Genomic DNA, 72,089 nt, shown 5'->3' with positions numbered 1-72,089 from the left:
CTATCTTATCCCAGGGGTTCATCGGTAAATGACGGCATCTCTAAAGAGGAGACGTCTGTTTCCTATGTCTCCTTTGATAAGGCTGTGTTGTTGGTCCGTCGGGCTGGCAGAGGTGCCCTGATGGCTAAAACTGACATCGAATCTGCTTTCAGGTTGCTGCCAGTGCACCCGGATTGCTACCACCTTCTGGGTTGCTGTGTGGATGGCCTCTTCTATTATGACACTTGTTTGCCTATGGGCTGTTCTATATCGTGCCACTATTTCGAATTGTTCAGTTCCTTTTTGGAATGGGTGGTGCGATGTGCAACGGGTTGTAGGTCCATCATTCATTATCTGGATGATTTCCTGATAGTTGCCCCGGCCGAATCCTCTCAGTGTCGTTATTTGCTTGACTCTTTCTGTGCCTTGATGAGCAGGTTCGGGGTTCCGCTTTCCACAAAAAAAACGGAGGGCCCGACCACCAGGCTGTCCTTTTTGGGCATTGAAATCGATTCCATCGAGATGGTCTTCAGGTTACCGTCGGACAAGCTCGAGAAGCTATTAGGCTTAATCGATGGGTTTTGCGAAGTTCAAAAAGTTACTCTGCGTCAATTGCAGTCGCTGTTGGGCCTCCTCGTCTTTGCATGTCGTATCATGCCGATGGGTCGGGTTTTTTCACGTCGGCTGTCTCTGGCCACCAGAGGTGCCAAGAGGCCTGAGCATCGCATCCGACTGACTTCTTCCCTAAAAGCGGACTTGTCAGTGTGGCGGCGTTTTTTGGCCACATACAACGGGCGCACGTGTTTCCTGTCGGAGGAAATAGGCAATCAGGAATTGTCCCTTTTCACTGATGCGGCTGGTTCGGTAGGGTACGGCGCGATTCTCGGGGCAAGTTGGAGCGCGGAATCGTGGCCACTAGAGTGGCAAGAGCAGGGGTTATGTCGCAACCTGACTCTCCTTGAGCTTTTTCCCATCGTGGTGGCGGTTGAACTTTGGGGGGAGCAGCTCAGGGACAAGAAGGTATGCTTCTGGACCGACAATAGTAGTGTGGTGCATTGCATCAACGGTTTGTCTTCCTCTTCGCTGCCGGTTCTGGCCCTACTCCGTCACCTGGTGCTCAGGTGCCTGGAGTATAATATCTGGTTCAGATCTCGTCATGTCCCCGGTGTTGATAACGTTATCGCTGACTTACTGTCTCGTTTTCGTTTCCAGGAGTTCCGGAATCTTTGCCCGGGGGCGGATCAGGAAGGCCTGCCTTGCCCGAGATCCCTATGGACCCTGGTGTCGGGAATTTGATGCCCCTCATTGCTGCTTCGGTGACTCCGGCTACCTGGTCCAATCATGGTAAGGCGTGGAATGCCTGGTTGGGGGTGGCGGGTGACAGGGACGTGACTTCCTGTGGGAAGGTCCGCTTTCAGGTTACGGTAGATTATGTCTTGTTTTTGGAGCTTTCTGGATGTTCCGTTGCGGTGGCCCAACGCCGCATGGGGGGAGTTGGTTTTCATCTAAAGCTTCGGGGTTGGCAGGATTGCACAAAACATTTCAGTGTCTTGCAAGCTTTAAAGGGTTGGCGGAAGGTGCACGGGAAAAGGGACGGTAGGCGTCCAATTTCCTTTGCCTTGCTGAATTCCCTTATCGGGGCGACGATTACGGTATGTTCCTCTCCTTACGAGGGCCTTCCTTTTTCTACGGCGTTTTGCCTGGCTTTTTTCGGAGCGTTACGGGTAAGCGAACTAGTGGCGTCCTCGGCCACGGGTCCCGGGGGCCTTTTTAGGGAGGACGTCCTACTGACTAACGGGGTGGTACAGGTCCGGGTGAGAAAGTCCAAAACAGACCAGCTGGGTAAAGGTTCTTGGCTACGCCTTGGGGCGGTTGGGGGCACACTTTGTCCAGTTGCCATGGTAACCAAGTTCCTGAAGGTGAGTCCTGTTGGGGAAAAGTTTTTGGTGCATGCTTCGGGGGCCCCCCTTACACGGTACCAGTTCAGTGCGATTTTTAAACGCTGCCTTGTGGCTGCCGGGTTTTCAGCGAGGGATTTTGGCACACATTCGTTCAGAATTGGTGCGGCTACGGAAGCGGCTAGGGCCGGGCTAGCGATGGGTGACATTCAAAGAATTGGTAGGTGGAAGTCGGGGTGCTATGCAGGCTACGTTCGCCCGGAATTGTTGCTATAATGTTTTTTTCCCCCTTTTTCAGGTCCTCGTGCGCCGGTGGTGCACATTCTGGGCCATTCATATATCCATCGGGCCGCGCAGAGGGCCATTTGTCGGCCGGGCGGCAGGTCCCTGGGATTTCCAGTGGAGGTTCATTGGAGAGGTATTGGGGGGCTCTCCTGGTCTCGGATATTGATGGAAGCCTTTCAGATCGCCGGCGTATCTCGGACGCCGGTGGTGTTGGTAATCCATGCAGGAGGGAACGACATTCGCTCCCTGCGGGTTCCGGAGATCATTACCCTGATGAGAATGGATTTGGAGAGAATGGTGTTTCTTTTTTCAGAAATCATGTGGTCTGGTCTGAGATTGTCCCTCGGGTCACCTGGCAGGAGGATAGGGATGTGGCTGCAATTGAGAGGGCTCGCAGGACAATTAACGCACGCATGTCCCTGTACGTCAGGGCCAGATCAGGGGTAGTTGTGAGGCACAGGCAGCTAGAAGGGGACAATAGACGGCTCATGGGTCAGGATGGGGTCCATCTTAATGATATCGGGCTCGATATCTTTTTGTCTGGCCTCCAGGACGGGATTGAACAGGCCCTTTACATTCTGGGTGGGGGTCGGAGCCCAGTTTGAGGGGCTGTGCTCCTCCTGTGGCGGTAATATTAATAAAGGAAAGGGGGAAGGCTATTATGCCCGTCGGTTTATGCCGGCGGCTGGCTGGTTGCTTCCCCCCTGTGGTAATTTACCATGAGATGGTATTAAAGGTTAAACAGATGTTGTTTATGTTTAACAAATAAAGCTGTGGCCGACCCCTACGTCCATTCAAGGATAACATGTGTTGAGTCTTTATTTATGGTTAAAGGGGTGAGACGAGAACATGGGTACGGGTAAGTGGTTTGTTCGGGTGGTCTAAACCCAAAAGGGGTGTGTGACACAGTGGGAGCTGATTGCAGTTAGAGAGCACATCACATTCCAGAAGCACCTGTGGGTTTACCTGGACTCTGACACACCTTCTATCCTTTTATATATTTCTCTTATGAACTGTTATAAGAAAGATTGTTCACGGTGGACTGGTGACAATTAGCGCCGCTTTAGTAATCTACAAACCCCCCCCCCCCCCTTGTTTAAGGACGCTGTTGGAGTTTTATTATTTTGATTTTATGTAGAAGAATATGTATCGGTCTAAACTGAGGAAAAAAATAGTTTTAATAAATATCACAATTTTTTTTTAACTACTTGCCAACTGGCCAATAGACTAATGACGGCTACAGGGCGGTTGCTTAACTCTGGGAGGGCGAACATTGATGTCCTCCCAGAATCCCTCTCGCACACACCCCCTGGGGCGCGCACACGGGAGTCTCCATCACGGATCACAGTAAAAGGTCGCCGATAGTGGCCATTTACCACGTGATCGCTCCGTAAAATTACGGAGCAATCACTTGTAAACAAACCGGCGTCATGTGATGACGCCGGTTCCTCCCTCCCCTCTGTGTACCGATCGGTACAGTGTGAGAGGAGAGGGGGGAGAGCGGAGGCCGGAGCACTGTGGGCTGGGTATTTGTGACAGTTGCAGTCACAGATCAAGCCATCACTGCCCATACACTGTGCCATACCCAGTGTAATACCCAGTGCAATACCCAGTGCAATACCCTGCAATACTCTGCAATACCCTGCAATACTCTGCAATACCCTGCAATACCCTGCAATACTCTGCAATACTCTGCAATACCCCGCAATACTCTGCAATACTCCGCAATACCCCGTGTAAGGGGTTAGCTCGGTAGCGGGGAGTGTGACCTCCTGAGTGGGTTCACTACAAAACATAAAATAAACCCTGGCCACTTGGTCTACCTTCACAGCACAGGAACCTATCTATGGAGTCTGGCACAGCCTAGTGCTGGGCAGACACTGCTGGTCTTCCAGCAGAAAACAATAGTCTTTTTGATTTTCTTATCACACAGCAAAGATATCAACAACCACTTCACCTTCAGAAGTCTTCCTCAGCTCACTGCTCTCCTTAACTCAACAAACCTCAGGATGCAGCATTGAGTAGTAATCCTCTGGACAACTTATAGAGGCCTTAATTTCCTCATTCTAAACAGCTGAAGCTATCCAACGTCCTTAAACCTTTCTGGCTACCTCTGCAGCCGACACCTGATAGTAATTGGTGAATTTTCTAAACAAGGCAGAAATGTATGTCTCGTCTGTGACAACACCCCCAGATTTACCTGGCTTCCTGTCACATACCCCCCCCCCCCTCTTGTTTCAAACCCTATGGTTGGGACACAGGTTGCCAGGCACGCATGTACTCGGGACAAACCATCTGCATTCCCCATTTTAACACCGGGGCGATGTGTTACCACAAAACTAAATTCCTGAAGGGCCAGGAACCACCTATTTATTCTCCTATTGATCTCTTTGTTCTGTGCCATCCACTTCAATGGGGCATGATCCGTCACCAGTTAAAACTGTCTACCCACGAGCAGGGCTGGACTGGGACAAAAATTTGGCCCTGGACTTCATCCAGACTGGCCCACCTTGACATGTCTCTCCTATGGCGGCCGGACAACTCCCGCACCCCCCCGGCCACCCAAGCCCCCTCTCCCACTTCACTAACCACTAGCCGTTCTACTTTATTAGAGTAGAACGGTTGGTACTGGTACTTTTATATGCAGTACCAGTGGGGAAGCTAGACATTATTTCACCCAGAGCAAAGAATCAGTTTGGTGCCCCCCCTTATGTGACAGGTTTAGGCAGAAGTGAGAAACTCCCAGGCCATAGCTGTTGAGTCAGCTGTCTGTCCCCTCCCCCATGCTCCTCTGTCGTCCCCCCTGCTCCTCTGGTCCTCCCCCTGATTCTCTGTTCCCCCCAGGTGAGCGCTGCAGGGAGGAAGAGACAGAGGAGCGCAGGGAGGCGGCGGTCCGCTGTCACTGAACCTGGCCCACTGAGCCATCGGCCCACCGGGAAACTCCCTGTAGTCCCAATGGTCAGTCCATCCCTGCCCACGAGGTAGTACCGAGAGAATCTAAAGCCCATTTCACCGCCAAACACTCTTTCTCAATGGTGGCATAATTCTCCTCATGGGCCTTTAACTTTCGGCTGAGGTACATAACAGGGTGTTCCTCCCCCTTGATAATCTGAGACAGTACAGCTCCTAACCCCACATTTGACGCATCTGTCTGAACCACAAAGTCCCGTGAAAAATCAGGCGAATTTAAAACTGGCTGACTACATACGGCCTGCTTTAAAGCCTGAAAAGCTGTTTCTGCTTCGGGAGTCCATTTGGTCATGACAGACTCCTTCCCTTTGGTCAAATTGGTCAGGGGAGCAGCCTGTGAGGCAAAATGGGGGATAAAGCGGCGATAATACCCTGCGATCCCCAAAAATGCACAAACCTGTTACTTATTGGCGGGACGTGGCCAATCCTGAAGAGCCTCAACTTTGTTTATCTGGGGCTTAATTAGACCTCTTCCAATGGTATACCCCAGATAATTTGCCTCTTCTAACCCAAGGGTACATTTTTTTGGATTGGCTGTAAACCCGGCTTCCCAGATGGAATCTAACACAGCCCGAACTTTTGGTAAGTGTGAGTCCCAATCCTCACTGTGGATGACGACATCATCGAGGTATGCAGCAGCATAGGCTCGATGAGGCCGAAGGGTCTTATCCATGGTGCGTTGAAACGTGGCGGGGGCATTCTGTAACCCAAAAGGCATCCTCCGATATTGGAAAGATCCGTCTGGAGTTACAAATGCTGTTTTTTCCCTGGCCGACTCCGAGAGAGGAATTTGCCAATAACCCTTGGTCAGGTCTAACGTCGTCATGTACCGGGCAGTGCCTAGGCGATCAATCAGTTAATCTATGCGGGGCATAGGATAAGTGTCAAACTTAGTGGCCCGGATTCAGAAAGATTAGCGTATCTTTCTGCGGGCGTAACGTATCTCAGATATGTTACGCCGCCGTAAATTAGGGCGCAAGTTCCGTATTCAGAAAAAACTTGCGCCCTAAGTTACGGCGGCGTAACGTATGTTGTCCGGCATAAGCCCGCCTAATTCAAATGGGGATGATGTGGGCGTGTTTTACTCAAATTTCATGTGACCCCGCATATTTTACGTTTTTTACGAACAGCGCATGCACCGTTCATGAAAGAATCCCAGTGTGCATGCTCGAAATTACGCCGCAAATCGTCATTGCTTTAGACATGAACGTAACTTACGTACAGCCCTATTCGCGACCGACTTACGCAAACGACGTAAAATTTTCAAAACTTGACGCAGGAACGACGTCCATACTTAACATAGGATACCCCTCATATAGCAGGGGTAACTTTACGCCGGAAAAAGCCTAACGTAAACGATGTAAAAAAATGCGCCGGCTGAACGTACGTTTCTGAATCGGCGTATCTACCAAATTAGCATTTTCATCGCGTAAATATACAGAAGCGCCACCTAGTGACCAGCGTAAATATGCAGCCTAAGATACGACGCCGTAAGAGACTTAGGCCGGTCGGATCTTAGGGAAATCTATGCGTAACTGATTCTATGAATCAGTCGCATAGTTACGACCACTCACACTCGGAGTTACAACGGCGTATCCGGAGATACGCCATTGTATCTCCTTTCTGTATCCGGGCCAGTGATTTTATTCAGGCGGTGAAAGTCATTACAAAACCGCCAACTTCTATCTGGTTTGGGTACTAAGACAATGGGACTGGACCAATCACTATTTGACACTTCTATCACCCCCAGCTCAAGCATTTTGTTTACTTCCTGGCGAATTTCCTCTCGCCGGGCTTCTGGAATTCTATAAGGCTTCAACTTGACCTTATGCCCTGGTGTGGTGATAATGTCATGTTCAACTCCGGAGACCCAACCTGGTAAGTCTGAAAACTTCTCCCTATTTCGGAGCACAAACTCTTTAGCCTCCTGTTGCTGAGTTTTGGACAGAGTCTCCACTATCCCAACTTCAGGGACAGCCAGGTTAAATGGAGCAGAAGATCGGTTAGTCTTAGCGACCAAGGACTCTCTATCCTTCCATGGTTTCAACAAGTTCACGTGATAGAGTTGCTCAGGTTTTCGTCTTCCCGGTTGGCTAATTTTAAAATTCACCACCCCCATTTTCTCCAATACTTCATAGGGACCCTGCCATTTGGCTAGGAATTTACTTTTGACCGTGAGGACCAGCACCAACACCCTATCACCAGGTGCAAAGGAACGGACCTGGGCCCCACGATTGTAAATCCTTTGTTGAGCCAACTGGGCTTGGGCTAAATGTACCATCACAATCGGAACCACTTGGGCAATTCTATCTTGCATTTGGGCCACATGTTCAATCACACTTCGATGAGGGGAACTCTCACTCTCCCATGTTTCCCTGGCAATGTCCAGTAGGCCCCCGGGGGTGCCTCCCATACGATAACTCAAACAGAGAGAACCCTGTGGACGATTGGGGAACCTCTCTTATGGCAAACATCAGATAAGGTAGCAGATAATCCCAATTCTTTCCGTCTTTATCCACCACCTTCCTCAACATTTGTTTTAAGGTTTTATCAAACCTTTCCACTAACCCGTCTGTTTGAGGGTGATATACTGATGTACGTAATTGGGTCACTTTCAGGAGTTTACAAAGTTCTTTGGTCACGCTAGACAGAAACGGGGTGCCCTGGTCAGTTAGGACTTCCTTAGGAAGACCCACACGGCTGAAAACCTGAAATAACTCTTTGGCAATGGTTTTAGCAAAGGTGTTTCAGAGAGAAATCGCTTCTGGGTAACGGGTGGCATAGTCCATTATTACCAAGATGTGCTGGTGCCCTCTAGTGGACTTCAGTAAGGGGCCAACCAAGTCCATGGCGATCCTCTCAAAAGGGACCTCGATAATGGGCAGGGGTACCAACAGACTGTGGAAATGTGACATGGGTGCAGTAATCTGACACACTGGACAGGAAGGGCAGTACAATTCCACTTCTTTAGTGATCCCAGGCCAATAAAACCTCTGGGTGATCCTCTCCCGGGTTTTTTCTGCTCCCAAATGTCCCCCAAGAATGTGCCCATGGGCCAGTTCCAACACCATCTTGCGGTACGGTTTAGGCACTACCAGTTGCTCAATGGTGTCTTTCAATAATGAAGTAAGGGAAGGAAACCCTCTTGTCAGGGTTAACTAACTCCCCATCTATCTTCACTACATTCTCCCGGGCTCTTAGCAATGTGGGGTCCCTCAATTGCTCAGTGACAAAATTTTCTCTGTGCACCTCAAGGTCATTAAACCAGGGCCGATCCTAGGGTCACAGGCGCCTGGGTGCAGAAATATTTCTGGCGCCCCTACATGGGTGTGGTAATTTTACTAACTCCTCCCCTTTGCAAATGTTTTTATGGCAATGACTCAACCACAGAGATGCTCTTCCACTAAGTCTTCATTACCCTGGGATCCTTACATGATCGCTTAACAATAAACAAAATACAGGAAGAGAAGCAGAGTATTTTATTGGGACCTGGAGAGGGCCTCTGTTGGAGAGTCTGTTAGAAAGAGCCCCCAGACATACTACAGACATGATACAGGAGATGGTCAGAGACCACAGACATAGTACAGATACAGGAGATGGTCAGAGACCACAGACATACAGGAGGCGGTCAGAGACTGCAGGCTTAGTACAGGAGACAATCAGAGACTGCAGACATAATACAGGAGATGGTCAGAGACTGCAGACACAGTACAGGAGAAGATCAGAGACTACAGACATAGTACAGGAGATGCTCAGAGACTGCAGACATAGTAAAGGAGATGGTCAGAGACTACAGACATAGTACAGGAGATGGTCAGAGACACATAAATTCTGGACGGACACACAACTATGCTCAGAACACTAGTTCTGGATGAACACAAACAAGGAGAGAAGGAGGTGAGGAGAGTCCGGGGAGGTCTTATTCTGAAGACACACGGGACATTAATAGACAGTAATAGTAGGTGAGGAGAGTCCGGTGAGGTCTTATTCTGAAGACACACGGGACATTAATAGACAGTAATAGGAGGTGAGGAGAGTCCAGTGAGGTCTTATTCTGAAGACACACGGGACATTAATAGACAGTAATATTAGGTGAGGAGAGTCCGGTGAGGTCTTATTCTGAAGACACACGGGACATTAATAGACAGTAATAGTAGGTGAGGAGAGTCCGGTGAGGTCTTATTCTGAAGACACACGGGACATTAATAGATAGTAATAGGAGGTGAGGAGAGTCCGGTGAGGTCTTATTCTGAAGACACACGGGACATTAATAGACAGTAATAGTAGGTGAGGAGAGTCCGGTGAGGTCTTATTCTGAAGACACACGGGACATTAATAGACAGTAATAGGAGGTGAGGAGAGTCCGGTGAGGTCTTATTCTGAAGACACACGGGACATTAATAGACAGTAATATTAGGTGAGGAGAGTCCGGTGAGGTCTTATTCTGAAGACACATGGGACATTAATAGACAGTAATATTAGGTGAGGAGAGTCCGGTGAGGTCTTATTCTGAAGACACACGGGACATTAATAGACAGTAATATTAGGTGAGGAGAGTCCGGTGAGGTCTTATTCTGAAGACATACGGGACATTAATAGAGAGTAATATTAGGTGAGGAGAGTCCGGTGAGGTCTTATTCTGAAGACACATGGGACATTAATAGAGAGTAATATTGGGTGAGGAGAGTCCGGTGAGGTCTTATTCTGAAGACACACGGGACATTAATAGACAGTAATATTAGGTGAGGAGAGTCCGTGAGGTCTTATTCTGAAGACATAGGGGACATTAATAGACAGTAATAGGAGGTGAGGAGAGTCCGGTGAGGTCTTATTCTGAAGACACACGGGACATTAATAGACAGAAATATTAGGTGAGGAGAGTCCGGTGAGGTCTTATTCTGAAGACACACGGGACATTAATAGACAGTAATATTAGGTGAGGAGAGTCCGGTGAGGTCTTATTCTGAAGACATACGGGACATTAATAGACAGTAATAGGAGGTGAGGAGAGTCCGGTGAGGTCTTATTCTGAAGACACACGGGACATTAATAGACAGTAATAGTAGGTGAGGAGAGTCCGATGAGGTCTTATTCTGAAGACACACGGGACATTAATAGACAGTAATAGTAGGTGAGGAGAGCCCGGTGAGGTCTTATTCTGAAGACACACGGGACATTAATAGACAGTAATAGTAGGTGAGGAGAGTCCGGTGAGGTCTTATTCTGAAGACACACGGGACATTAATAGACAGTAATAGTAGGTGAGGAGAGTCCGGTGAGGTCTTATTCTGAAGACACACGGGACATTAATAGACAGTAATATTAGGTGAGGAGAGTCCGGTGAGGTCTTATTCTGAAGACACACGGGACCTTAATAGACAGTAATAGGAGGTGAGGAGAGTCCGGTGAGGTCTTATTCTGAAGACACACGGGACATTAATATACAGTAATATTAGGTGAGGAGAGTCTGGTGAGGTCTTATTCTGAAGACACACGGGACATTAATAGACAGTAATAGTAGGTGAGGAGAGTCCGGTGAGGTCTTATTCTGAAGACACACGGGACCTTAATAGACAGTAATAGGAGGTGAGGAGAGTCCGGTGAGGTCTTATTCTGAAGACACACGGGACATTAATAGACAGTAATAGGAGGTGAGGAGAGTCCGGTGAGGTCTTATTCTGAAGACACACGGGACATTAATAGACAGTAATATTAGGTGAGGAGAGTCTGGTGAGGTCTTATTCTGAAGACACACGGGACCTTAATAGACAGTAATAGGAGGTGAGGAGAGTCCGGTGAGGTCTTATTCTGAAGACACACGGGACATTAATAGACAGTAATAGGAGGTGAGGAGAGTCCGGTGAGGTCTTATTCTGAAGACACACGGGACCTTAATAGACAGTAATAGGAGGTGAGGAGAGTCCGGTGAGGTCTTATTCTGAAGACACACGGGACATTAATAGACAGTAATAGGAGGTGAGGAGAGTCCGGTGAGGTCTTATTCTGAAGACACACGGGACCTTAATAGACAGTAATAGGAGGTGAGGAGAGTCCGGTGAGGTCTTATTCTGAAGACACACGGGACATTAATAGACAGTAATAGTAGGTGAGGAGAGTCCGGTGAGGTCTTATTCTGAAGACACACGGGACATTAATAGACAGTAATATTAGGTGAGGAGAATCTGGTGAGGTCTTATTCTGAAGACACACGGGACATTAATAGACAGTAATAGGAGGTGAGGAGAGTCCGGTGAGGTCTTATTCTGAAGACAGACGGGACCTTAATAGACAGTAATAGGAGGTGAGAAGAGTCCGGTGAGGTCTTATTCTGAAGACACACGGGACATTAATAGACAGTAATATTAGGTGAGGAGAATCTGGTGAGGTCTTATTCTGAAGACACACGGGACATTAATAGACAGTAATAGGAGGTGAGGAGAGTCCGGTGAGGTCTTATTCTGAAGACAGACGGGACCTTAATAGACAGTAATAGGAGGTGAGGAGAGTCTGGTGAGGTCTTATTCTGAAGACACATGGGACATTAATAGACAGTAATATTAGGTGAGGAGAATCTGGTGAGGTCTTATTCTGAAGACACGTGGGACATTAATAGACAGTAATAGCCCCTGTCCAGCAACACTGAATAATTAACTTAACAAAAAAGCAATGTCTCCACAGGAAAATAGGCTAGCACATCGTACCACAGCTCTTCCTGACAGCTGTGATTGGTGCCAAAAAGGAGCTAGAAATCTGGTCTGCAGAGAGTAGCGGAGTGCAGATAATATCACTCCACCTTCCACTCTGTTAGGGCTTCAGCCGGCGCTACAAAAGCTGTTTCGACTTATGCGTCCGCCAGCTTACTCCACGGCTGGCGACCTCGTAAAGTACCCTTGGCAGAGGTGGCAGAATGCCGTCCCGGCATGTTCCGCCAGAAACAAAGCCCTGTGTGGTTGTTGAAAGACTCCAGAGGGGGTTTATGTCCATAAGATACAACCTTGATTTCTGAACTGAACACCCACCAGGAGCAGAGAGGACAAATGAAGCCTTGGGACTTTTTATGGCAGACAAGGACTAGTAAAGGGAATGTGAGTTAGGGATGTTCATCATTTCTTTTGATGGTGATGGGTAACTCTTAGGGTTGTCCCGATACTGAGCATTTGCGCGAGTACTTGTACTCGGGCAAATGCTCCCGATGCTTCGACTGATACTTTTTATTTTTTTTCAGAGAGAGCGGGCAGGGAGCGGACCGAGAGGGGGCGGAGAGCGGAGCAGAGCAGTCCGCAAAGAGAAAGCCAAGACCCCCCCCTGCCGCCGCCGTCTAGTTGATAAGCATGGTGAACAATACAGCTTTCATTTGAATAGCTGTGTGTTCCCCCGCCACGCCTCGTCATATATAGCCCCTCCCCCTTGTCCAGGCACTTTGATAGACAGATCACCCGTCCCAGGATTGGATGGGTGATCTGTCTATCAAAGTGCCCAGACAAGGGGGAGGTGCTATACAGTATATGACGAGGCGCAGCGGGGAACACACAGCTATTCAAACGAAAGCTGTAATGTTCACCGTGCTTATCAACTAGACGGCGTCGGCAGCGTCGGGGGGGGGCTTGGCTTTCTCTTTGGGCACATGGCTGCATTTGTGGGGGACATGGCTGCATTTGTGGGGGACATGGCTGCATTTGTGGGGACATGGCTGCATTTGTGGGGGACATGGCTGCATTTGTACTCGGTCCTAAAAAAGTGGTATCGGGACAACCCTAGTAACTATTATCAACAACTATTATCAACTATTATCCTGCATAAGTAAGACAATAAGGCCCCGTACACACGACCGAACATGTCCGCTGAAACTGGTCCGCGGACCAGTTTCAGCGGACATGTTCGGTCGTGTGTATGGCCGATTGGACAGGTTTCCAGCGGACATTTGTCCAGCCGACCGTTTTCCAGCGGACAAAAATTTCTTAGCATGTCCGCTGGAAGCCTGTCCGTCGGACATGTTCGGTCAGCCGAAAGCCCTCGCATGCGTCAAAGTGATTCGACGCATGTGTGGAAGCATTAACCTTCCAGGGCCGCGCACGTCGCCGCGTAATCGTTGCGGCGACGGCGCGGCCACGTCACCGCGTATCGTGTCCGCGCGGATTTCTGTTTGATGGTGTGTACAACCATCAGACAGAAATCCAGCAGCGGACTGTCCGCTGAAAACGGTCCGGTGGACCTTTTTCAGCGGACAGTCCGTCCGTGTGTACAAGGCCTAACAGATAATATTTGTGGAGTATGAGTTGTATTGTTTATGCGATGGCCTTTTTACAGAAGTGAGAACTGTCTTATGTCCTTGCTTTAAGAATGTATGGTGTTTTCCATCTTTATTATGGTCAGGACAAAACATTACATTCATATTTTTGTAAATATGAAATATTGTATATAATTAATTAGCATTTTTATTTTAAGCCAGCAGGCTGAAAGTAAATCTCCTTTCCACATGTTTACCTGCCTGTCTATACCTGGTTCAATGTACAAATCATTTTATTTCCAGACTACAGTAGCTCAAGCTGTAATTTCCACTCACAACTGATTGAATAGGAAGAAAGAAAGGAGAGGATAAGTCAGATTACTGAAATCCCACTAGGGGATTTCACTGGATATTTTGTGAATTTTAAGAATGAATTGATCCAAAGTGTCTGCAGCTGCAGAGGCTATTGAGGGCTTACATATTTCAAGTTTCATGGATGAGATTACAAAAATAAAGATTCCCTTATAGATAAGAAGATAACAGGTGATGGAACATTATACATTAGTGAGCATATATGGTAACAGAGAGACAGGAACAATCACAAATGTTATATTTCCTAATCCCTGCAGGATCACAGATTTCTCTTACCGTAATTCCTGAATTTTACTTTCCGGGTTAATCAGAAAGGAAAGACTATCAGACTCTCTGTTATTTTTTGAGGAAGGGGACTCTTCTTCATATTCTGCTTTTTCCTCTTCGGGACAATCTTTACTGGAGATAGTACAATTTATAAATCTAAAATAAATTACACAATAATTACCACCTAGAATGTATTATCAAGGGATGTTGAATAAAATTAATAATGCACGAAAAACCAACTTAATACACATAATAATGCAAACACATTTAAAGAAATGTCCATAAAAATATAATTGCTGAAAAAAGGTTGAAATTGTAGAGAAAAACAATCCTTTCTCCGTGATAATAAATGATACAACATCGCGCAAGATTGCTATATACCACTCAGTAGGGAATGTTCACTCACATTTACTCAATAGATAATGCATATTGAACGATCAGTATTGCTGTTTGTCTGTATGGAACTCCGTTGGAGAAAAAAAACACGCATTCTCTGCAACAATTTGACGCATTCTCAGAAGCATTGAACTTCATTTTTTTAGGCTCATCGTTGTACGTCACTGCATTTTTGACGGTCAGAATTTGGTGTGTCCGTGTGTATGCAAGACAGCTTAAACGGAATCCCATCGTAAAAACCTGTCAGAGTTTATTCCGATGGAAAAAAACGATTGTGTGTACGAGGCATTAGACATATCATTTGACCCTTTGGTATATTTATCAGCCACAGATCATGATGGCAGCTATCCACTGGTATGTAGCTGTTTCTGTCTACTGGTTTAAATATTGTTTTTGTTGTTATTAGATTCTCTTCTAGTTTTTAGGTCCAGAAAATTAATAGCCTTCTCATAAATCTCATACGATAATGTAATTTTTTTCTGATTGTTGTTTAATTTCTCAAACAATTGAATCAAGCTATTCTGGTCACCATTCCAAATAACAATACAATTGTCTATAAATCTTTTGTACTATACCAGTTGTGTAGGGATATTGGAATAAATTACTTCTTCTTCTTCTGATTTTGCCATAAAAATATTGGCAATACTCAATGCATATTTCACTCCCATTCCAATCCCATTTAGTTGTCTATAGTAGTCAGAATTATACCAAAAATAATTGTGCTATAATCCAAAGGCTAAGCACCTCAAAATGAATTTTGCTTTGAAATAAGATTACTAAATTTATCCATAGTCTATCTGGAGGCTTGAATAGCTTCCTCATGATTTTTAATCGTATACAACGAAGACATGTCCGCTGTAGCCATCAGGTATTTCTCTTGCAGATTAATCTCAGTGGTGTTCAGTATCTGAATTAAATATTTGGTGTCCCTTAGATAGGAGCATGTATGTGTTACCAAAGGTTGTATAAATCTATCCACATACTCTCCCAATCTTGCAATAATAGATTGTATTCCATTAATTATTGGTCTCCCTGGAGGGTTGACTTAAACCTTATGTATTTACGTATAAATTATCGGTACTCTACAGGTTTCCAGTATTAGATATTTTTCCTCCTTCTTGGTGGATAGCATGCAAGGTTGTCCCATCTTCCTTTGATTCTAGCCAAGCACAGTGCTCTAGCCGACCTGTGAGTATAGATTTCTATCTCCCCATGATGTCTTTTCTCCCCTTAGCGGTAGAACATATTAACTAATACTACATATCTATTTGTTGGGACGGCACACCATTTTGGGACTGCATGCAATTTTTTCCCTTGATTTTCCATCTATATTGCCGGGAGCCGGCAATACATTACAGCCTAAAGCAAGGTGAAAGTTGACTAAAAATTTTCTGCCATGTGTAAGCAGAACAAGTTTACAGCTAATGGCCATTCGGACAAAAAAACACGGAAAAGTCTGATAGAAGTCCGATCGTGTGTACGAGGCTTAACTGGTCTCATCTATTGATTTTTATACCTTTATCAATTTTGTATGCATATTTAATTTATCATACTATTTGATATGATGCTAATACCACACATTTTGTGATATACGACATCCATAAAGCTTTCATTATATGTGCATTTTGACTTTATAAAACTAATCCTAATGACTTATGTAACTGTATGAATATAAGCATTATTCTAAATGTATTTGGAAAAAAATGCTTTTTGAATGTATTTAAAATTGCTTTATGAATTAAAAGATCATGAATAATATCCATCTGTAATTTGTGTGCAATAATTTCTGTTGTTGATGATTACAAGGGCCTCTTCCTAACAACTTTGGCCCAGTGGTTGCGAGAGCTCTGCAGGTAGGGGGCTTATTGGAATCTGGAAGTCCCCTTTAAGAATAAGCCCCCCCAAGATAATGTTCCCCCATTCATGGATGAGTAAGAGGGCCATAGTAATCCCACTAATAACAGAAAGCCAACAGAAAATAAACAAACTTTTTGACAAATCTTTGAAAAAAAAAGTAATGTGAGGCCACTGGGCAGAGTCTAGCAGAGCAGACATGCATAGCTAGAGCTCCGCTCCGCTGAGGAGAAAAGCTGTAATTCTAACGATGACAAAGCTACAGAAAAGGTACCAGATGGGAAGACTAAGAACCCAGGAAGTAGCTGGCACAATTTGGACCAGAATAAGGATTCTGGGAGGTGGCCGTGGCAAAACAAAGAATGCCCTCACAAGGCACGCTCAGGCACGCACTGCAGCTAGAATGGCACCTTTCATCTCCTCACACACTGCCTCAGTGCACTCACACAGACAGAACCTAGTTCAACCAGACTCCCCAGGTGAGTCAGAAACTGAACAAATTCCCTCACTATCAGAATATGGTACTTGTAACGGGAGTCACTTTTGGGCACAGATTGAGCCAGGAAATAATGGACATATCTTGGATTGTTTTAACATGGGTCTGTAATCCACAATATATTCAAGAATGTCTGCAAGAACTATTTACAGGTTGTTGATTCTGAACCCAACAGGTCAATAGAGTGATTCGTTCATGTGGGAACACAGACTGTTAAGGGGGTAATTAAGTCTTCTACTGTCATGTAAACTAGCCTTAGTCTGGCTTCTTAAGAACCTTTCATTGTGTGAATTTCTATTGATGATAGATGTGGATTGTGAGATGTCTGACTTGCCAGCTGTAGTTAATTAGAATTGGAGTCAGAATGTCTGACTAAAGGAATGTGTATTGTATAAGCAGGTGTCTATCTTAAAAGATGTGTATTGAGGGGGGCTCGTTAGGAACTATTGTATGATGTTGTGGGTGGAGTGTGTCATTGTCCATTTGATTACTGCAAGTATTCTTTTTGGTGTATATAAGAAGCCTGATTTTCCCATTAAAAGGCTATCCGTTTGGAACCAGAGGACAGAGCTGTGTGTGTCTCGTTTCTGGGGAATCCGATGGGTCGTGTTCGTCTGCTGGATTATGGAGTGTCGATAAGCTGTCGTGGGTTGGTGGAATGGAATATCGTGAACGGCGTTAACCCCTGACCGTTACAATTGTTGGCTAGCAGTGGGATGATTCCATCGCCAGGAGAACAGCTACAAGAGGACACAGGACAATGGAGACACAGTAGGAATGGCTAAAGCTCCCTACCCTCAAGGACTTACTGGAGAACCGTGACAGACTGGCCAGCAACCGTAAGAAGATGGACATGATCACAGAACTTGTCCAAATGGATGGAGCTGAAAGACCCAACTTAACGGAAAGGCCCAGCGTAACAGACAGGACACCCGAGAAGGCAAGTTTTGATCGGGCTGTTAAACTAAGACTGGCACACTATGGTCCTAACCCTCCACCGGAGATCATAGACCGAGTTATAGCTGCTGTGAACGCAAATTGGCTACGGCAAAGAGGTTCTGCAGCAGCAGAAGTCACAGCAGCACCAACTGAAAGGAGAAAGATACATTTTGCTGCTTTTAAGAATTTCATCGAAACTGAAGGGGAGATTGATGGGTACCTTGCTGATTTTGAACGGCAATGTGCCCTACACCGGGTGCCCACAGAGGAATGGGTTACCATTTTGTCTGGGAAATTGTCTGGCCGGGCCAGTGAAGCGTTCAGGGCCATCCCAGACGAGGATATTATGAACTATGGACTGGTAAAAGAAGCACTTTTGGCCAGGTATGCCGTCACACCGGAGGCATACCCGAGGCGGTTCCGAGAGACGAGCAAGCAGACTGGAGACTCATATACCGAGTGGGCATGCTGCCTACACCGCACTGCATCCCACTGGGTCGATGGATGCCAAGCAGAATCTGGGGAAGAGGTGCTGTAGGTGTTCCTGCTGGAGCACTTCTTTGACAAACTGTCCCTGAAAGTCAGAGAGTGGGTCCGGGACCAAAAACATTTCTCCTTGTCTGAAGCAGCTCGCCTGGCGGACGAATACACAGATGCCCGCAAACTGGATAACTCTGTGGTCAAGACAACAGCTCGGGTGGATTATCGATCAGCGGCACCCCCTCCGGCTATTGCCTACCAACCCCAGTCATACCGCCCTACAGCACCACCTCCAGCGGCCACTTATTCTCAGCAGCCCAGGTTCAACTCCCAGGACTACTCACAGCCCATCAGGTGTTTTGGGTGTAAACAGCTAGGACACAAAAAGCTAGACTGTCCGTTGAATCCACCCAGGCAGTCACAGTCATGGAGACAGCCAGAAAGGGGGAACCCCCACACATCCATGCCTGTGGCCCACTGCGTCGAGGAGGAAGAACATTGGGGCATCCTGCACGAGGCAGATCCAATACAAGCAGCTAACCAGGACAACAGGCAGCAACACAGGCAGACTGTCTGGGTCAATGGAAAGGTAGCCAATGGGCTACGTGATACTGGGACCACCATGACCCTGCTACAGAAGAACCTCATCCCAGAGAGCCAGCACACCGGAGACACTGTAGCCGTAAGAGTAGCGGGAGGTACCGTCTTCCGGCTACCTGTTGCCTGGGTTTACCTGAATTGGGGGGTTGGTTCGGGACACGTAAATGTGGGGGTGATGAAGGATTTGCCAGCGGATGTACTACTGGGGAATGATTTGGCCCCCCTTGTTTCTGCTTACACCCCGATGTGCCCCGCTGAAGCCAACCCAGTGACTACCTGTGCCCAAACCCGAGTTGCTGGAACCAACTCGCTTGCTGCTGAGACCCAGGTAAGACTATCTTCCCCGACATGTACCTTAGATCAGGCACAATATCACAGTCTAAAATGGGAATGTGACAAGTTGACCAGTGAGAAATCGGAGATGCAACGACACTACATCATGTATTATGAGATCCCGTGACTTGAACATTGAAATGCACAAACAGGCTGAAATTGTCAAAAGGTTAAATAGGATTTGCGCCAAGGTTGTGCCTTATCTCTCCCAAGAGCATCAGCAACAAGTTTTGGGAGCCATTGAGAGAGCAAAGCAAGTGACTGTTCCAGAACTGAATTCCATTATTCACCCTGCAACCTTACAACTTCACCATCAGCTACCGACCTGGAAAGCCAGATGGCAATGCTGATGGGTTATCCTGGCAAACAGACATCATCCCGGCCTCCTAGTTCCGGACATCCCCAAGTTGACCCCAAAAGGATCAACCCTGCTCTGCCGGAGTGTCCCACAAGGAGGGAGCCATGTAACGGGAGTCACTTTTGGGCACAGATTGAGCCAGGAAATAATGGACATATCTTGGATTGTTTTAACATGGGTCTGTAATCCATAATATATTCAAGAATGTCTACAAGAACTAATTACAGGTTGTTGATTCTGAACCCAACAGGTCAATAGAGTGATTCATTCATGTGGGAACACAGACTGTTATGGGGGTAATTAAGTCTGCTACTGTCATGTAAACTAGCCGTAGTCTGGCTTCTCAAGAACCTTTCATTGTGTGAATTTCTATTGATGATAGATGTTTATTGTGAGATGTCTGACTTGCCAGCTGTAGTTAATTAGAATTGGAGTCAGAATGTCTGTCTAAAGGAATATGTATTGTATAAGCAGGTGTCCATCTTATAATATGTGTATTGAGGGGGTTTGTTAGGCACTATTGTATGATGTTGTGGGTGGAGTGTGTTATTGTCCATTTGATTACTGCAAGTATTCTTTTTGGTGTATATAAGAAGCCTGATTTTCTTATTAAAAGGCTATCTGTTTGGAACCAGAGAACAGAGCTGTGTGTCTCGTTTCTGGGGAATCCTATGGGTCGTGCTCGTCTGCTGGATTGTGGAGTGTTGATAAGCTGTCGTGGGTTGGTGGAATGGAATATCGTAAATGGCGTTAACCCCTGACCGTTACAGTACTCACCAAGGCCGAGATCCCGAGAGCAGTTCGCTGTTGCGACTAAGTGCAGTCCGCCCCCTGGAGGTGGTACAGAGGATGGATGGCACAAAGAGGCACAAGATACCAGCAGGCAGGGTAGACCTTTCATGGAAGTCCTGTAGAACTGGAGCAGGGACCGATGGGTATCAGGATCCAGCAGGAGAAGTCAGGTAGAAAGTCTGGAGCAGGCTGAGGATCAAACACAGGTAAGCAGACAATCCAGGTCACAGGCTGGGGGTCAAGGCACTGGAGACAGGAGGCAAGACTGGGTCACAAGCAGAAGGTCAAGGCACACGAGACAGAAGGTGAATCTGGGTCACAGGCAGAGGGTCAAACACAGGAAACAAAGTCCGTAAAACAAGCCATGGTCGGGTCCAGGAGAAGATCAGAGTAGATCAGGGTCAATCCGGGTCACAGCAGGTAATCAATCAACAGGAAACAGGAGCTCAGGTACAGGAAGCTGAAGACAAACCAGCAATTCCTCTGAGCACTTGCTCGGCTTTATAGGCAGCGAGGAAGTCATGTGGAAGTCATGTGGTGCATGTCATGTGATGGCCAGTCTGCAGCTGAAGGTTTCTCTGACAGCTCTGTCAACTTTGCTGCCACCTAGCGTTCAAAGTAGAATATGTTTCTTAAAATGTTTCTCCGACAGTGCCCCCCCCCCCCTGAGATGCGGCCTCTGGACGCCTAAACTGTCATCTGGGTGTTCCAAATGAAAAGTTTGGATCAAGCGAGGGGCGTGTATGTTTCTTGAGGGTTCCCAAGAGTTATTTTTAGGCGGGTACCCCTTCCACTTGATTAGGTATTGGAGTTGTCTACCCCTCTTCGTGCAGTTCAGTATGGTTTCAACCTCAAATTAGTTTTCTCCATCCACCTGGACCGATGGAGGAGGCGGTTCTTCTCTTCCCAGGAAGGGACTAGGAATTACAGGTTTCAATAAGGATCCATGAAAAACAGGATACATTCTGTAAGAGCTGGGTAAGGCCAATTCAAAGGCCACAGGGTTGATCATCTTCTTAATTTTGAATGGCCCTATGAACTTCAGGCCAAATTTCCGTGAGGGACAAGGTAATCTGAGGTTAGCTGAAGATAACCAAACTTCCTCACCAACCTTGAAAACCGGGTTCTCCCTCCTTCGCCTGTTGAAGTACTTCTTATAGTCATCCTGGGCCTTCTGCATTGTTTCCTGAATCTTTTGAAAGTTTCGTTGGATGGAGGCTATTCGGTCTTGAACACCAGGAACAGATAATTCAGGGGTAGAGTTCAGGAGGAAAGAAGGGTGAAACCCAAAGTTAGACCAGAAGGGTGTTTTATTGGTGGCTGTAAGAGCCAAATTATTATACGTGAATTCAGCGTAGGGTAGCAGAGGACCAGTCAGCGGAGATACTGCTCCAGAGTTTGGTTCTTTCTCTCTGTCTGGCCGTTGCTTTAAGGGTGGTATGCCGAGGAGAGACAGACCCTTATTTCTAGTGCTTTACAAAGTACTTTCCAAAATTTGGAGGTGACGACACTGTCGGGTACTCCATGTAGCCTTATTATTTCTTTGATATAAATGTTAACTGTATCCAAGGCAGAGGGGGTACCCAACATGGGCAAGAAGTGTGCCATTTTGGAAAGGCGGTCGACAATTACCAGGATGGAGGTGAAACCTTCCGAGGTGAGGAAGATCGACAATGAAGTCCATAGAAACTTCAGCCCATGGGCATTCTGGTATGGGTAAAGGTCTAAGTAGTCCCCAAGATTTGGTGTTAGCCCCTTTACTGCGCCGGCATGAAACACATGAGAGAATATACTCTTTACAGTCCTGCCTCCAACCAGGCCACCAAAAAGAACAGGCAACCAATTCTGAAGTTTTCAGAGTCCCAAAGTGACCAGCCAGTTTATGATCATGAAGGATCTTTAAAGTTAGGAGTCTAGCCTCCAGTGGGACAAAAAATTTTCATTAGGACCAGAGCAAGTCATCTCATTTTTCCAAGGAGGATACCTCTGGGTCAGTACAATGGCTGGACGCCAACTTGATGGTGGTCATAAGATCAGTGTGTGTGAGCAGAAGGAAGATTTGCGGAGATAAGATGGTGCTGGGTTCCGTTGACTGGGGAGATTCAGGGAACATCCGGGAGAGTGTGTCTGCTTTCCCATTCTTGGAGCCGGGTCTGTACGAAATATGGAAGTTGAATCTAGAAAAGAAGAGGACCCAACGGGCTTGCCTGGGTCTAAAGCGTTTGGCTGTCCTGAGGTATTCTAGGTTTTTATGATCAGTGAAGATCATAATGGAATGGGACCAGGGCTCAAGTCCTGCGGGAACGCGTGGGAATGGAGTTCCTGCACTTTTTTCACAGCAGGAACGCAGTTCCCTTTGCAGGACTAGAGCAGCCGAGAGCAGCCGAGCCGCCCGAGCCAATCCTTCACTAAGCGGCGATGCCCAGCTCGAGTCACTGTCAGGGCCAGGCAAACCCCAGTAATCCTTTATATTACTGGCCGCTTCCTGTATATGGATTTATCGAGCAGTGTGCGGGTATTCCGTCACTTCCTGGATACCGCAATGTCTCCTGGGAGCTTTTGTCATTGTTCCCAGGAGACATTTGTGGAGGTCTGCCGCAAGTTATCACAGGATTTAGAAAGAACTTGCTTAACCTCCCTGGCGGTATGATTCTTTCAGAAAAAACATGCTGAAAGCGGTACCATTATTTGCAAGGAAATTTGGCGTTTTATATTGTAGGTCTGTAATTTTTAGAAATAACTCACTTAAATCTGACCAAACAAGCTTCTAATAGGCATCCCGGGTATGACATTTTTTTTAAAACAAAATTATAAATTATAATATAATAAATAATTATAAATAATTATAACAAATAATAATATAATTATAATAAAAATTATTCAATAATGTAATCAAATCAAAATCACTGAAATTTGCTCAGTTGCAGAATTGTTGCTGTCATTTTTTTTTTTTATGACGAATTTCCCCACAAATCGCTATCGCACAATTCTGCAAGTGATTATAATTTATTATCGCTGTTTTTTAGCTGATCTAAAACTATTTTTGACATAAAGGGACACTTTTGGTTGCTATGGACAATCTACAGTTTGCAGGGAGAAAGAAACGTTTTTATTATATAAAATGACATGCAGGACACTGGGCAGACCACTAGGGACAAGGGGGGTGTGTTTTTTTTACATACAGTACTGTAATCTATAAGATTACAGTATACTGTATGTAAAGTGTTTGTTTACTTTTTTGAATTTGGCGCCGTTCTCCGTCCCCGTGCGTCGTAACGTCGCAGGGAACGGAGATCGGCGTCACACGGAGGCACTGTGTGAATCGAGCGAGGTCCCGCTCGCTCACACAGCGCGGTGGCATCGCTGGATCCAGGGACAAGGTAAGTAAACCATGCCTGTGGATCTAGCGAGGCAAGCCCGAGTCTGACTCGGGGTTACCGCTCGCAGCAGGAAAATCTAACCCCGAGTCAGACTCGGGAACACCGCCAGGCAGGTTAAAGTTCTTTCTAAATCCCGCGATAACTCGTGGCAGACCTCCGCAATGTCTCCTGGGAACAATGACAAAAGCTCCCAGGAGACATTGCGGCATCGAGGAAGTGATGGAATACCCGCACACTACCCAATGAATCCATATACAGGAAGCGGCCAGTAACATAAAGGAATACTAAGGTACAGTGGATCGAAAAAAAACATGCGGTTTAGTATTTATGCATATGAGCGTATCTTTATTTTTTGTTTGTTTTGTGGGGGAGTGGATCTTGGGTGGGAGTTCCCACACTTTTTTCCCCAGGACTTGACCCCTGAATGGGACGCACCCTCCAACAGATATCTCCACTCCTCCAGGGTGACCTTGATGGCTAACAGCTTCCTGTCTCCCACATTATAATTCCTTTCCGGGGAACTTCGTTTCCGGGATGCGAAAGCTACAGGATGGAGGAGGGCCTTGGGGCCCTGTCTCTGGGAGAGTATGGCTCCAGTGGCAGTTTCTGAGGCATCTACCTCCAACACAAATGGCAGGGCTGGATCCGGATGCCGTAGGATTGGTGCAGAGGTGAACAGGGTTTTGAGTTTGGTAAAGGCTTCCTGGACCTCTTGAGACCACTGAAAACAACTGTGTTGGCGGGTTAGTTGGGTGATGGGTGCAACAATGGATGAGAAGCCAATGATAAACCTCTGGTAAAAATTAGCGAATCCGATAAACCGCTGTACTCTCTTCTTGTCTACTGGAGCTGCCACTCCTAAATTGCCTTGACCTTCTGGGGATCCATTGCAACCCCTTTGGTAGAAATGATAAAGCCTAGGAATTGCACAACAGATTTTTCGAATTCGCATTTCTCTGCTTTAAGGTACAATTTGTGTCTCCTGAGAATTGCAAGGACTGTCTTTACGTGAACCCGGTGAAGCTCAATGGTGGCAGAGAAAATAAGAATATTGTCCAGGTGAACAACTAGGAAATTGTCCAGGTGTTCTCGAAAAATGTCATTTACCAGGTGCTGAAACGTGGCTGGGGCATTACACAGCCCAAAAGGCATTACCAAATATTCATAATGTCCAAACCTGGACCTGAAGGCAGTCTTCCACTCATCTCCAGGCCCGATTCGGATGAGATTATAGGCACCTCGCACATCCAACTTAGAGAAGATTCGGGCAGACCGGAAACGCTGAAACAACTCTGGGATGAGTGGGAGTGGGTAGCGATTTTTAATCGTTATTTTGTTCAGTTCTCTATAATCTATTCACGGTCTTAGGGAACCATCTTTTTTCTCCACAAAGAGAGCTGGAGGAAGGCAATGCTGGGAACAGTATGGAGAGGATAAGGAGACGTCCTTCTTGTTCCAATTGATGCAAGGTTCATGTGCCTGTAGCCAGGGGAGCCCCAAGATGATGGGAAACATGGGGAGAAGATGATGTCGAAGCTTAGAAGCTCCTGGTGGCCTGAGTCCGTAGTGCCAAGGATGGGCCTTGTTTGTTGTGTGAAAAGTCCAGAACGAGGAAGAGACCCATCAGCCAGGTAGACTTGGAGGCTTTGATCTTTGATCTGCAGGGGGATGTGTAGTTCTTGGGCCAGTGCTGGTAGATGAATTTCCTTTTCCGTTAGCTGTAAGGAGACAGAGGGTGACATAAGTCTGGGACAGACCAGTGTTTTGAAAGTTCATAAAAAACTGTGAGAGTGACTTACTGGGTCTCACAGGGAAAGAAAATGTCCCGTTCCCCCACAGTACAGACAGAGGTTGGCCTGTTGCCGTTGTTGCTTCTCTTCAGGGGTGAGAGGAACATGGACCAATCCAAGCTGCAGGGGCTCAGCCTCTGGAGCAGGGGTGACAGGAGTCACCGGAAAGGATGGATGGACGGACAGGAGAAGATTTAGGGAGCCTTGAAGTGGTCAGTACGCCGCTCGCGCATGCGTCTGTCCAACTTGGTAGCGGATTGGATTAGATCCTCCAAAGTGGCAGGAGTTTCAATCCTGGCCAACTCATCTTTTAAGGCTTCTGACAGCCCCTGGCGGTACTGGTATTTAAGAGCGGGTTCGTTCCACCCTGTGTCAGCCATTCATTTGCGAAATTCAGTGGTGTAGTCCTCCACCGGCCTCCTCCCTTGAGACAGGGTGTGTAGCACAGCTTCAGCGGTAGCGGTGCGTTGAGGGTCAGCGTAGAGTTGAGACATACTCTCAAAGAAAGTGTCCAAAGAATTCAAAAGAGGGCTCCTTTGTTCCATCAGACTGTGGGCCCAAGCCTGTGGCTCTTCGGACAGCAGGGAGATGACAAATCTCACTTTAACTACTTCTGACGAAAAAGTCCTGGGCTGAAGGCCTAAGTACAAGGAAAAGCCATTATTGAATGCTCTGAACTTTTTGCGAAAATCTCTCCAGCTTGGGAACCATGGGCTCAGGGGAAGCCATAATCACCATGGGGCTTGATGCAGGTTGAGAAGAGGCGGCCCCGCTGGTGGGTGCAGGAGCTGCGGCTGTTGGTGCAGGTGACCCTGAAGGTTGCTGGAGATGACCGTCAATCTGGGCATAGCCTTCCTGCAGTTTCTGGACCGCATTGGTGAGGGCTCTTCATGTAATTACCACAGGTGTCAGGTCCTAACCTTTTACCTATCCTAGATAAATTTGCGACCTTCTCTGGCTTGGTCATCAATCCCAAGAAATGTGTAGTGCTTATTATTTAACTTACAGAAGCAGAATTAATATCAACAAAAATAGCACTCCCCTTTTTTTGGGCCGAGAAATCACCACCATATTTAGGAGTAAACCTGACAGCCGCCATAACAGATTTATTTTCAGCTAATTACCCCCTCTATTAAAACAGATTACAAATTTACTAAAACAATGGTCACAACTCCTGCTGTCCTGGATAGGCAAGATCAATGCTTCTAAAATGATTATCCTACCCAAACTACTATATATGTTTAGAGTCCTGCCAATCCCAATCCCTTTATATTATTTAGTAGGGTTGTCCAGATACCGATACTAGTATCGGTATCGGGACCGATACCGAGTATTTGCGGGAGTACTCGTACTCGCGCAAATGCTCCCGATACCTAAATAGAATACTTTTTTTGTATTTATCAACATGTTCTTTGAAAATTCTTTGAGTTTTTTACTACTGCGTGACAAGCAAATAAAACATTTTTATTCATTTTTACTCATTTTTATTCTTTTATAATGTCTTGAGTTAGAGTTCTTCATAATTCTAAAGAAAATATCCTTAGTCTGTATTGTGGTTTGAAAACTGTCACATGACATTTAAAAAAAGTATCGGTATTCGGTATCGGCGACTACATGAAAAAAAGTATCGGTACTTGTACTCGGTCCTAAAAAAGTGGTATCGGGACAACCCTATTATTTAGGATTGATCCAAAAAAGAACAGCTACCTTTATATGGGGTACCTTCAAACCACGCATACCAATTTGCACACTACATCTCCCTAAATTTACAAGGTGGACTAGGCTATCCCAACTTTGCAACCTACTACAATGCTGCTCACTTAGCTAGTCTTCCAAAGTACCATGCAACACAGGAATCTCCCCTATGGGTATCGATGGAGGCCTCAGAAAGTGACCCTTTATTGATCGCCAACATACTATGGTTTCGGCCCTGAGATCAACGTGAATTGAGTAACCCTATCACAAAACACTTTTTATCCCTTTTGGATAAATTTAAACGTAAACACCAATTACAATCGGAACACAATTCCCTCTTATCTTTTCTTAAAAATCCAGCTTTTTATCTGGCATGAATTTTCCAGAACACTTTTAAAGCTTGGACAAAAACAGGAAAACTGACGTTACATGACTTGGTCACTTCAAAAAACATTGTACCCTTTTCTACCAGAAACAAAACAGTTTAGATATCTCCAAATTAAAAATGTATTTTCTCCACTTTTACAAGTTGCGACACCACTGACCCAATAATCAAATTTTGAAAGAAAAAATTGTAAAAAAGATCCATTAGCCAGAGGAATGATATCAACCCTCTACACCAAACTTCTTATAAACCTCAATTATGACAAACCATCCTATGTGCGGAAATGGGAGGAGGACCTGGGGCATACCCTAGATAATGCTGAATGGACTAAGATCTGGTCAACCATAAAATCATCCTTGCCCAATGTCACAGCGATGGAAGCAAATTACAAGGTCCTGAAGCGGTGGTACCTTGTACCTGCTAGAGTGGCCAAATTTGCGCCAACACATTCAGCTCTTTGCTTTAAGGGCTGTTCAGATTTGGGAACTCACTTGCATGTGTGGTGGACTTGTCCGATAGTGCAATCTTTCTTGGAAAGAAATCTTTGCAATGGTCTCTAAAATGTTCTGACAACAGATACAACTAGACCTGTTTACGGCACTACTTAACCTAAAACGGGAATGCTTAACATTTTTTCAATTTAATCTTTTTATTCCACTTCTAACTGCAGCAAAACAAACGATAGCCAAAGAATGGAAATCCCCAACTTTGGGGTTGGCAGAAACATTTTATAGAATGAACACCACAATGTCACATGCCAAAATGATAGCCACTAACGGGGACCAAAATTCAAAAAACTTTGGCTCCCTTGGATAAAACACTATTTACCTCTGGATTTCAATGATGAGGTCCTTCTGCCATGGTAGCTGATGTATCACTTCAATGCAAACCCCATATACCTAAGAAATGGTAATCATTACGCATCGTACTGGTTCTTGGATCGCCCTTGTGGACTTTCTCTCTCTCTCACTACTCTTTTCTTTTCTTTACTCTCCCTATTTATTATAGATATATTGTTCTTCACTACAATAAGTTTAAGTTGTTAGGTCACAACTCATGTAGTTAATATGACAGTAGTTTATTATACTTTAAGGCACGGCAGTCATGTACACAATGCTACTCACCAGCTATCTGGTTAGTGAAGATCTAATTAATTCTCTTTAAATATTCTATGTTATGCATTATTTATTTAAAAAAAAAATTATGTAAACATCATTATCTGTATCCTTGCATAAATAACCAATGTATGTACTTATTATTATGTAATCAATAAATATGTTTGACAAGGACAAAAAGTAATGTACCATTATGTAAATCCACTGTCCACATGTCTGATAATCACTGTTATACTGTATGCAGGTTCCTGTCCATTCCCTGAATCCAGCTAGGATATACTCACACTCACTTACCTGACATCTTCACACCTGTGTAGTAATGGAAATAGCTTTTTCTGGCACTTTGGACCAACAATGATTGATGAAAAATGTAAAGATTTAAAGCTTTCACTCTTCAAAGCCTTCAAGCAATAGCTCAGCTGCTTCAAGTAATTTCTGTCCATCCACAAGTGATCAGTACGTGAGCCGTAAAGAGTCAAACTTGTACAACCAGACATGACTTTCCTAATGAAGTCCTCATCCTGAGTCTCATACAGACAGAAGATGGCATGAGTACAGAAAGCCTCATCGATGTCCTTCATGGCCCATTCTTTCATGGCAGATCTGGCTCGGAATGAGATGTTGATTCCTGTGCTCTCTGAGAATGTCTTCATCTGATTTTCATTTAAGAGACCAAACAGGAATTGTACGGCTAAGAATAAATGTGAGTAATCTGTACTGAAGCCACTGAGTGATTTACCTTTACAGATCTCCGGGAGGAAAGTCCCTTCCATAGACCCAGACCCATCATCCATCCCGTAATAGAGAGCAGCAAGGAACTCCTGTACACTCAGGTGGATGAAGCTGTAGCAGGTCTGGGTGCGGACCTCCCAATGAAAGATGTTCTCATTCAGAAATACAGACTCCACCTCATCCAGAGAAAGTCCATGTCTTTCTAGATCTTTCTTCTCAAATAAGATTTGTTGGTTCAGAACTCCCTGATTGGCCAGAGCACACAGCTTCTTCAGACAGGTTTGTTTCCTGCGTACAGACTGCTTCTTGCTGTGATGGGTTAGTAAAACCTCCAGGTAGAGAAGGTAAATTGAAGCCATTGTATCGCACCGAATTAAACCCAAATCTTTTTTAATTTCTTGTTTCATTACAGTGCAGACAATCCAGCATATGATGGGGACGGCACACATGGTGTACAGGACATCATTGTCTTTTATTATACCGAGAACCTTGTCTGCATCTTCTTTATTTCCAAAGAATTTATGGACATATTCCTCTCTATTGTGCCTTGTAAATCCCTGGATTTCCACATTGCGAGAATCATCAATGAATGTGTTAAGCTTCTTTATGGCCAGTGATCTTGTGGTGATGATCAGAGAAGTTTCTGGGAGAACCTGTCTCCTGAGCAAGCTTTGGAGAATTATTTCTTTGTGGGTTTCCATAGAAATGTCAGGACAACCCTCAGATTCCTCCTCCAGAGTCCACCTCAGTTCATCAAACCCATCAACTATGATGAGAAGTTTTCTCTGACTTCCAGGATCCTCCAGAATAGACACCAGGTCACCTGAACTCAGTCTGCAGGTTCTGGATAAAAGTCCCACAAGACTTATGTTTCCAGGGATGGTGTTGATTTCTCTACAGCTCAGATAAAACACAAAGTCAAACTGGTCTTGGTAGAGATCCTCAGAGGCCCAGTCCAGCATGATCTTCTTGGAGGTCATTGTTTTTCCAATCCCAGCAGGTCCTTGTAACACAACAATCTTTGGGATGAAACTGTCTTCATCAGGGTCAAAGAGGGCCTGGGTTGTGGTTGGGGATCTTTTCTCCATGGTCTGTAAATGACTTATGCATGAACTCCTTATTTCTTGTTCTTGTTCTTCTTTATTCTGACGCCCTTTTCTCATCAATAAGTCGATGAATCTTTTCTTTAGATGAACAGCCTCCCCCATACGGGAATTATATTCTGGAATCCTCTGAAAGATCTCTTTCACAGACCCTCTGTATTCCTTTCCTAGGTCTTTATGAGAGAAAGGAGAATATTTTATTCCTTGCAAACATGAAATTGTATTTATAATGCCCCTACACACTTTAATAACCCCCTAGTGATATGTTTTTTGGACATTTTACCCATGTAACTAAAGGCCTGTTTCACAGTACACTGTTTCACTTTGTAACATATAAGTAGTATTAGGTGAACGGTTCGGTCCGAGCAAAAGTTCAGCCCGAACTTTGCCCGTTCGGGTGCTCTCCAAACACCCACATTTTCTGTGCATTCAGCGGTCTTAACAATGGCTGAGTCATCAGCTGTCAGCGGGCTTTCCTGCTGACAACTTAAAGAAAAAAAATGCCGGTAAAAAAAGCACAAAAATGTTGTGGGGTCTCCCCCAGTCCATACCAGGCCATTTTTTTTTAAATGTTGTGGGTTCCCCTCCAAAATCCATACTAGACCCTTATCCAAGCATGCAGGAAAGGGGGGGGGGTGAGCGAGGGCACCCTGAAGCATATCAGGCCACATGCTCTAAACATGAGGGGAGGTGGGTGCTTTGGGGCAGTGGGCTCTGTCCCAATGATGATGGGAACAAGGGCCTCTTCCCCATTACCCTGGCTGGTGGTTATGGAGAACTGCAGGCAGGGGAGCTTATCAGAATCTGGAAGCCCCTTTAACATAAAGCCTTCAAATCCCACCCCCTTTGTGTGAATGAGTATAAGGGACATTGTACCCCTACCCATTCACCAAAAAAGTGTAAAAAATAAATAAAAAGACTAGACAAGTTTTTGACACATACTTTATTTTAAAAATGTAAAACAATGTCCCCTATGTAGATCCATCTTCAATCACGATGCCTGCTGCACCACCGGACCCATGAAAAAGCTCAGTTCCTGACAAAGGCTGACTGCCAAATGCCTCCTGTGCAGGGTGACAGTTCCTAAATAGGTAAGGGTCAGGGCCCTTGTGATGTCACTGACCGATGCATGCTGGTAAAGTGGACATCACAAGGGGGTGGGCCACCAGGTGATGTCATCAGGTGGCCCCACACCGTAGCTATTTAAGAACTGTCACCCAACAGAGGAGGCATTCGGCGATCAACCAACAGCAAGAGTGGAGCTTTTTTGGGGGGGGTCTGGTGGTGAGGCAAGCAATTTAAATGATAATGGATCTACACTGGGGGACATTGTTTTTTTATTTGTTTACATTTTTTTAATAAAGGACTCAAAAATACAATATACCTCTACTCATTCACATGGGGGCTGGGATCTGGGGGCCACTTTGTTAAAGGGGGCTTCCAGATTCTGATAAGCCTCCTGTCCACAGACCCCACAACCACTGCCTAGGGTTGTCAGGATGAGGCCCTTGTCCCCATCAAAATGCAGCACAAGGTGGTTTGGGGTGGGGAGCAGCAAAGCACCCACCCCTCCATGTTGAGGACATGTGGCCTGGTATGCTTCAAGAGGGGGCACTCGCTCTCCCCTTTTTCCTAGCCTGCTAGGCTGCATGCTCGGATAAGGGTCTGGTATGGATTTTGGGGGGACCCCACACCGTTTTTCTTACTTTTTTTTATATTACCGGGCAGCAATTGAAACCGCAAGTTAATTTAATTGTAAGCTGACTTTTTTCAGTTTTGCTGCAGCAGGTTCTATACATGGTACAAATGTGCCACTTTAAAGAAAGACTAAGAGGACCCCCAAAATACTATATTTAAAATAATTTTTCCATTTTATTGTTTAAATTTAAGCATCATTAAAATCCCTGCTCCTTCAAAAACAATTGTTTAAAAAAAAAATATTTGCATCAATATAGTCCCCATGGCAATACCAAGACCACCATACTCCTTTTTATGGGTAATAACTTGCATATAAGCCTTATAAAATGGGGACTTGATTTTTATGTTCGGCTCCCATAGACTTCAATGAAGTTCATGGCTCAGGGGGATGTTCGACGCTCTACATATGAACTACCTTGTTCTAGACATACTGCAATACCCCTAGAACCATATTATGGACATACCTGACTATTGTTGCACTACTTGCTACTCTATGTCACTTCCTGTTGTGTACCAAGCTTGTTTTTAACAAGAAATAGTATTTATAAGACATGAACCATGTAGGCTGGATAAACCCCTACTGACCCATTTCACCTCATTCCCCTACTTCCCCTACCACAATCCTTTTACCCCCCCAGTAAAAGAGACGACACCTGAGTTTGGAGTAAAACCGGCCATAGCAACCTTTTTATTAACCAAATACCAATTAATTATTTAAATAAATATTTAAATAATTTTACAACATTTAATGGCAACATTATAACACACCCACAGCCTGTTGGTCTTTGACGGTACCCCCCAACACTTAACCATACCACCACTACACTGTGGGACCCTTTTCCATACCAGGCTTCCAGCCGAAAAAGCTCGGAGACACCCCATTACCCACAGTGCAACCAATAACCGTATTTCAGCAGACACCGTTCCACTGGAATACCCCAGAGGGGCCCATATCACCGCTGGACCCCCCACCACTTCCATCCAATCTGTTCTCTTCTGCCATCAAAGACCAAAGGACACCGCCGCCATCACTGCTATGATGACCTAAATCCACGACCTGAAAAAGAAAGACAAGACGCACAACAGGGAGGGTGGGTGGGAAAACTACCTTCTTCCTTGTTCTCTTGCTGACTGCCACGTGTCGGTCCCGCCCCCCCATTTTATACCGCTCCGCCCCCTTGCAGAAAAAATCCCTCCGGTCCACCCCTTCTCTGGCCAACAATACCTTTGCCTGGTTACCAGTCACAGGGTCATGCCCAGCCCTGCATTACTATCCAATTCGCTCCTCTTCACTCCGGGCCTCCCTGAATTGGAAATATTGTATTCAAACTATAAACCCGAAGAACGGAATCCTAAAAAAAGATATCCCACGAAGCATCCAAACTAGGGACACATCATCCAAACTACAACACAACAAAATGCCCATCCAGAAGATATTTCCTATCAGACATGGATGTCCTACTAACCTGATAACCTGTTGTCATACGTCATCTTCTTCAGTTTGGCTGAAAAAAAAAAAGAATACAATTATTGTACCAGAAGTAGAATGTGTACAGGAAAATATCTTCCCCTTAAAATCTGATCTTAAATTAATTTCAGTGTATTAGTGTAACATCACCCTGCATCACCGGCCCCTTTTACATTACACAGCACCCTGCATCACTGGACCCCTTTACATTACACAGCACCCTGCACCACTGGACCCCTTTATATTACACAGCACCCCTTTCCCTTGACTGAAACACTACACTATATTGTATATTTATTTCAGGTCTAAAAGAGGAACCTTTTGGAATGAGGGACAAATGTATTTTATTCCAGAAGAAGGACAGGCACTCTAAATAAGGGACAAGTAGAAACTACTGTATGCTGTAGGCTACAACTCTGTAGTCTACGGACACATTGGCCCAGATTCTCAAAGGACTTACGACGGCGTATCGCCATGTACACCACCATGTAAGTGCGAATGAGAGCCGTCGTATCTATGCGGCTGATTCTTAGAATCAGTTACGCATAAATTCGGCTAAGATACGAGCGGCGTAAGTCTCTTACACCGTCGTATCTTAGTTGCATATTTACGCTGGCCGCTAGGTGGCGCTTCCGTAGATTTCCGCGTTGAATATGTAATTTCGATAGATACGCCGATTCACGAACGTACGTGCGCCCGGCATAGCAAGATACGCCGTTTACGCAAGACATACGCCGGCGTAAAGTTACCCCTCATAAAGCAGGGGTAAGTCATGTTAGGTATGGACGTCGGAAAAGTACGAACAGTGTCGTATTTTACGTCGTTTGCGTAAGTCGTCCGTGAATGGGGCTGGACGTAAGTTACGTTCAAGTCTAAAGCATTGACTATTTGCGGCGTAATTTGGAGCATGCGCACTGGGATACGTTCACGGACGGCGCATGCGCCGTTCGTTAAAAACGTCAATCACGTCGGGTCACGATTCATTAGCATAAAACACGCCCACACTAGCCTACTTTGAATTTTGCGGGCTTACGCCAGCACAGTTACACTACGCCGCCGTAACTTTGGGCGCAAGTTCTTTGAGAATTTGGGACCTGCCTCACTAAGTTACGGCGGCGTAGTGTATCTGAGATACGCTACGCCCGCCTATAGATAGGCGCGTCTACGAGAATCTGGGCCATTGTCTAAAGCTGGGTACACACTAGGGTTGCACAAATACCTGTTTTGTACCAACAATACTTGTGCTCAAGTACTCGCTGATACCAGTTGCCAATATCTTTGCGGTGCGATTTCAGCCCATACGAAATGACTGGGCTTAAATCGCACTGTAAAGAATCACATGTGATTTGAACAGGAATGTGGTGCGATTCCTGTCTGAATCACATGTGGTTTCCCGCACCACTCCTGTGTTAACCCAGGCTTGTCATAATGACATCACTTTGTTTTGCTGTGCAGGTAGAGAGAGGAGGGGGTCCGAGAGAAGGACACAGGAGAGGAGGGGAGGTCACTATACAGAGCAAGAATAAATTGCCTAAAGCAGGGAGAGATAACAGGAGGCTGGGGGGGGGATCTCCCACAGACATCAGGACACTGTGAAAGTGAAAGCAGGATAGAAATGACTGAGAGGGGGAGAGAAGACGCTGTCCAGGAGAGGGAAAGTTGTATACATGCAGACTGAATCAGGAAAGAGCTGATACCTTCCCAACCTCATGTGCCCCACCCCCTAGTTTGGTTTGTGTGATAGGTGGAACACTAGAAGACTATTAGACGAGCTGAACTAGGGGGGCGGGACCTTGCACAGACCCAGCTTTGTGACATACAATACAAGCGCCGAGGACAGAGGGAGGAGAGCAATGCAGTGCAGTTGCCGCTTAAAGCGGCCCCAGGGCCAGTCCAGCCCTGCTCCTGGCGATTCCAGGGGGGGGGGGCGATCGCCCTCCCTTGCCCTATGGAGCGGACGCCCATGCACACGATCGTGAATAAAAAAATGCTTGAGAAAAGCGAGGTGACGTACAACACCTACGATGGGACTATAAAGGGGAAGTTCCATTCAGATGGCGCCACCCTTTGGGCTGCTTTTGCTGATTTTGTGTTAGTAAAAGTTTGGTGAGAGACGATTTGCGCTTTTCAGTCTTCCTGCTTTTCAGTCTGTTACAGCGTGACAAATGTGCTATCTCCATTACAAATGCTAGTTTTACCAGAAGGGGTGCTTCCGTCTCATAACTTGCGTCATTAAAGCCTACACTTTACCAATTTTTACGACGTGAAAAACAACGACGTCAAAAATGACGAGAAAAAATAGAGCATGTTCTAAATTTTTAATGCCCGTTTTTCACGTCGAGAAAAATGCTCTGGAGCTTACACACGATCGTTTTTTTTTGTACTTTATATGTTTATTTGTTTTTTTCTTTTCTTTACATAAAACAGCATATGGAAAGGCACAGGGCGAATACTCTGCCAAAAACAAACATGAATACAATCCTCTTGACAAAAAAAATACATACATATTCGCTCTGGACCCTCCCATAAACTCCCTCACTAAATCTTCCCACTCTAACCCTTTTTTTAGTCATCACTCTCTCTCACAGAGAGACAAGTGATGCATCTGCCCTTTCCCAGCTCCCCCCCCTCAAAAGACGAGAGAAAAAATAAATAAAAAAAAAGATAAAAGAGGGGGAGAGAGAAGGGGAACCCCATCCTCTCCCTCGATTAAAACAGGAAAGTCGGTTTATCCTTCATATTATATTTTACATTATAATTCCCTGCGCGTATCCGATTCTTCATTAATCAGGTTCAGTCATTAATCTTTTTCCCTCATCTGAATTTTTAAACAAATTCCAGCTCTTCCACGTTTCTTTGTATAGTTTATTTTTACCCTTAGCTGAGAGAACTAGGTCTTCCATAGCTTCTATATCTCTAACTCTATTTATCCACTCTAAAACTGTTGGTGATGTAGTATCCCTCCACCGTCGGGGTATACCTGCTTTAGCTGCATTCACCAAATGGCACAGTACTGAGTTCCGATAAGTCTGAACTGGGATCTCAGATAAGTGAAGTAGGAAAAAAGCGGGATCATTGGGTATTTTTAACTCAGAAATTTTTTGCAAGATTTTCATAATTGACAACCAATAAACTCTTATTTTTTTACAAAACCAAAATATATGAATCAATGTCCCGCTTTCTTCTCCACATCTCCAACATCTGTCAGAATTTTCATTGCAGAATTTTTTGCGTCGTACTGGAGTATGGTACCACTGCATCAAGATTTTATAGTTTAATTCTTGAATTTGTGTACAGATTGAAGAGTTTAGAGTCAAAAAGATAATCTGTTTACGTTGTAATGCAGAGATGGTCCTAGCTAGGTCCTTCTCCCATTTGTTAAGGCCTGGTATCTCCTGATCCTCCCTGGCCCAGATTCAGGTAGAATGGAGCAATATTTGCGTGGGCAAAGAGCAAAGATTTTTCTCTGCGCCCACGCAAATATTTCGATTTGCCCAGCGATTCACGGAGCAGAAGCTCCGTAAATTGCGCGGGCGATATGCTAAACAGCCGGGCATAAGGCTGCCTAATGTAAATGATCCCGCCAGGGGCGGGAATCATTTAAATTAGGCGCGCTCCCGCGCCGAGCGAACAGCGCATGCTCCGTCGGGAAACTTTCCCGACGTGCATTGCGGCAAATGACGTCGCAAGGACGTCATTTGCTTCTAAGTGAACGTGAATGGCGTCCAGCGCCATTCACGGTTCACTTACGTAAACGACGTGAAATTTAAATTTCACGAGCGGGAAGCGCAGCCATACTTTAGCATTGGTTGCGCCTGCTATTAGCAGGAGCAGCCTTATGCTAAAGTCGCCGTACGGAAACTCCGTACCTTGCGTGCGCAGGGCCCGCGCAACTTTTGTGAATCGGTGGTAGTATGCAATTTGCATACTATACACCGATCACAATGGCCGCGCCCCCTAGCGGCCAACGCAAGAATGCAGCCTGGGATGTGAAGGCATAAGGAGGCTTATGTCTGTCACATCCTAGGCTGCATTCGGTGTAACGAGGTTCCTGAATCAGGAGCACTCGTTACACCGGAGCAAGTAAGCACTTGCGCCGCGCAACCTATGGTTGCGCGGGCGCAAGTGCTTCTTGAATCTGGGCCCCTAAGTTTATTTAATAGTCCATACATTTTAGAGATCCCTCGGGCTAGTGGTTCAAAATCATTACAGTACGACTCAAAGATTGTTAACTGACGATGAAAATGACTTCCTGGGCCTAATGATCTAAAAAAATGACTTAATTGCAACGCCTGCCAGATATTGACTTCAAAAGGACCTCCTATTTGTATTAATGTTTTAATCGATGGCCAGTTTTCTGATATAATAAAATGTGAGGCCTGATATACTCCTTTCTCTATTAATAACCGGAAACATCCTCTTTCATCACGTCGTGTGTACGCGGCATTAGACAACATAATATCAGCAACCCTCTGGGAATTGGAGCCTATACTCTTCCAATTTCCACTTCCCATGTTGGGGTTCCTGAAAAGCTCCAATTGTCTTTGTAGGCTATTACTGACACACACTTGGAACCTACTCTTTCTGATGAAGATTTAGATGGATGTATGGTACACAAGGCTCAGAACATTGAACCACATATAAGGAGGTTCTGTCCAATAGGCAAGTAGCTGCCACTGTATTGCACTACCAACATCCGGGGTAAATTGTTACTTTGCTTCATAGTTTTCCTTTTATCTTGTTCCTGAACTCTCTAAACTATTCCTTGATCCACAAATCTGTTATGCCGTGTACACATTAGGGTTGTCCCGATACCACTTTTTTAGCACCGAGTACAAGTACCGACACTTTTTTTCAAGTACTCGCCGATACCGAATACCGATACTTTTTTTTTAAATGTGTCCCCAAATGCAGCCATGTCCCCCCCACAGATGCAGCCATGTCCCCCCATATGCAGCCATGTCCCCCCCATATGCAGCCATGTCCCCCCATATGCAGCCATGTCCCCCCATATGCAGCCATGTCCCCCCATATGCAGCCATGTCCCCCCATATAAGCAGCCATGTCCCCCCATATAAGCAGCCATGTCCCCCCATATATGCAGCCATGTCCCCCCACACATATGCCGCCATGTCCCCCCACAGATGCCGCCATGTCTCCACACAGATGCCGCCATGTCCCCCCACAGATGCCTTCATGTCCCCACACATGCAGCCATGTCCCCCCACACATGCAGCCATGTCCCCCCAAATGCAGCCATGTCCCCCCATATAAGCAGCCATGTCCCCCATATAAGCAGCCATGTCCCCCCATATATGCAGCCATGTCCCCCCATATATGCAGCCATGTCCCCCCATAAGCAGCCATGTCCCCCCATATAAGCAGCCATGTCCCCCCATAAGCAGCCATGTCCCCCCATAAGCAGCCATATCCCCCCACATAAGCAGCCATGTCCCCCCATATAAGCAGCCATGTCCCCCCATAAGCAGTCATGTCCCCCCATATAAGCAGCCATGTCCCCCCATAAGTAGCCATGTCCCCCCAAAAGCAGCCATGTCCCCACATATAAGCAGCCATGTCCCCCCCATATAAGCAGCCATGTCCCCCCATATATGCAGCCATGTCCCCCCATAAGCAGCCATGTCCCCCCATATGCAGCCATGTCCCCCCATATAAGCAGCCATGTCCCCCCATATGCAGCCATGTCCCCCATATAAGCAGCCATGTCCCCCCATATATGCAGCCATGTCCCCCCATATATGCAGCCATGTCCCCCCATAAGCAGCCATGCCCCCCCCCCCTTACCTGCATGCTGCCGCGCCGCTAATACGAGCGGGGAACATTACGCTTTCATTTAAATAGCTGTAATGATTCGCGCCGCGCTGCGTATAGACACTCCCCCTTGCTCGGGATTGGACAGATCACCCGAGCAAGAGGGAGTGTCTATACGCGGCGCGGCGGGAACATTACAGCTATTCAAATGAAAGCTGTAATGTTCCCCGCTCGTATTAACCAGGCGGCCGGCGGGATGGGGTGTAGCGGCGGCGGAGTATTCTATTTAGGCATCGGCGGTATTTGCGGGAGTACAAGTACTCCCGCAAATACTCGGTATCGGTCCAAATACCGATACTAGTATCGGTATCGGGACAACCCTAGTACACATGATCGGTTCGTCTGATGAAAACGGATGGACCGTTTTCATCAGACGAACCGATCGTGTGTGCGCCCAATCGTTTTTTATCCATCGGTGAAAAAACTAGGAACTTGTTTTAAAATTATCTGATGGTTAAAAAACCGATAGAAAAAAACGATCGTCTGTAGGTACGTCCATCGGTTAAAAATCCACGCATTCTCAGAATCAAGTCAACGCATGCTCGGAAGCATTAAACTTAATTTTTCTCAGCACGTCGTTGTGTTTTACATCACTGCGTTCTGACACGATCGTTTTTTTTAACCAATTGTGTGTAGGCGCGACTGATGAAAGTCGGCTTCATCGGATATCTGATGAAAAAAATCCATCAGACCGTTTTCATCGGATGAACCGATCGTGAAGACAGGACATTATTCTTCATTGTTCTATTTTGCAAACTCCCTTGGTAAAGATTGTTTCATCCCATTAGAAGCTCCCGAGTGGTCACAGTCTTTCCCTGAATGACAATCGTAGTTCTTCCTCACACATATATTGATCAGGAATTATTAGGAAATGGTCATTATAGACGGGAACTCACCATTTTGTGCTCTCCCCTCCTGGAGGTCATTTGCGGGTCCCAACAGACTGATCAGTGTAAAGACTTTAATTGTGACATCCAGAGCCCCTTCTTCTCCGTATGCGTCTATCAGGATGTCCTTGGTGGTGATCCAGTCTGCATGTTCCAGTCTTCCTCGGGGGATGGGACTTTTATCTCCATAGGTGAAATCAGACAATTTGTTCCTGAATCTCTTAAAGTCACATCCTTTAAGGTCTTCCAGAGAATATATGATAAGATCCCCGGGAGTTTGTAGGTCCTTTCCCATGACAACAGGAGCCGACCCTGCAGAGAGGACAATCAGCAACCATAAACATTACTATGACAAAGATAATGAGATAAATGCGATTGGCTGCAAATGTGATAAAACAAAAGTTGTGAGGTGATGAGAAGATGAACTATGAGCACTGGGAAAAATGTGAGACTACAGAATACACTGTGGATGATGCATCTGAAACTTTGCTGAAAAGGAATATTGTATATAATATATAATGTATATATAGCGCTACCCCCGAAGGAGCCGCTGGTAATTGATTGGGCCTGTACTCTGTTTTAACACCCCCCAATAATTGGGTCTCACTCCCCTTGACACAGCTGTGGTGCAGTGCTGGTGTGAAGCTCTATACTAAAAGACAGGCGAATAGACACAGATTATATTCACTTTACCTGTGTTGTCACCCGGGCAAACACTGTTACACCTGTTTGGAGAATTAACAAGCCTCACAACAGATTGTGTTAAAGCAAAAAGTAACTTTACTAGAACAGGTTTTATCGTTAAACATGGAATCACAATTGGTATACAACCCTGATACAAGAGACTATAAGTGTCAACCGCCTGAGAGCCTTCCGTACTGTTTCAGCAGGGGTGTCTCCAAGTGGGACTAATGCTCAGGCAACAACCTCAGCACTGAGCACCTTCCCACTTCCAGCACACCATGTAGACACTATGAAACCCACTATGCGGCACACAGTATTTGGCAAGAATGATATATCACAGTATAATTAACTCAATATTCCCCCTTACAGTCTCTAGTAAGTGGTAATAGCACTGCAAGGCCTTGCGATAAGAATACCGTATAGTCTCTGGTCTTCTTTCTTCTGCTAGCTATCGTGAGGCAAAGATTGTAATCCAAAGGGTTCTCTGATCAATAGAGCGATGTAGACCAACATCAAACTGTAGCTTAAATGGTGAAAAGTATCTGTGCACTCCTTCCAAGAAATTCATCTCCAGTGGCAGTCACCAAACAATCAAATCAGGCTTGAGGCCTATGCACATGTGACTCTATTTCACTGAACTGTTCCGTGGGACTACCGATCCCAGCAACGCTATGCAGTCAGTCTAGGTGTGTGACAAAACAGTACAAAGTTCTGGGTATGAGCCCTCTCACCACACGATGTCCAGGCAGATGGATGCCTCCGCTCCACAGGATCTCAGTCTGTTTGCTGCAACCACACCGTCACGCTGTTCTGCTTCACAGATGACCAGGAGTTCTCGGTTACCTCCTGCAAGGGCCTCTGGTTCAATCACACTGCTGATACAGCACGCTGTGGTGTAAAACAAAATCAAAGGCTGCTGCTCTGCTCAGCTCACTGTAGGCCCAAACTCTGTGGAACACACATACATACAGAGCTCTCCTGGCAGGCCATGCGTCTCAGGAACAAAGAGACCTAAGATGGCCGCTACAGGGCTTTTTTTATCTCCTTCCCAGCATGCACTTCAGCTCCAAGTGTTCATGAGTAGGTGATTTGCATACCATTTCACTGTGCTCTTGAAAAACAACAAAAGAATAACAGAAGTCCATTCCCTGTTTTAGCCACTAGATGGTGCCAAATACCAATTTATGGCATTAGTCATGAAATATCATTATACAACATTAACACAAGATTAAAAGGCAAAAATGCCCCCGCTACATATATGTTTGATATTGATTGAGATTAATTAGGGACATCAATGTAAAGATGTGGGTGGGGATGATACATGAAATGAGAGGATAGAAATGGGTTGTGGTAAGTGTGACAAGAGTCACTTTGGGTGGGGGGGTTTGTGCAGCTCAGCTTGCCTGGGAGAGCACTGGAGGCTCCCGGTCCAGCTCCCATGGCCCTTCCTATGTGTAAGTTACCCTGTGTCCATTCAGGGCACAGGTTAGCTGAGAACTCCAGTTGGGTCTGCCTAACCCAGCTCACCATACAACCACACTGGTCTCAGCATTTCCTTTTGACACTGTAGTCCTGGATTCTGTGTGAGTGGTTTGTGCTGACTTGGTGCATTAATGTTTGTGAGAAATATCCTTCACCTTTAAGACTGCTAGACTCTTGTAAGAGTATTTCAAAGACCAGGGGCAGGGCAGAGAGGGGAGGGGGGTTTTCCTCCAACAGCTCTCCCTGCTGATAAGACTGTTTACTGATGAGAAGTTTGAATACACCTGACCTTTGTGTGTCTATTGTTATTGGCCAGTTTACCCCACCCTGAATCCAAGGGTGGGGGGGAGTATCTCTAAGTTATATATCTGTGGTAACATGTGCTTAAATAAAGGAGTCTGCTGGTTTTTACCCTACACTGAAGTATGACTGGTGACTGGGTGAGCTAAAAAGTATTGGATAGTGCTGGTTCTGGACAGAGGAAGCATTGACGGCAGACATAGTCCTGTTGAGGACAAAGGTTTGTCACAGTAAGGATGATTTAAGTAAGACTGTATGGAGATGGTAGTGATACCGTGAAATGTGTGTGTGGAAAAGACACAGAGTGATGATGTAAATGGATCTTGAAATGTGCAGGTGCCAATATGGGGGGAAGTAAAGGGGGACACCTAGACCTCTTCGTGGAAAGAGGAGATGTACCTGGGCACAGAAAAAGGGGGTTGCCTTTCACACCTTGACTAGGGTGACCAGTGGCTAGAATCCCTTAAGACTTGTACTAACAAGGCCTTGGCAGCAGATCACCTTCCCTCAGTAACCTTCCTCAGTCAGCTCTCAGGTCCTCAGGTCACCCACCTGAGGCCACATGGCAGCCTGTGCTGAGAAGAGGCAACTGACCCCCTCCCCACCTGGACCTCTCTCTGTAGAGGAAAGCCCATGTGCTCATCAAATATAAATAGAAAACACCCAGCATGCATTGGGGAACATCCCCTTCTAATTACTGTGTTTCCCCGAAAATAAGACCGGGTCTTATATTAATTCTGGCTACAAAAAACACACTAGGGCTTATTTTCAGGGGATGTCTTATTTATTTATGGTATGTACAAAAAAGTTTCTCCCCCTGTCAGCTCTGGAGTCAGCATTGTGATATAAACCTTTGTTTAAAGAGCTTATAAAATGATGTAATCCGTTCTGTAAAAAGATAATATCATGTGCAGTGTGTCTCCTTGTGTAAAATTATTGTGGAAAGAACCTTAATTACAGTGCCGCTTGCCGCTCACGTGACCCGCTGAAGCTCTTCTTCCCTACTCCAAATACTGCAGAGGGAGGGGCCAAGATCCCCAATGCTGTCAGCACCACTATGAGTACTGCAGTGGGTAGGGGCTTAATAAAGTTTTATTGAAAAAAAACAGCTGACATCAGCCGGGAGGAGAGAAGAAGAGCTCCGGTGGGTCACGTGAGCGCCCAGCAGTGCTGTAAATAAGGTGTTTTCCACAATAAAGTTACAAAAGGGAGACACACTGCACATTATATAATCTTTTTACAGAACGGATTACATGTTTTTACAAGGACTTTAACTAGGGCTTATATTGCAGCCATCCCAGAAACTCACGCTAGGTCTTATTTTCGGGGTAGGGCTTATTTTCGGAGAAACAGGGTAGCCAGGATTGTATGGATATTCATGCTCCCATCTGCATGATTTCCACCCACTGTACAGTACATTCCATAGCTACTAGACCAATGTGAAATGTCAAGACAGCATTAGCAGCACCAGAGCACACTGAGCAGGCTCTGCTAAACAATCACAGCCTCTGTTAACCACTTAAGACCCGGACCAAAATGCAGCTAAAGGACCTTGCCCCTTTTTGCGATTCGGCACTGCGTCGCTTTACCTGACAATTGCGCGGTCGTGCGGCGTGGCTCCCAAACAAAATTGGCGTCCTTTTTTTCCCACAAATAGAGCTTTCTTTTGGTGGCATTTGATCACCTCTGCGGTTATAAACAAAAATAGAGCGTCAATTTTGAAAAAAATTCAATATTTTTTACTTTTTGCTATAATAAATATCCCCAAAAATATATAAAAAAAACATTGTTTTCCTCAGTTTAGGCCGATACGTATTCTTCTACCTATTTTTGGTAAAAAAAAATCGGTTTATCGGTTGGTTTGCGTAAAATTTATAGCGTTTACAAAATAGGGGATAGTTTTATTGCATTTTTATAAAAAAAAAATTTTTACTACTAATGGCGGCGATCAGCGATTTTTTTCGTGACTGCGACATTATGGCGGACACTTCGGACAATTTTGACACATTTTTGGGACCATTGTCATTTTCACAGCAAAAAATGCATTTAAAATCGATACGCCGCCACTGTGAAGAACGGGGAAGCCGTGTTTTTCACACGGCTCTCCCCATTCTTCAGCTCCGGGGGCCGATCGCGGGACTCCAGCGGCGATCGGGTCCGCGGGTCCCGTGGTCCCGGTCATGGAGCTTCGGACCGGGTTGCGGGAGTGTGCCACGGGCACGCGCCTGCAACCCCCCTGGCTGGGCTTAAAGAGCAACGTACCTATACGTTGATGTGCTCAGCCGTGCCATTCTGCCGACGTATATCGGCGTGGAGGGGTCCTTAAGTGGTTAAGCAGGCAACACATACCATTTACCTACTGTGTCTCTCCATTAGGCAGAGAAACCAAAAACTTTAGTACACTCACTCTAGCACCTACCTAGGAGGTCACTACAGAGACCTTATACATTTAGAGACCCCACATTTGAAGCACCCTATTAAAAAGGAAGTAAACTCTCTCTGAAAAAAAAACACCCTGCAAGACAAAGGCATAATTATGACTTACTTACCTGAGATCGAAGCCCGATCGAGTGACTTCCGGACATCGCTGCTTCGGCACTGTAACTGGCTGGAGCCCCAATGACGTCACCCCCACACATGCGCGCGGGAGCCACCAGCCACTGCATGATCGCCATTGGAAACGGCACGCTCAGTGTGCCTGCACTGTTGTCTACGGCACATGCTCCGTAGACATCGGTGCCTGTCCTTTCTGCAAATATCTCCTAAATCTTTTAGGTTTGGGAGATATTTCTTGCACCTACAGGCAAGCTTTAATCTAGGCTTACCTGTAGGTAAAAGTGGTCTGTAATGCCTCGTACACACGGCCAGACTTTTCAAGAAAAAAAGTCAGACGGGCTTTTTTTTCTCATAAAGTCTGGCCGTGTGTAGCCTCCATCGGAGGTCCGATAGACCTTAGATAGAAAACCTGTTCTCTATCTTTCCGTCAGACTTCCGACGGACTCACGGCAGACTTTTGCATGGTCAAAAGTCCAACCGTGTGTACATGGCATCAGGGTTTACAACCACTTTAATGAGGCTGTTTTAGAGATGGAACAGTTGTTACTGCTTAGGGGATTTTTCTCAGTGTAAAATATTCTTAACGGTGGCGGCCCTGCAAAAGATGCCTTTGAAGTTATTTAAAGTTCCTTCAGGAGAATGGTATGAGGTAGGTAGGTATAAGTGCCTAGATGAGAAGTTTTTGATCTTTTTGATTGATTACCCTTTATTGTATCTGTTGGCTTCATGCTGATGTGTGAAGTCATGCATAGTCATTACAACTGTTATGCCGCGTACACGCGATAATTTTTCAGCATGAAAAAAACGTAGTTTTTCAAAAACGTCATTTAAAAAGATCGTGTGTGGGCTACACATCATTTTTCAGGTTCTAAAAAACAAAACAAAAAAATTCAAACATTTTTTAACGTCGTTTTAAACAATGTCGTTTTTCGTGTTGTAAAAAATGATCGTGTGTGGGCTAAAACAATGTAAAAAACCCGCGCATGCTCAGAAGCAAGTTATAAGACGGGAGCACTGGTTCTGGTAAAACTACCATTCATAATGGAGTAAGCACATTCATCACGCTGTAACAGACAGAAAAGCACGAATCGTCTTTTAGTACCAAGGAATCAGCTAAAGCAGCCCAAAGGCGAATAGAACTTCCCCTTTAGAGTGCCGTCGTACATGTTGTACGTCACCGCGCTTTGTTCATCATTTTTTTAAAACGATGGTGTGTGGGCAACGTCGTATTTAATGATGAAGTTGGGAAAACGTCATTTTTTGGACATGCTGAAAAATGATCGTGTGTACGCGGCATTAATTGCTGTACTGTTTACAACATTTTATTTCTTCTTTTATAATCTGATAAAGGGGGTTTTACCCTCCCAAAATGCATTTGTCATGTTTTTCTAACTAGCTTGCCATTAATTGATTTTTACTTTAAAAGAAATTGGACTCTCAGGCATTTGTTTGACAATATTATTGACTTTACTTGACATGAAATAAAATATGACAATGAACTGTGCATGGTAGCCAATCAGCTTCTTACTTCAGTTTAATTAAGCCTTGACAATAAAACCTGGAAGCTGATTGGTTGTTATGCAGAACTGCACCAGATTTTACACTCTAGTTTTAGTAAATAACCTCCAATATGGTTGTGGAACTTATAAAAACTCCAGAATCTTCTAATGGGCGGACTGACCAGATGTCTACAGCAAATGTTCAGACTACGGAGACTTAAGATGTCCTATCATCTAATTTCTCGTACACATGATCAGTTTTTCTGACAAGAAAAGTGTGATGTGAGCTTTTTGTCAGGAATTCCAACCATGTGTACGCTCCATCACACTTTTTCTGTCAGTTTTCCTGCCGAGAAAAGATTGAGAGCAGGATCTCAATTTTTGTGACAGAAAAAATTCCTATTGTGAATCGCGTTTGTCTGTATGTAATTACGATGCGCAAAAAAACGCTCATGCTCAGAATCAAGCAGAAGACCCAAACTGCCTTTTGAGCTTCATTGATCTCGGCTCGTTGTATATGTTGTACGCAGGGGCGGACTGACCATTGAGTCACTCGGGCACTGCCCGAGGGCCCCATGCCACTAGGGGGCCCCATCCGGGTTGCCAGGCTCAGTAAAACCAGGGACAGTATGTAAAAATCTGTGTTTTTTTTAGATCTGTCCCCGATATGTCCGAAAATGACAAGCTTTTAATGTGAATATCCCAAGATTTTAGCTTCCCCGCCTCTGCACTACCTCCTGGCGTGGTGGTCATCTGTAAGCCAGAGGGGCCCCATAATCTTCTATTGCCCGGGGGCCCCATGAGTTGTCAGTCCGCCCCTGGTTGTACGTCACTGCGTTCTTGTCGGTCGGAATTTCAGCCAAGATTTGAGTGACCGTGTGTATGCAGTTTTCCTGTTGGAAAAACTGATCGTGTGTACGAGGCATTATTTTAATCTCTGGAAATGTGAGATGGAGGAAAAACATTGGAAAGGATTTCAAGCAGACATACCTTGTAAGGAGGAGGATGAGGAGGAAGAGGTGGCCATGACATCAGGAGATGACCCGAGATGATATCACCTAGAAGGAGCACAAACAATAATAAACAAATTTGCAGTGTGATAAATGGAATCAATGAGGGGGATTGTATTCTCGTATGTGGCTAAAGATTGGCTGCTTGGATGTCCTTTTAGAGAAGTGGATGGACGTCTGTCATGGACAGCCCATAATTACGTCATCTCAGCATTCATCTGATTGTTATATCGGGGGTCACAAAATAATAGGGCCACAATTTATACAGACTTGTAACTTTATGGGCTCTTTCACACGGAGCGGACCGTTTCCGGGTCCGCTCCGTGTGTCTCCGTCGGCTCAGCGGGGATCCCCGCTCAGCTGTCGGCGGATAGAGCGGTCCCCGCACACAGTGCAGGGACCGCCCTGTCTCTGCTCCGCTGTCCCCTATGGGGAACCTGATGCAGACGGACCGTCTGTCCGTCTGCATCAGTTCCGCTCCGCCGAACGGAAGAAAAATAGGGTTTCTTCCGTTCGGAAAAGCGGATCCCGACGGACGCTGATGCTCCATCCGCTAACGGACGCAATCCCATAGGGATGTATTACAAGTCCGTTAACGGACTTGTAATAACGGATGAGCGGAACGGACATGTGAAAGGGGCCTTAGTATCGCCTCCACAAATATGTGCCATTCATAGCCAAGACTGGTACTAATCAGCAACAAAGTATCAGTATAAGATGTCTACCAGAGAAGTCATGTGATACTTCAGATTCTGGGTAACCTAGGAAAGGTTGGTTAAGGGTTAAAAAACAATTAGGGTTGGGGGTTAAGAATAATGCCGCGTACACACAATCAAAAATTGCGACAAGAAAACTGTGGATTTTTTATGACGGAATGTTGGCTCAAACTTGTGTTGCATACACACGGTCACACAAATCTTGTCTGGAATTCTAACCGGCAAGAATGCCGTGACGTACAATACGTACTATGAGCCGATATCAATGAAGTTCGATAGGCAGTTCGGCTCTTCCGCTTGATTCTGAGCATACAGATGAGCAAATTTTTCGATAGGAACTTTTTCCGTTGGAAAAATAGAGAACCTGCTCTCAATCTTTTGTTGGTGGAAATTCTGACAGTAAAAGTCAGATGAAGCCTACATACGGTCGGAATTTCTGACCAAAATCTCACATGTGACTTTTCTTGTCTGAATTTCCGATCGTGTGTACGCAGCATTAGATTAGAAATGAAGGTTAGGAGAACGGGACAAGATACGTGTCAGGTTGGTAAAGAGAGGTTCCAGGAGCTGAGGGGAAAATGGTATCTGAGGAACAAGTCTATAAAGTAAATCTATTTCATTGTCCAAAACACAAAAGGATAGGTTTTGTCTTCAAGTTTCCATGAAAACCGCACAGGCGCAGCTCTTTACCTGCACTAAACACAGTATTTGCCAACTTCACCAGAGTTTTACATATGACATGGCAGGATAATCAGGAGAAATATTATTATATTTATTATTACACAGCTTTTATATAGCGACAACAGTTTGCACAGCACTTTACAATGAAATATATCCTTGTAGTCACCTGTCCTCTGCCTGTAACCTGTTCCTGCACTGCAGTCAAGGGGCCAGATTCAGGTAGATCCGCGCAATATTTGCGTGGGCAAAGGGCAACGATTTTTACTCTGCGCCCGTGCAAATATTTTGATATGCCCGCGATTCACGGAGCAGTAGCTCCGTAAATTGCGCGGGCGCTATGCTAAATAGCCCGGCGTAAGGGCGCCTAATGTAAATGATCCCGCCGGGGGCGGGAATCATTTAAATTAGGCGCGCTCCCGCGCCGAGCGAACAGCGCATGCTCCGTCGGGAAACTTTCCCGACGTGCATTGCGGCAAATGACGTCGCAAGGACGTCATTTGCTTCTAAGTGAACGTGAATGGCGTCCAGCGCCATTCACGAATCACTTACGTAAACGACGTGAAATTTAAATTTCACGAGCGGGAAGGGCGGCTATACTTTAGCATTGGCTGCCCCTGCTATAGCAGGAGCAACCTTGCGCTAAAGTCGCCGTACGGAAACTCCGTACCTTGCGTGCGCAGGGCCCGCGCAACTTTTGTGAATCGGTGGTAGTATGCAATTTGCATACTATACGCCGATCACAATGGCCGCGCCCCCTAGCGGACAACGCAAGAATGCAGCCTGAGATATGAAGGCATAAGGAGGCTTATGCCTGTCATATCCTAGGCTGCAGTCCGCGTAGCGATGTTCCTGAATCAGGGGCATTCGCTACGCGGGAGCAAAACAGCTATTGCGCTGCGCAACCTATGGTTGCGCGGGCACAATAGCTTCTTGAATCTGGCCCAAGGAGTGCGACAACCTTCTGTCCATTGGCCCACACCACACACTCAAGAAAATACTGCTTAGGCATACATGGAGTGATGGCGACCCATATCACATTCTATTGGTTCATCTTGCTTTGGACGGTGGACCACCATATGACCCAGTTGTTGGCAGGACTGGCACCAAACCACTTGCAGTTCTCTTCCCTTTTGAGCCTCTCAGGAGGGTTAGATGCTTTGGTGGTCCTGGTTGAGAGGTTATGCCCCCTGGTGGACACAATGCAGTCAACAGGTGACATCTTTGTCTTGGGATGAACCTCCTTTGCTCAAGAGCAGTTCTCAGTTAAAGAGGGGCCCTCAAAGACATCCGATTTCAGGTGAAAGTCACAGCACTCTTGCTGGGTAGGGATGGGATGAGCTGAAAGTTTTGTCCAAACCTAAGTTCAAACTAAACATTTGCCCATTTAGTTAAATCCCAAATGTTTGTCAGAAACTGTGTTATCAAACATCCCTTAATGCATTACCATAGTCGAAGTTGTGGCTCACACACTATAAAAGGTGTTTAGTGGCAGACGTTTGGAAGTGTGTGGGAAAGGGACAGCTGAAATGAGTTGGATAGTGTGTATTGTACTGTACTACTAACGTTTTGTGATTTAGGCCACCTTCACACTAGGGCGGGGGGGCGTTAGTGGTAAAGCACTGCTAATTTTAGCGACGCTTTACCGTTGTAATAGCGGCGCTTTTTGGCCACTAGCGGGGCACTTTTAACCCCCCCGCTAGCAGCCGAATAAAGGGTTAAAAGCAGGCGCTTTGGCAGCTGTGCCCATTGATTCCAATGGCAGGGGCGGATTAGGAGCGATGTATACAGCGCTCCCGCACCTCCCCAAAGATGCTACTTGCAGAACTTTTTCTAATGTCCTGCAAGCACACCACCCAAATGTGAAAGCACTCAGGCTATTACACTGGGGCTGCATGAGAGGTATTTTTCAGGCCCTTTACTCCAGGGGTGTCCAAAATATTTTTCAAAGAGGGCCACATTTGATAAAGTAAACATGCTCGAGGGCCGACCATTTTGCCTGACATCCTTTAAACCATTAAAATTTGATCCAAGTGTGTTTGCCAGAGCACTAATACACGGCACAACAATAATTCTCTTGCTTTTGTGGCTGTGTGTGGTGAAGAGATGAGCACAGGCGTGTTATTTGGATCTACTGTATGTAGCGCTACCCCCGGAGGAGCCGCTGGTTAGATTTGGGATCGGCGTATTTAAGTTACCTCTATACTGTGTCTAGGGGTGATGGTGATGATGAGAGCAGTAACAGAATGTCCATACCGTTGTTTGACGTTTTCAATGCTTTTATTTTCTGGTCAAACACGACCAACATGTCAACTTGAGGTAGACAGGATAGGTTGGTGAAAGAAGAGTAACTTCACAGAATCAGGCTATGGATAGTAAAGGCAGTCCTGCCCTTTAGCAATTGTATTCATCACGTCGCCACTCCAGAGCGGAGTGGGTAAAGTGCCCCTGGACAGACCTCTCTCACAGGCCTGGCAGCCAGAGGCCCACTTAAAGCTTCTGGGAGGAACAAGTCTCTGCCACCGACTTGGCTCTGATTAAATTGGGATGTCCAGGTGAGACCTCTGCCACAGGCCTAGTACTTGAGAGTTAGAATGATAGAGCGAATCCTCCAAGGTATGTCTTTTGGGGTCACTGACTGACAGTTTAGATGCAACTTGTCAGTGTCCGGTCACCCAGATCCCTGGTGGTTCGTTCAAGTCCTGTTGGATGACTTGGATCACCTACCTCCGGATTCTCCTCAGACCGATCCCCCACCGAACAGCACCCAGCTTGGGATCTTCTCAATAGGTATGGGAACCCAGTAAGTCACTGGGGTCCCCTGGCAGCATCAGTTTCTCCGGGCTATGAGAGCCCAGAGTCAGGAACTCCATGTAGCATGTGACCTCGGCCTGGTAGGCCATAGTGGTGGGGCCCATGATGTGCACACACCCTAAAGGTGGGTGCCGCACCCGGAACCAAGAACCTGCGAAGAACCACGGCCTCCGCCACAGAAATACCCCTCCCCAGCATGCCCCCCGAGGGAAAACTCCTCTAATTGGCTGCTGAAAAGAAGTGGCTCCGCCTAGACCCCCCTCTGGCGCTACCTGCCGCTCAGAGATGTGATTGCATCTCTGGGCACAGACTGACCCACAGGACAATCCAGATTTGGCGACAGCCAAATTTGACAAATCAAAGAATGAGAGCAACATAACTCTCTCACTCCCCCACTAAATTTAAATATAGCACCTGTACGAAAGTACACAGGCGCTACATGTATATATTTCTTTTGTGGCCCAAACGAATCCCAGAGCACTGCTCAGGACTAAGGTTGAGCTTGGGTGTCTCATTTGTATATACCGTATTTATCAGCGTATAACACTCACAGGCTTACCATTGCCATGAATGCAGCCTTACCATTGCCATGAATGCAGCCTTACCATTGCAATCAATGTAGCCTTACCATTGCAATCAATGTAGCCTTACCATTGCAATCAAGGAAGCCTCACATGTGCCATGAATGCAGCCTTACCATTGCCATCAGTGCAGCCTGATCGATGCCCATCTGCAGCCTCGGAGGGGACAGGGAGGGGGAGGGACAAGTGCCATCTGATTACAAACAGGAGAATTTTTTGTTTACTCTGTGGCCTCTTTAATACAAAGTCCCGCCTCCTATGATAAACAGAATAGTCATCCAATGGCATCCCAGGAAACGGGACTTCCTATTACAGACACCACCGAGTAAACAGGAGATTCTCTTTATGTAGATTCCCTCCGAGGCAGCGCCGATAAATACGATATATATCTTTTGTGGCCCCCAGGGCACAGGGCACATGTAAGGCTGCAATGGCTATATATATCCAAATCCCCAGGGGGCCATATTAAATCACCAGGGGGGCCGCAATTGGCCCCCTGGCCGGACTCACCAGCCTGGCAGCCAGAATGTCACTCGAACTGGGGTTAAGTCTCTGCCACAGACCCTCCCAATGGTTGAAAATAGTGGAGAAAATAGTGGTCCGGAATCCTCCTTGACAGATTCAGCACCGGAATCTCCTTCAGGTAGTTTTGGTTAGGTTACCGACTGATAGGCGACCAATGTCCAGCCTCTCAGTGCCCGTTTTCCCTGGTCCCTGACATTGATAGTCAGGCCAATATTGGAACACCAGCCTCTCTTGGCACTCCTCAAGCAGACTCTCCACCGGACATCTTCCTCCAACAGGACGGACAGCTCAGGACCTCACCAGATTGGGGACCCAGTCGCATCACTGAGCCCCAACCGCAGATCAATTGCTCTGGGCCAACTGGAACCAGGAACACTGTGTAGCATGCACACCACAGCCCGGAAGGCCATAATGCTGGGTGCCGTGGTATGGTTACCCTGAAGGTGGACGCCACACGGGAAGAAGACCCAGGAAAATGGCGTTTTCCCCATAAATACCCCTCCCAGCATGCACAGCGAGGAAACCTCCTCCTGATAGGCTGCTGGGAAGAAATATCCAAACCCTTGACTCCACTGCTGCCACCCGTCGGCCTGGGGTGTTACCAACACCCCAGAAATGACAGCATGAACCCACAGCACAGCCAAAGCTAGGACAGAGGCTCCAAATTTAAACAGATTAACCTGGTCAGAGTCACTTAACTCTCTGACCCCCTCTACATTTACACTAGCACCGGTTCTGAAAAGTAACCAGGCGCTACATATATATCAGTGCTATGTACAATATTATATCCTGTGTTTTATATATATTGCGACAGGAAGTCAGGTAAATCTGTGGGTGTTGTCACAGACGGGAGATACATTTCTGCCTTGTTTAGACAATACACCAATTGTTATTAGGCGTCGGCTGCAAAAGTAGCCAGGAAAGGTTTAAGGGCATTGGAAAACTTCAGCTGTTCAGAATGAGGCAATTAAGGCCTCTATAAGTAATCCAGAGGATTACCACTGATTTGCTGCATGCTGAGGCTTTCTGAGTGAAGGAGAGCAGTACTGAAAATCTTCTGAGGAGGTGAGATAGATAGGTTCCTGTGTTGTGAAGGTAGACGCCCCAAGTGGCCAGGGTTTATTTTATGTTTGATTTTGTTTATGCTGTTTGGATGCTTGCACTTGTTTTGCAGCAAGATGGAAGAATAAACCAAAATCTTTGTTTTCAGCCGTCTTCGACTGCCTGTCTGTATAAATTCAGTGTGTGGTGAACCCATCCAGGGGGTCACACACCCCGCTACCGAGCTAACCCCTCACAACCTTACAATATATATATAAATCAGTGCTTTGTACAATACTATATTCTGTGTTTTATATACAATATAAATATATATATATATAAAAATAAAACACAGATATAGTATTGTACAAAGCACATATATATATATCCTGTGTTATATACAGTATCAGTGCTATGTACAATACTATATCCATACATGGCCACATGCCCTCAACAAGGTGTGATAAATTTGGTGTTATCGCTCTCACTCTCTCATACTGGTCACTGGAAGGACAACATGGCCCCTCATGGCAAAGAACTCTCTGAGGATCTGATATAAAGAATTGTGTCTCTACATAAAGATGGCCGAGGATATAAGAAGATCGCCAAGACCCTAAAACTGATCTGCAGCACGGGGGCCAAGACCATCCAGCGGTATAACAGGATGGGTTCCCCTCCCCCCGCCTCGCCATGGTCCACCAAAGAAGTTGAGGTCACGTGCTCAGCGTCATATCCAGAGGTTGTCTTTGGGAAATAGACGTATGAGTGCTGCCAGCATTGCTGCAGAGGGTGAAGGGGTGGGGGAGGGGTCAGCCTGTCGGTGCTCAGACCATACGCCGCACACTGCATCAAATTGGTCTGCATGGCTGTCGTCCCAGAAGGAAGCCTCTTCTAAAGATGATGCACAAGAAAGAGCCACAAACAGTTTGCTGAAGACAAGCAGACTAAGGACATGGATTACTGGAACCGTGTCCTGTGGTCTGATGAGACAAGATAAAGGTATTTGGTGTCAGATGGTGTCAGGTGTATGTGGGGGAGGGGCCAGGTGAGGAGGACAAAGACAGGTGTGTCTTCCCTACAGTCAGGCATGGTGGGGGGAGGGTCATGGTCTGGGGCTGCATGAGTGCTGCCGGCACTGGGGGGCTGCAGATCATTGAGGGAACCATGAATGCCAACATGTACTGTGACATACTGAAGCAGAGCATGATCCCCTCCCTTCAGAGACTGGGCCGCAGGGTAGTATTCCAACATGATAACGACCCCCAAACACACCTCCAAGACCACCACTGCCTTGCCAAAGAAGCTGAGGGTAAAGGTGATGGACTGGCCAAGCATGTCTCCAGACCTAAACCCTATTGAGCATCTGTGGAGCATCCTCAAATGGAAGGAGGAGGAGCGCAAGGTCTCCAACATCCACCAGCTCTGTGATGTCATCATGGGGGAGGGGGAGAGGACTCCAGTGACAACCTGTGAAGCTCTGGTGACCTCCATGCCCAAGGGGGTTAAGGCAGTGCTGGAAAATAATGGTGGCCACACAAAATATTGACACTTTGGGCCCAATTTGGACATTTTCACTTAGGGGAGTAAGCAAGGTCCCAGGCCTCCTTCAGTCTTATGAGAACCTCCAGGGCCAGGGATAGCTGACATCCTTCTGTACATGGTGGGTTGTGAGGCATAGTGGGTGCAAGGTAGTTAAAGTCATTGGGCGCCAGACACTTCTTGAATGCAAAAGAGATTTCTCTTAACGGAACCTTAGGAGAGAGGGTTAGGGCCTGGACACCCTTGGGTAGTTGCAAGATTAATTGGCAGACTCGGAGACTTCAATAGGAGGACAGCCATGCAGGGAAAGACCTCCAGCAAGACGCCACTTCTGCATATACAGGAATGCTGTCTCCTATGGCAACAGTCTAACAGTTCCTAACACAAAGTGTAACAGTTCCTTCACTTCCACTCAGCTCCCGGTCTCTCACTAGACTAGATGATTCACTGCTACTTAAAGTGGAGGTTCCACCTGAAAAAAAATATTCCACCAAAAATCAAAAAATAAATAAAATAAAAAAAAAATGAAAAACAATATTTTTTTGTACTCACCCTAAATAGCTGTTGCTATGCGGAAGTCCCGAATCTGCCTCTTCATCCTCCGTGATGGATTCTCTTCTTCCTCCTACACTGGGCGTCTTCTTGTGAATGGGGCGCGCTGCATTCTGGGAACTGTGTGTGTCCCAGAAAGCAGCCGGCCCATTCACAAAGCGCCGCGCTGCTCGCGCATGCGCAGTAGGAAACGGGCAGTGAAGCCGTACCGCTTCACTACCTGTTTCCCTTACTGTGGATGGCGGCGCTTGGAGCTGCCAGGATCGAGGATCGGCCTCGGCGGGGGCCGACATCGCTGGCGACTAGGACAGGTAAGTGTCCTTATTAAAAGTCAGCAGCTACAGTGTTAGTAGCTGCTGACTTTAAATTATTTTTTTTTTTGTAATGGAACCTCCTCTTTAATCCCTTGAGCTCCTCCACCCCTCATGGTGGTATCTTCCTCAAGCGTCACCCCCGCCTCTCCGCTCGGTCCCTGGCTTGGCACTCCAGATACTTCTCAAGCGTCACCCCGCCTCTCTGCTCGGTCCTTGGCTTGGCACTCCAGATACTTCTCAAGCTTCACCCCCGCCTCTCTGCTCGGTCCCTGGCTTGGCACCCCAGATACTTCTCAAGCTTCACCCCCGCCTCTCTGCTCGGTCCCTGGCTTGGCACCCCAGATACTTCTCAAGCTTCCCCCCCGCCTCTCTGCTCGGTCCCTGGCTTGGCACCCCAGATACTTCTCAAGCTTCACCCCCGCCTCTCTGCTCGGTCCTTGGCTTGGCACTCCAGATACTTCTCAAGCTTCACCCCCGTCTCTCTGCTCGGTCCCTGGCTTGGCACCCCAGATACTTCTCAAGCTTCACCCCCGCCTCTCTGCTCGGTCCCTGGCTTGGCACCCCAGATACTTCTCAAGCTTCACCCCCGCCTCTCTGCTCGGTCCCTGGCTTGGCACCCCAGATACTTCTCAAGCTTCACTCCCGCTGGGTCCCTACCTTGGCACTCCAGATACTTCTCAAGCGTCACCCCCGCCTCTCTGCTCGGTCCCTGGCTTGGCACTCCAGATACTTCTCAAGCTTCACCTCACTGGCCTGCTCATCCATTATCTATATGGAGACTACACAATATACAGACTTCGGGACTATGGTATCAGTGGGGGGATTGTATACACAGGTATGAATAGAATGATACAGACTCTCCTCCTCTCTATATACAGTATACATCATCCATTATCTATATGGAGACTACACAATATACAGACTTCTGATCTATGGTATCAGTGGGGGGATGTTATACACAGAGATGTATAGGATGATACAGACTCTCCTCTCTATATACAGTATACATCATCCATTTATACATTATCTATATGGAGACTACACAATATACAGACTTCTGATCTATGGTATCAGTGGGGGGATGTTATACACAGAGATGTATAGGATGATACAGACTCTCCTCTCTATATACAGTATACATCATCCATTTATACATTATCTATATGGAGACTACACAATATACAGACTTCTGATCTATGGTATCAGTGGGGGGATGTTATACACAGAGATGTATAGAATGATACAGACTCTCCTCTATATATACAGTATACATCATCCATTATCTATATGGATATAGACTATGTTTAGAGCAGTCAGAAGAATGATTGGTGGGGGTCTCACCTTGTTATATCTTCCCATACATTCTCCAATCAGATTGTTTGTATCTTCCGACAATGAAGAGAACTGAAAATAGTTCTAGAAAGGTGAAGAGTCCAATCACAGAAGATTCTGGAAGATAAAACCCGGAAACACGGCACCACGGAGTCCAACTACTTCTTCCGGTAAGAAGAGCAGAAGTGAGTTGTTTTTCTGCTTCTTCAATGTTGTTCTTCCAGAATCAGAATGTAAGGGGGGAGGGGAAGGAACACACCTCCACCTGCAGAGAAAGGTTGCCAGGCGCTTCTAAAACACAACACTGACTGTGTCCAAGTCTTCTTTTCTATTATATCGAGGTGAACAAATGTAACCCTTATGCCGCGTACACACGATCGGACATTCTGACAACAAAACTGTGGATTTTTTTCTGACGGAATGTTGGCTCAAACTTGTGTTGCATACACACGCGGTCACACAAATGTTGTCGGAAATTGCGACCGTCAAGAACGCGGTGACGTATAAGAAATAAGACGAGCCAAGAAAAATGAAGTTCAATAGCCAGTGAGGCTCTTCTGCTTGATTCCGAGCATGCGTTGAATTTTGTGCGTCGGAATTGTGTACACACACTCGGAATTTCCGACAATAAGTTTTGTTGTCGGAAAATTTGAGAACCAGCTCTCAAATTTTTGTTGTCGGAAATTCCGACAGCAAATGTCTGACACAGTCGGATTTTCCGATAACAAGCTCCCATCGAACATTTGTTGTCAGAGATCCCGACCATGTGTACGCGGCATATGACTGTGTGTAGAGGTATAATGAATAATGTCCTGCTGGGAGCGGAGATCATTGCCAATCATCTATCTAGACTTCATTCAATGACAATTTGCCCCTTCTACAGCCAGCAACACCCTTCCTTGTATTATAAGAGGAATAGACTCAGAGAAATGTAATCTGCCCTATATAAAGTATTATGCTGCGTACACACGGTCGGAAAAAGTCAGAACTTTCCATCAGGTATTCCGACCGTGTGTATGCCCCATCTGACTTTTTCCATTGGATATTCCGACCACGTGTATGCCCCATCAGACTTTTTCCATCGGAATTTCCGACCACGTGTATGCCCCATCGGACTTTTTCCATCAGGTATTCCGACCATGTGCATGCCCCATCGGACTTTTTCCATCGGAATTTCCGACGGATTTTAGATAGAGAGCAGGTTCTCTATTTTTCCATTGGTCGTTGCAATACTTTCTCTTTCATCGTATTTGCGCAGCGGTCTTACAAGCGCACTTTTTTTGGGGGAAAAAAATACACTTTTTTAAATTAATAAATAAGACAACAGTAAGGTTAGCCCAATTTGTTTTATAATGTGAAAGATAATGTTACGCCAAGTAAATTGATACCCAACAAAATTGCGCCCGCTCGTGGCATGGCGACAAACTTTTACCCTTACAAATCTCCATAGGCGATGTTTAAAATTTTCTATAGGTTGCATGTTTTGAGTTACAGATGAGGTCTAGGGCTAGAATTATTGCTCTCGCTCTAACGACCGTTTTCATATGCGGGTGCTACTCATGTATGCGTTCACTTCTGCACGCAAGCTCAGCGGGACGGGGCACGTTTAAAAAAAAAATCTTATTTATTTTACCTTTTTATATTTTTTTTAAACTGTACTTTTTTTTTTTAAAAAGTGTCACTTGTATTCCTATTACAAGGAATATAAAACATCCCTTGTAATTGAAAAAAGCATGACAGGTCCTCTTAAATATGAGATCTGGGGTTAAAAAGACCTCACATCTCATATTTACACTAAAATGCAATAAAAAAATAAAAATAAATGTAATTTGAAAAAAAAAATGTCCCTTTAAGGCCCCTTTCACACACTCGGTCCCCATGTGAATGTGGACAAGGGCCTTCCCCATAACCCTAGATGGTAGTTGTGAGGGTCTGTGGACAGGGAGCGTATCACAATTTGGAAGCTCCCATTTAATAATAAGGGGGTTCCCAGATGCCTTTTCTCGCCCTTTGTGAATGAGAATACAGAAAATTGTTATCAAATAGCATAATTTTCCTTTCCTGGCCTGTCCTCACGTCAGCACACAATGGGTTAACAGCTCATCTGGCACCCCACACGACCATAGGGTGACCACGTGTCCCGGATTGCCCGGGACAGTCCCGCATTCTGCAGGTCTGTCCCGGGCACCTTCACTCTGGGACAATACAGTGTCCCGGAATGAAACTGACAGAGGTTCCAGGATGAACCCCTCAGAGCTTAAGATGTGACACCCCCCCAAACAAGTGAAGAACTACAGGTCCCAGCATAGATCTGTGAAATCTATGGGGTCACACCCTTAGATCTCATGGGTTCATGCTGGGAGTTTCAAAATTGGGGGGATGGGGGTCACATCTTTAGATATCATCGGTTCATACTGGGATTTGTAGTCCTTTACTTTAGGGGGTGTGACCTCCCCAAAGTTAAGGACTACAGGTCCCAGCATGAACCCCCCCCCCCCCAGAGCTGAAGACGTGAGACCCCCCGCCCCCCAAAGAGTGAAGAACTACAGGTCCCAGCATAAACCTGTGAAATCTATGGGATCACATCCTTAGATCTCAGGGGTTTCATGCTGGGTGTTGTAGTGCTTCAAATTGGGGGGGGGGCACATCTTTAGATATTAGGAGTTCATGCTGGGACTTGTAGTCATTCACTTTTGGGGGGAATGTGACCCCCAAAAGTAAAGGACTACAGGTCCCACCATGAACCCCTCAGAGCTGAAGATGCGAACCCCCCCCCCCCCCCCTAACTAGTGAAGAACTACAGGTCCCAGGATGAACCGGTGAAAACCATGGGGGGGGGTCACAATTTATTTTTATAAAAATAAATATTTTTTTAGGAAGGGGGGGGGGGGGTGTCCCTGAATGGCAGTTTGGGAATGTGGTCACCCTACACGACCACCTCCTTCTGGCTAAATAAAAGGCTGCCCCTCCCCCACTGAGGTGTTTGATAATCTAGCCTGCAACAGGCCACTTGGGAGGGAGTCAGGACAAGACAGGCCAGTAAAGGAAAATCATGGTAAGTATTTAATAACAATTTTCCATACCTCACGTCAGAACACAATAGGATTTAACTAGCTGAATAAATGGGCGGGAGAGAACTGTCAGGAAAATCTCCTGGTCACCTTCGATCCATCAAGGAAGAAGCTTCATAATCATCGATATTCATGGATGAGGTCCTCACATGCATAGGATCCAGCCACGAGTCACGCCCGGTAACCACAGGCTGGGCCTTTTGTAATAGCAGAAGAGGAAGTTACAGAAGTCATACGTTTTCTAAGTGTATCCTAGCAGCTCATTGGACTTCTCTTTATTGTCTGCATCAGCACACCTTACAATATTAGAATATTACCATGTATACTGTAGCTATAACAAAGAAAAACAAAGCTTGGGTGTGTGCAAGAAATAATCGCCATCTTGCAATGCCCAGTTAATTGTCCTCAACTAATCCTATGAGATGGAGAACAGGCACAAACAGTTCTTCATAATAACAACATTTCCCTCCCCTTTGTTCATTATCTGCGGTGGTTTTCAAACACAGTGCCTGTTTTAGACACACTTTCAGCCTGGTCATCATCAATCGCAGTTTTACTTCTTTATTTTATCAAAAATACACGGATACAAAAATATAAAATGATGTAAGCAAAATTACAATACACTATTTTTTTAACCGTGTATCCTAAAGCCCTCCCCCATCCCTCAACCCCCCCCTTTGGCCCCTCCTACTAGCCCTCCCCACCTCTTAAAACTTTAAAACTTTATAGATTTAACTACCCTCGTTTAGGGACTGAACACCTCTACATATCGACTTGTCTTTTTAAACTCTTTCCATCTCTCCCATTTATGAGTTAAAGCGGGAGTTCACCCGAAATTTTTTTTTTAACATTAGATTGATGCTCATTTTGTGAAGGGGAATCAGGTAGTTTTTTTTTTAATCGAAGCCGTACTTACCGTTTTAGAGATAGATCTTCTCCGCCGCTTCCGGGTATGGTCAGTGGAGGAAACATGTAATATGGAAGGTTTGATTGAGAGTATTGAAGAAGAAAGTATGGAGTTAAAGTGGAGGTTCACCCAAAAAGTTAATTTTTAACATTAGATTGAGGCTCATTTTGTCTAGGGGAATCGGGTGGTTTTTTTTTACAATCGAAGCCGTACTTACTGTTTTAGAGATGCATCTTCTCCGCCGCTTCCGGGTATGGTCTTCGGGACTGGGCGTTCCTATTTGATTGACAGACTTCCGACAGGCTTCCGACGGTCGCATACATTGCATCACGAGTAGCCGAAAGAAGCCGAACATCGGTGCAGCTCTATACGGCGCCTGCGCACCGACGTTCGGCTACTTTCGGAAAATCGTGACGCAATGTATGCGACCGTCGGAAGCCTGTCAATCAAGTAGGAACGCCCAGTCCCGCAGCCCATACCCGGAAGCGGCGGAGAAGATGCATCTCTAAAACGGTAAGTACAGCTTCGATTGTAAAAAAAAACCCACCCGATTCCCCTAGACAAAATGAGCCTCAATCTAGTTAAAAATTAACTTTTTGGGTAAACCTCCACTTTAACTCCATACTTTCTTCTTCAATACTCTGCATCAAACCTTCCATATTACATGTTTCCTCCACTGTAATTAACCACTCACGGATTGAGGGGGCCTCTACTTCTTGCCACTTTATGGGGATTATTCTTTTCGCGGCGTTCAACACATGTGGTATTACTGATTTTCTATATTGTTTTACTGACCCTTCAACCCCATGTAATAGGACTAACCACGGGTCCTGTGGAATTTCTTTTTTTTAGTAATTTCTTTTATAAGCTGAAGGTTCTCTCTACAATATGTTAACATTTTTGGGCAGTCCCACCACAGATGGGCCATCGTTTCCAACGCTTTAGATCCTCGCCAACTTTACCAGTTGGTACCTGATGACTCTGTCGGGCGTTGCGTACCATCTTGTTAAACATTTATGATTAATTTCAACCATGCTGGTGTCAACTGCCGAGCTGTGGGTTAGGTCTAGGATTTTACTAATAGTGGCTTTATCTATATGTGACCCCAATTCCCTTTCCCATTTAAAGGGGTTGTAAAGGAATTTTTTTTCCCCCTAAATAGATTCCTTTACCTCAGTGCAGTCCTCCTTCACTTACCTCATCCTTCCATTTTGCTTTTAAATGTCCTTATTTCTTCTGAGAAATCCTCACTTCCTGTTCTTCTGTCTGTAACTCACCACTAGGGATGAGCCGAACATCCCCCCCCCCCGTTCAGTTCGCACCAGAACCTTCGAACGGACCGAACGTTCGCGCGAACATTTAGAACCCCATTAACGTCAATGGGACTCGAACGTTCGAATTCAAAAGTGGTAATTTTAAAGCCTAATATGCAAGTTATTGTCCGAAAAAGGGTTTGAGAACCCGGGTCTTGCCCCAGGGAACATGTATCAATGGAAAACAAAGTTTTAAAAATGTTTTTTCTGGAGCAGCGATTTTAATGATGCTTAAAGTGAAAAAAAAAAAATTATGAAAAATTCCTTAAAAGATCGTACCTGCTGGGTGTCTATAGTAGTGGCACGTGTTTAGAACTGTCCCTGCACAAAACGAGATTACTATAAGAAAAAAGTAATTTAAGACTGCTTGCGGCTTTAATGTAATGTCTGGTCCCTGCAATATGGATGAAAATCATTGAGAAAAATAGCATGGGTTTCCCCGCCCCCCTCCACAGGTCATTACCAGCCCCTTTGGCCCTATATACTTTTGAACAGCAGTATACAGGCGGTGCAAACAAGACAGGGACTGTAGGTTTGTTGTTAAGTAGAATCTGTTTGTAATTTTCAACTGGTACTTCTTTAACCACTTAAGGACCGCCTAACGCCGATATACGTTGGCAGAATGGCACAGCTGGGCACAATCACGTACCTGTACGCGCCCCGGTCCGAAGCTCCGCGATCGGTCCCCGGAGCTGAAGAACGAGGATAGCCGCGTGTAAACACGGCTTGACCGTTCTTTACTGTGGCGCCGTCATTGATTGTGTGTTCCCTAATATAGGGACGCACAATCAATGACGTCAGACCTACAGCCACACCCCCCTACAGTTGTAAACACACAGTAGGTGAAACATAACCCCTTCAGCGCCCCCTGTGGTTAACTCCCAAACTGCAACTGTCATTTTCAGAGTAAAACAATGCATTTTAAATGCATTTTTTGCTGTGAAAAAAAAATGGTCCCAAAAATGTGTCAAAATTGTCCGAAGTGTCCGCCATAATGTCGCAGTCACGAAAAAAAAATCGCTGATCGCCGCCATTAGTACTAAAAATAAAAAAAATTAATAAAAATGCAATAAAACTATCCCCTATTTTGTAAACACTATAAATTTTGCGCAAACCAATCGATAAACGCTTATTGCGATTTTTTTTACCAAAAATAGCTAGAAGAATACGTGAAGAATAATGTGACAAAAATAATTTGACGACATTTGGCTGCTTGGGGCCAATGTGTGTCAGTATTTAGGTCAAGGGAAGGGGGAGGGATTTTGGAAGGGACTTTTCGCGGCACTGATAAAGACAATCTGATAAAAAATATCAATATTTATTCAACAAAAAAGAAAATAAGTATAATACAAAGACAATTTAAGAACAAACCCCACATTTCACAACAGAAAGCAAAAAACAGACTGTGTCTTAATGTAAGGAATTGATGACCTCGACCGGTTTCGCGGTGATTTACCGCTTCTTCAGGAGGAAATTCTTTTCTCTTCTAAAAAGTATGCATAAACATATAAATAAACAAGCAGAATATACAATATGTGTATACATTGTGTACAATTCAATACAATGCGTTATATAATGGAGCCAAGCACTCACCCAGGTTGGTCATATGATCAGACGTGGAGCCTGGCGCGTGGAGGGGGATATTTTATTTAGACGGGCTCTATTAAGGCGAGGAGTAGAATAAATCATATATACAGGGAATGGTCAGTTAATTATTGAGGTGTAGGTCACCAGTGAGTGGGAGGAAGTGTGTGTGGGTGACGGAAAAAAGGGAGAAAGGTTGAGGGGGGGAAAAGAAAGAGGAAAGAGAGGGAAAGGGGGTAAGAAAATTGGGGAAGGGAAAGAGGGGGGAGTGAGGAAGGGAGAGGTTGTTTGGGGGGGAGGAAGAAGAAAGGCGGGGGGGGGGGGGAAGAAGGAAAATGGGGGGGGGGGGGGGGGGTTTGGGAATTAAAATAAATAAGGTTAGGATTAACGTGAAAGGGGAGGGGAGGGAGGGAAAGAGGAGAAGAGAGGAAAAGGGTGGGGGGAAAAAGGAAAGGGGAGAAGGGGAAGGGGGAATGGGGGGAGGAAGAAATGGGGGGGGGGAAACAGGTATTATTGAGGATAAGGGTAAACAATTGGATAATAATATCAAGGGAAGGATAGGAAAGGGAAAGAGAGAGGGGGGAGGAAAGACAGGGGTAAAGGAGAAAAGAAAGAAGAAGGGGGAAAGGAAGAAGGATCAGCGAGGACTAGTGAAGTGGTGCATAAAGTGTCTGGACAAGGGGTAAAAGGGGAAGAAGGGGGGTGTGTAAGGAAGGGGGGGGTGAAAAACGGGTGTGTGTGGAGTGTGTGGGGTGGAGGAGGGACAGGGGAGGGAAAAGGAAAGGGGGGGGGGGAAGGGAGGGGAGGGGAAAAGTGGGGGAACAGGGAAGTGGGGGTTTGTTTAAGAGGGGAAAAAAGGGGGGGAGGGGGGGGGGGGGTGGATAAGGTAGATGGAGGAGGGGGAGAAGGGACGGGGGGAATGGAAGGGGCAGTGAGAGGGCTAGTGAGGATCGTAAAGTTGGTGACCTTGATAAGAAAACATCCGCATATACAGGAAGTGCATTGTTATATACAGGGATACATGGAAATGGGAAGGTGGTGAATGGGAAAAGCCCATCAACAGACACGTCAGTGAATTAGAAGAGTCCATCACCAGGGTGACCAACCAACAATACACACTCCCCAAGGGGTCCTTACCAGGACTGCAGCAAAGGTATGCAGATTACTGGGGCACAGAGAACCGGACAATAATAGCCTTGTGTGTGCTATCTCACAATGCCAGGGTAAAGGCAAACATTAGGCACTCGATCCAACTGAGGAGTCCAAAGGAAGGAGTTTTTAGCCATAAAAATGATTAAAGGGTCAGTAGGAAAGGAGCCTTTGTAATTAGGCATAAATCTTACTCACCTAGGCTCAAGAGTGTCCACGTGTGTCCCCAGGGAGAGCATCCGTGCTAACTCACAGAAGCGGCTGTGTCAGCCGCTTTTGTAAGCATCCCTGGACGGCGCGTGACGTCATCGAATTGCGACGCCGCCGCCGTCCAACGTCCCACCAATCCCAGCACATGAGTGCATGGGTGTGCAGCTGCTGACCCAATGGCACGACGCCAGGTCATAGGCTGCAAGCAGAGAGCTCCAAGAGGTTGAGATATGGTGGAGCCACACCTCCCCAGCCACCCCTAACTAAAAAAGATAAAAAAGCCCTGAAAAGTACTCAAAAGCGTGTACCCACAGCAGGTGACCTAGTCGATACCAATCTACCCACAGAAAATCTAGCAATATCCACGTCATTACATGGTGCCATTCCCAAGGTATTGAATACTGCCCTAATGACCAACAGATATACAAAAATCAGTGACGAGACTATTTTTGTAGACCTAAAAAAACAACAAGGAAACCTGGACACTTTCGTCCTAAAACCCACCCAAACCTTGCCAACTCCACTACAACCCACTCCCCTCAAAATAATCAATTGAATATCATCAATCTCACCCCCTATGCACTATCTGAGGATCAGTCTTCAGTCTTACAACTAGGGTTGGGCTTTTGCCCACTCGACCCCCTTAAAGTAACACACACAATTAAAGACTTGTACCTTTTTGCTCGTAATTTGACATATAAATTCATTTTTGATAATGATCGAACTCGTGTGAGGTTGGAGCATGAGCTCGCGGAGCGCACCAAGCAATTCACAGTGGCTGAGTTCCGTGCGCTCCGCGATCTCATGCTCCTTTACGATGAGAGTAACCCAGAAGAAATGGAGTCTTCTCCTGCTCCAGATTCCAGCCCATCCCAGGAGCCTCCATCCTTATGTCCTCCCCCTCTCTCCTCCCCCAAATTATTCCGCCTTCCGTCTATGAATTTTCCGGACTTAATGACCTGTCCCTCAATCTGGTCCTTCGTACAGGCCACAATACGTGACCTTAAACGTCAGGGATGGCAGAAGGCCACTCCAAACCTAACTGAGAATCAAACTAAAGCCCTGAAAACCTTACAAAAGAACCCCAAAATCGTGATCAAACAATCAGACAGGGGGGGGAACATTGTTTTGATGACACATTCATTCTATCAGGAGATGTGCCTATCCATATTAAACAACCACCATTGGTATTGTCGTATTTCCCCTACCCTTATTGACTCCTTCTCCCTTGAACTTAAGACAATTTGTTTTGAGGCCTACCATCAAGGCCTAATAGAGAAGGACACCCTTGAGTATCTTGTCCCTAAATTTCCTCGCCTTCCTACCTTCTATGCCCTCCCAAAAACCCACAAAAGTTTACAAAAGCCTCCTGGACGACCGATTGTCTCAGGCATCGACTCACTTACAGACCATGCTAGTAGGTTTGTCGATGCCTTTCTTATGCCACATGTGACCAGTCTTCCGTCCTTTATCAGAGACACTTCGGATCTGTTAAGACACATTGAGGGAATCCAAGTCCCTCCTGACGCCCTGCTCGTGGCTTTGGATGTAGAGGCCTTGTACTCGAGCATCCCCCACGAGCAGGGCGTCAGGATGGCTGGCTCTTTCCTCTACGAACAGGAGAACACTTCCTGGCCTTTAGTGAATTTTGTTTTACAGTTGTTATTGTTTATTTTGACCAAAAATCATTTTATTTTTAATGACTAACTGTTTTTACAAACCCAGGGCGTGGCTATGGGCACCTCCTGTGCCCCAGCCTACGCAAACCTATATCTAGGTGCGTGGGAACGTTTTTTGAATGCAAGTGAACTATACAGTAGATTCATGGACAAGATACTGGTGTGGTATCGATTCATAGACGACCTGTTCATTATTTGGACAGGTTCAAGTGAATCTCTACTTGAGTTTGTACAGACACTCAACATCAACGAGTTTAATTTAAAGTTTACGGTGGTGTTTGATGAAAGCCAGGTCCCCTTTTTGGACCTGACGGTCATCAAACAGGCTGACGGCACATTATATACCGATCTCTATAGAAAATCAACAGCGGGTAACACCCTTCTATATGCCTCCAGTGCCCACCCTAAACCTCTTATTCGAAGTATCCCATTCGCCCAATACTTACGGTTGCGGAGAAACTGTACGATATCAACAGACTTTAAAAGACAGGCGGACGAACTACGAGACCGCCTCCTTGCCCGTGGCTATACCCACACTAATTTAAAAAGGGCCTACAACAGGGCGTGCCTTCGACCTAGACACTCCCTGCTGTATGATCCCTCAAAAAATATAAAAAAAACGCACACATGAGTCAGTACGATTCATTACAACGTACTCTGCACACCATAATGATTTACGCAATATATTGCAAGCTAATTGGCACATCCTCGCTGAAAATAATATTCTGAAAAAATATGTCAAACAACAACCTGAAATGGTGTTCCGCCGGGCCCACTCACTGCGCGACCGATTGACCAAGAGTCACTATACCACAGAACATACAACACATACATCACCCAGGGGCACCTATAAATGTGGCAATTGCCCAAGATGCCAGTGGGTAATGGAAGGTGAACAGTTTTTATTACCTAATGGTGAAGATTTTTACCCCCCCTTCTTTGCCAATTGTGGCACAAAGGGTATTGTTTATCTTATGATTTGTATCTGTGGAGCCTTTTATATAGGCAAGACTTTTAGAGAATTTTGGCAACGTATGGGTGATCACCTTTACGATTCAAATGTAGGGAAACTAACAACAGTAGGGCGTCACATTGGACTATACCACAGATATGATCTCTCTGTTGTAAGGTTTTTTATTTTGGAAATAATTCCACAACACCCACGGGGGGGAGACTGGAATAGGACCATTTTACAAAAAGAATGTCTGTGGATCGAGCATCTCGATGCCACGACATTCCCAGGAATAAATGAAATGAACTCCTACAAATCCTTTTTACGCTAACATCAATAATCCAATAATGGATCCTCTCCCAGTCTCCAAAACCCCCCCCCCTCTTTCCCCCCCCCCCTCCCCTTGCCCCCTTCCCCCCTCCTTTCCTGATCCCTCATGTCCCTTCCCTTTACCCCCTACCCCCCCCTTTTTTTCCCCGCCCCCCCTTCCCCCCCCCCCCCCCCCCCACTTTTCCTTGCCTTCCCTTGTTGATGTCCTAATTGCCATCCATCTTTAAATAGGTTGTGGCATCAATTTGGAGGCTTTATTTTGCCTCAATATATACACATATATGGACACTAAAGGGTAAATGTCTGATGCTACTCCAGCACCCCGTCTTGGCAATAATTAACCTTGAACTCTGAATCAATAGCCAAGCATTGTGGTGGACTAATCCCCCGCCATTTATATGTATTCAGTACTGATCTTGTTTATTGCTGTCCATGCAATGTAAATGTCTATGTATTTTTTGTTTATAATACGGTGCGTTTTCTGGAGCTCTGACAGCCTGGTTGATTGATCGGGCCCCGGACCTGGTTCCTTCCCTTTGATTGGCGCGTGGAGTGTCGTCCCCGGCAGAGAGCACCAATTGGAGCTCTCTGCTTGCAGCCTATGACCTGGCGTCGTGCCATTGGGTCAGCAGCTGCACACCCATGCACTCATGTGCTGGGATTGGTGGGACGTTGGACGGCGGCGGCGTCGCAATTCGATGACGTCACGCGCCGTCCAGGGATGCTTACAAAAGCGGCTGACACAGCCGCTTCTGTGAGTTAGCACGGATGCTCTCCCTGGGGACACACGTGGACACTCTTGAGCCTAGGTGAGTAAGATTTATGCCTAATTACAAAGGCTCCTTTCCTACTGACCCTTTAATCATTTTTATGGCTAAAAACTCCTTCCTTTGGACTCCTCAGTTGGATCGAGTGCCTAATGTTTGCCTTTACCCTGGCATTGTGAGATAGCACACACAAGGCTATTATTGTCCGGTTCTCTGTGCCCCAGTAATCTGCATACCTTTGCTGCAGTCCTGGTAAGGACCCCTTGGGGAGTGTGTATTGTTGGTTGGTCACCCTGGTGATGGACTCTTCTAATTCACTGACGTGTCTGTTGATGGGCTTTTCCCATTCACCACCTTCCCATTTCCATGTATCCCTGTATATAACAATGCACTTCCTGTATATGCGGATGTTTTCTTATCAAGGTCACCAACTTTACGATCCTCACTAGCCCTCTCACTGCCCCTTCCATTCCCCCGTCCCTTCTCCCCCTCCTCCATCTACCTTATCCAACACCTCCCCCCCTCCCCCCCTTTTTTCCCCTCTTAAACAAACCCCCACTTCCCTGTTCCCCCACTTTTCCCCTCCCCTCCCTTCCCCCCCCCCCCCTTTCCTTTTCCCTCCCCTGTCCCTCCTCCACCCCACACACTCCACACACACCCGTTTTTCACCCCCCCCTTCCTTACACACCCCCCTTCTTCCCCTTTTACCCCTTGTCCAGACACTTTATGCACCACTTCACTAGTCCTCGCTGATCCTTCTTCCTTTCCCCCTTCTTCTTTCTTTTCTCCTTTACCCCTGTCTTTCCTCCCCCCTCTCTCTTTCCCTTTCCTATCCTTCCCTTGATATTATTATCCAATTGTTTACCCTTATCCTCAATAATACCTGTTTCCCCCCCCCCCCCCATTTCTTCCTCCCCCCCATTCCCCCTTCCCCTTCTCCCCTTTCCTTTTTCCCCCCACCCTTTTCCTCTCTTCTCCTCTTTCCCTCCCTCCCCTCCCCTTTCACGTTAATCCTAACCTTATTTATTTTAATTCCCAAACCCCCACCCCTCCCCCCATTTTCCTTCTTCCCCCCCCCCCCGCCTTTCTTCTTCCTCCCCCCCAAACAACCTCTCCCTTCCTCACTCCCCCCTCTTTCCCTTCCCCAATTTTCTTACCCCCTTTCCCTCTCTTTCCTCTTTCTTTTCCCCCCCCTCAACCTTTCTCCCTTTTTTCCGTCACCCACACACCCTTCCTCCCACTCACTGGTGACCTACACCTCAATAATTAACTGACCATTCCCTGTATATATGATTTATTCTACTCCTCGCCTTAATAGAGCCCGTCTAAATAAAATATCCCCCTCCACGCGCCAGGCTCCACGTCTGATCATATGACCAACCTGGGTGAGTGCTTGGCTCCATTATATAACGCATTGTATTGAATTGTACACAATGTATACACATATTGTATATTCTGCTTGTTTATTTATATGTTTATGCATACTTTTTAGAAGAGAAAAGAATTTCCTCCTGAAGAAGCGGTAAATCACCGCGAAAACCGGTCGAGGTCATCAATTCCTTACATTAAGACACAGTCTGTTTTTTGCTTTCTGTTGTGAAATGTGGGGTTTGTTCTTAAATTGTCTTTGTATTATACTTATTTTCTTTTTTGTTGAATAAATATTGATATTTTTTATCAGATTGTCTTTATCAGTGCCGCGAAAAGTCCCTTCCAAAATCCCTCCCCCTTCCCTTGACCTAAATACTGACACACATTGGCCCCAAGCAGCCAAATGTCGTCAAATTATTTTTGTCACATTATTCTCCATATCAAATGGGATGTAGGCACCTTGTTATTTTTTATATTTTTATTCTAAAAGAGGCGACACTCTCTCCTTTTTTCCTCAACTAGAAGAATACGTATCGGCCTAAACTGAGGATTTTTTTTTTTATATGTGTGACGGTAGTAGAATGATATCCCCGTCAAAGATTCCCTTCTTCCCATAAAGAAAATCACCCAATATTCCATGAGGAGGAATATTCCTGGAGTCACCCAATAAGCCACACATGAGTCAGAGCTTACTGCTGGAACAAGACAGACTTTAATGGTACAACACACAGCTTATATGTAATTACAAAACTGTTATAATGACAATCTTCGCCCCCCCCCCTCACACAGTGGGGGCTCTCAT

General features: G+C 45.9%; 1 protein-coding gene across 1 annotated transcript; it reads right to left on the bottom strand.

Moving 5' to 3' along the window:
- Nucleotides 1-24,990: 24,990 nt before the first annotated feature.
- Nucleotides 24,991-62,934, bottom strand: LOC120921750 (NACHT, LRR and PYD domains-containing protein 3-like). The gene is made up of 9 exons (XM_040334276.1): nt 62,905-62,934; nt 61,116-61,222; nt 41,747-41,887; nt 41,025-41,056; nt 40,341-40,643; nt 33,611-33,649; nt 28,906-30,619; nt 26,152-26,302; nt 24,991-25,344 (listed from the first exon to the last, which is right to left on the bottom strand). Exons 1-9 carry the CDS (start codon nt 62,932-62,934, stop codon nt 24,991-24,993), a joined length of 2,871 nt encoding a protein of 956 aa, XP_040190210.1.
- Nucleotides 62,935-72,089: the final 9,155 nt, after the last annotated feature.

The sequence above is a fragment of the Rana temporaria genome, assembly GCF_905171775.1.
Source record: "Rana temporaria chromosome 4 unlocalized genomic scaffold, aRanTem1.1 chr4c, whole genome shotgun sequence".
In the NCBI taxonomy this organism is placed as follows: Eukaryota; Metazoa; Chordata; class Amphibia; order Anura; family Ranidae; genus Rana; species Rana temporaria.
The sequence above is the reverse complement of the archived record's forward strand: the minus strand, read 5'-3'. Positions and strand labels throughout refer to the sequence as shown.

What these genes read in the sequence shown, in the direction of transcription:
- LOC120921750 (XM_040334276.1), bottom strand. Translation starts at nt 62,934, where the DNA reads ATGGTACGCAACGCCCGACAGAGTCATCAG. An exon ending in GTATGACAACAGGTTATCAG is followed by an intron (nt 30,620 to 33,610) that starts GTTAGTAGGACA and finishes TCTCTCATAAAG; the next exon opens with ACCTAGGAAAGGAATACAGA. An exon ending in AACCTGCATCAAGCCCCATG is followed by an intron (nt 25,345 to 26,151) that starts GTGATTATGGCT and finishes GTCTCCTTACAG; the next exon opens with CTAACGGAAAAGGAAATTCA.